This window comes from Ptychodera flava, chromosome 7 (assembly GCF_041260155.1).
Source record: "Ptychodera flava strain L36383 chromosome 7, AS_Pfla_20210202, whole genome shotgun sequence".
Taxonomy (NCBI): Eukaryota; Metazoa; Hemichordata; class Enteropneusta; family Ptychoderidae; genus Ptychodera; species Ptychodera flava.
The window spans coordinates 7797133-7869221 of record NC_091934.1 but is presented as its reverse complement, the minus strand read 5'-3'; the positions used below and the strand labels follow the sequence as shown (position 1 = coordinate 7869221).

Genomic DNA, 72089 nt, shown 5'->3' with positions numbered 1-72089 from the left:
AGTTATTTTGTTTTTGATATACAGCAAGAGTTTGGGATTTCAAAATTATCTCAATCCCTTCCACGGTGATCTTTATTTAATTGTCCGAAAATATAAACAGGGGAGGTAGGAAAAATGATCAAATAAATCAAATTCTTGTTCCCTGGCATATTGTGTCTAATGTGTCTCTACCGTTGGAGGGGCTCAGGTAACTCTGACTAGAAGGTTTAGATTTAGATGGGCGAGAATCTTGAATTTCACGGTAAATACATGATGTTGTAGCTGAGGGATAACGTTTGAAATAGGGTAATTTATAGAACTTAGTCTTGCCAATTCCACCTGTGTTATCCATTTCAAACTGTGGCCCGATACCGCAACATGATATTTACAGCTACACTAAATCATACTAAAATGTCACCTACTTCCATTCTAGTGAAAAGCATACCAAGCAATATAAATGATCAATGCTTATCAATATTTTTTTCTAGACACCCTCAAAATTCAAGTAGAACTTGGTATTTCTGGATACACTGGTTTATTTCTGGTATCAATAATTATTGATTTCTACTTATTTTGTCTGCATTCAGTTGTCACGAATGTAGTATTTGAAATTTTATCATAACAAACAACACTCTTTGCTACACCGTTTTCTGGTTCTTGAAGGTGCCATAAATTGTTTTGAGAGAGTGGGGGTGCCACAGCTATATTGTATTGAAGAATGAATTATGCAGAGGATGATGCGAGTCATTGATAAGGGAACGAGTCAAGTGTTGAATTTATGACCTGAAATGACACAGAAGTGTTTGAAATTATAACTGTACAGAGGTGTTGAAAATTATAACTGTCAACAAACAACAGTTCAAAGGTCTATCCTGGATAGCTTTGTGAAAATGTTTCATAACTTTCCCTCATTCAATATTTGCTTCATCATCGTTATCTTTTTTTCGTTTTGTGGGTTATATTTATAAATGTAAGGCTTATAGGCCTAATACTTGATCAGTTGAAAACTGATCAATTCATTAAAGCCTAATTTTATGACAATGACTTTCTGTCATATATTTTTGTTGGTATGTCCTGTCATAAAAACTGATGGTAACAAATCTAAGCTTAGGCCTACATGTATACTCAGTAGGTAATCCAACCTACCAATTTTCAAAACCCATCCTGAAACTTTCATTCATTTCCCCCATTCAATCTTTGCTTCATCATCATGTTGTTTTTTGTGAGTTGTAATTTATGCAACGTTTAATCAGTTGAAAAAGGATCAATTCATTAACTGTCATAATCTTACTGATGGTAACAAAATCTACATACTCGTACTCAGTGGGTGATCCGACCCACCCATTTTCCAAACTCCTTATCCTGAAACTTCGCTCGTTTTACACTTACAGGTTTTAAATCTACATAAAACTTTTACCGTATTTGTGAGATTTATGCATTAAAAGTTAAGTGAGACTGTATGTTTTAGTTTTCTTAGATATCCTGATATACATAAAGTCAGCTGAAAATAGAGGCAATAGGCCTAATTGAATAAACAGATGAGTGGATTTTATCGAGTTTGGTAGCCTATTAAGCGTCCTGTTGTTATAAAAATAGACGCATGTTTCTACTATTGAGATCAAGTGCCAGTAGAGTGTTGAATCTCAACTATTTTGGAACACTTTTATAGAAAGATGCAATAGCGCTGTTCACGTTTACAGGTTTGTTACTAAATATAGCTGTACGCGCGCGACATCGGACACGCAGTTTGAAATGCGGACAAATTTTATCAATGTTGCGTACATGGCTGTTTTTGCAGCTTGTACTCTGACTGAGTCGTGAATATGCCTTTTAGTTTACGATAAGCACAGTGTGTGAACTAAATCAGGAAGCAAGTTTGATAGATTGTATATCAAAACTACAAAAAACGATATCGGCCGACCATTTTCAGGACTCATTTCATTGACAATGACAACAAAAGTTGTCCATCACTGTTATCGGGACCACAGGTACGCATGGGTGCAGCGTTGTTTCAAGTTGGATAGTCGATCGAAGTTTGAGGCCGAACCTCGGGACCGGACTGACTGGTGTAAAGCAGTACCGAGGTTCGGCCTTCGGCCTCACACTTTCGATCGACCATCAAAGCAACCGTGGCGCTCTACGCACCACCTAGTGTACCTGCACCTGTGATCGATATCAGTTCACTTCACTACGTACTCGTACTAGAAACGCGTATACGGTACATGACCAGTCAGCAAGAGTTAGAAAATATTTGTGAAAAATGCAAAGATATAATCGTCATTGCATAATACTTAATACATTTTGTGTCAGAATTTTAAAACTTCAGTGGTCGTATGAAAGCCGACACGCGACGGCAGAACTGCGTATGTATCCCCGCCCACCGCAGACGTAGCTAGCTCCGCGCTCCGCTGCCCCGCTGAACACCTGACCTCAGCAGGTCACCGGGTCAGTAAACTTGTGATGTTTGGCGCGCAGAATACGAAAACTTCCCGCTTGTCCGTCTGCAAATTTTATACATTTCCGCGCGTAAACTCTGTTGAGAGTTCGATGACTCCTATGGTAATACCACGCCAGGGGGGCGCACACCGATACACTCGTAACATGTCGAGTTTTATACTTTTCGTCGTTAGGCGCAGGTAATTCTTCATTCAAACTGCGAAATATTGATAAACATACAGATTTGAAATATACCTTAGAGGTTAAATCAATCAAGATGTGCCAATTCTAAGCCATTTGTTTGTTTTCCTTCTGCACCATAAAAGCACAGAACTGCATAGGGTAAGCGACGGGGGTCACGTATCAATGGCGTTCGAAAATGGTGTCAGGCAGTAAATGGAAGAGCGTCACTCACGCTCTCGACCGACCGAGTAAAAATACAGAAAAGTGCAATTTCTGCCGAAAATCGAAGAAATTAGCGCATGAAAATATTCTAAATTAATGACATACAAATTAAGGGTTACCGACTCCAATTTGTTTTGCAAAATCGCGTAAATTAACCATTTACCACCGGAACCTCCAACGGGGGTGCCGACGACTGACGGAATAAATAGAATTTCATCTCTCTCGCGAGACTGAAACGGGAGTTTAAAGAATCGCATTTTTAGTCAAATTTCGGGATTTTTATCACACAATTTGTATACCACCGTATTCCTGAAATCGTAGAGAACCTGGAGCCCCAGAATCACGCCGTTCTTCGACCTATAGCCCGAGAACGGGCAAAATAAGAAACGAGATTACAATCGTGCACCGGCAAAAGAGATTTTACTATATAGGAGTAATTTACTGGCAGCCTTGAAGTTTAGGCGATTGACAGATGAAGACCCAAGAGACTGCACCGTACGCAGGATCCCGTACACCGAACAAAATATTTTGCACAAAGTTATACCACAGATTATAAGCGTGCTTGTATGTCACAACATTTTCAGTCACGTCATCGTTTTACCACGGTTCAGAGGGCCCTGGTGTGACTTTCATCAGCCTCAGGCATGTCAGAGTCTACAGAGAGCAGACGGGCGACATGGTTTATGCTCTTGGTGGTATCACTGTCAAACAATCACTGAAGAGTTTATACTTACTTGTCTTGTAAATTTGCTCAAGTAAACTGAATTACAACTCTTATCGACGAAAGAAATATCTAGTGTTACTAGGGTTAGTTAACTAAAGCTGCTACATTAGTCAGAATCGTGCACTTCACTTACCCCGAGTTGCAGACGCCAGTACAGTGTGTGGCGGGGATTCAGTCTGCACGCTATATAACCCGGCTTTTGAGGTGTGGCCGGTACCAGCGATTTGATTGGGTATTGTAGGGTGATTGGCATGTGCGACATCATGTCAGAAACCATCTTTAATGGGTGAGTTCACCCACTAAGGTATAAATAGCAATTAATATTTGTTATCATATGAAGATATTCTACAATAAATTGATATTGTTTGTAATTTACTTAATTAAAATAATTATTTTCTTGATGATTTGAAAGCGTTGAAAACGTTGACAATCTCAATATGCACGTGTTCTATGACAGTTACATTTCCCACCCTGCGCATAAATGGTTGACACTTCGACGAGAGTTGACCGATGTCGATGCTATAGGCCTAAACACCAAACAATTAGAACAGAAACTCACATGGTTCTTAAGGTAGAACGCACCTCGGGGACAAAATTCAGGCCTTCAAATTTTATCACTTTTCTTCTGACCTACCACTTGTGGGTGCTCATTTTGAAGCTCTTGGCGAAAGATAAGTTTTCACCGTCTTGTTTTTCGAAAATCGAAAATTTATTTTTTTCTCATAGAGTTAACATAGGGATGGCGGCCATTTTGGATTTCAAATATCGAGAAATCACAAGTTATTTGTCTCACTCGTACCAAAGTTTGACCCCTGATTTTTATTCTTGCTTTGGTAAGAGAATGGTTGAAAGTTTCATTGAGGAAAGTTAGAGCAAAGTTTAAGTCTTTCACTTTCGAGGTGCATATTACCTTAAGTAACGGATCAAATTTAAAGCTAATTATCTTTCTAGAGTAGAAATAAAGATAGGTACAAAAATGGCTTTGCTGGAACAAACCTAGATTTAATAAATGTCTAAATGTTGCGATCACATGAACTTCCCGACCGCGACCGGTCCAACTACCGTCGAATGCCGTACTGTCAAGATTCGATGTCTGAACACAAAAGAGCTGCTGATGTGTACCAGCCCCCAATGAGTACTACCACATTTATAGAAAGCTACAAAATATGCGTCTATTTTTACTCACACTTCCTAGCTGTCATCAATATATCATTGGAGCGTTAATGTCCTGACGGGCAGTGTTTGGATGCCGGATACCATCATCGTTGCAGGGACATAGCTACCTACTGTAGCTAGCTGTGCGTCCATAGCTGCGGTGTTTTTAGACGGGATTCCTGCCTTTTACGGGCTGGTTTTGACTTTTACAATTTTAACCCCGCTACCACAGCTATGTTCTTCGAACTAAATTGTCACGTGATTTTAGACCAAAAATTACGAAGTTTCAGAGAGAGGTTCCTGTCAAGCCCCTAGAAAATGTACCCTCCATTTCTTCGTGCAGTGAGGTCACCTGCCGGCGAGCGGGCGGGACTTTAGCACCCGTTTACCGTATTGTGGAAGCTATGCCAAAATTAACACTTGCAACCTTTTTCAAGCAGCGTCGTCCTCAACAGCTGGATTACACCACAAAATTGACAAATTTTCATATTTTGCCTTATATTCACACACGTGAATTCGCTCAATTTGTGCCGACGATCAAGTGCCTGGTAACCCAGATGACTTTATTTTATGTTGATTTTGACAATAGGGTACGTTTGATCTGCATAGTTTGGCGATTGTCTCTTTAGACCAAAAATTACAAGTTTCGAAAGTTGAGTTGGTTCAAAATCAAGTAATTTTAGCTACCCGATTGAAAAGTGATTTAATTATATTATTTTAAAATATGTAGGCCTATATTGCCAAAAGATTTGTCGACAATATTTTGCAGACCTATAGTCGACACTTACCATCTCAAAATTAGTGAAAATATACCTTAGTTTATGAGAAAACCGCGTCTTAATTTTGGCGATATTGCTGGCTTTTGTTTACTTTTAATGACGCCACTGAAAGACGCCATTTTTGCCGATATTACCCGTCATGCAATAATATCGGAAAAGCCCGGTCGTCGTGCAGACTGATTCATATCTTGAACATCAGGAATGCACTTCCGGTGCCATATACGCCACCAGCATGTCTGGGATCTGACCTCTCAACCTTTTACACTTCTTATTTTATTTACCACTTATTATGTCATTTTAAAGCTCTTAACCTGTAAGTTTTTTGAAATTCAAAAAAATGTTGTTTTCCTATTTGTTGACACAGGGATAGCAGCCATTTTGAATTTCAAATATCGATGAATGATTGGTTAGGGCTTATTGTAATTTTTTTTCTCGATTAAGCTTAGGCTATCAAATTAAACTCAGGGACTGGTCAATTTCTTCAGCTAGCAGTCCTCGATTTGATAAGAAAATGGATGAAAGTTCCATTGCAAGTTGGAAGCAAGTTGATGGGGAGCGACGATTTCCATCGAGGAAATACAATTTTTTCGAAGGCATGAACATTTTTATGCAGAGAATAACGGATGTTGTGTACAACCGCGCATGCTCATCAAAACAAGGCTAGGCGACGATCATGGAGATCTCAGTGGGTGTTGGAAACCAGTTAAGTTTGTGTGTAAGAGTATTTGTCTACCCATAACAGTGAAAATGCACAAGCTAAGAAGGTTTTAAGGATGGCATAAAGCAAGTTTATACCGATGAGTACTCGTAGAAAGTATTTCCCCGTAGTCGGCAATTTAGGATATTTCGTTTGTTTCTCTTCTTTTGCAAAGCAAATAAGCTTATCATATCTTAGAGATCGTGAAGCGGATGTAGAATTATGCAATGATACACGACACCGCAAGGGCACCTCAACCCAGTGGTTGACTTTTCTTAAAATAGGCTAATCACAACTTTATAAAATGTAGTGTCGGAGTTTTAACGTGACAATCATTAAAGTGCAGTGCATTACTGGACCTCCCTCTTCTTTGGTTTATGAACACGTGAGATGCAAATTTCACATTTTAATTTCTTCTAACATTGTTCGTGTTATTCTAATTTACTTTGTACAATGTCTACATGCTCTAGTAATAGCCCTAACCATCACAAATATCATTCCGATATGATTCGTAACGTTGTAATACGTGTGGGTAAACACGTAATATAGCAATCACAAGCTCAGTGATACGATGCAAAGTTTTAGACGCTGCACTTAAGAAGCGGCAATGACTATTTCGTTGATATTTTACTCGATGCCAATTCTGTAGAATTTTTCTAGTTACGGTAGAAACGCCTTTGATCATAGTGAGAATTGACAATTTTCCGTGCGGTATGACGCCATCTTGGCAAATGGAACACTGCTCGTGATATGATTTGATAAAAGATTACGGGAAACGCCCATCTTTGATATGGACAAAAACAATGTTTTCACATGGTAATCCTCTCCTGTTGTGGCCTAGAACAAGAAAACACATAGCGGTTCCGCGTCGTCTGCAAGTGCAGATCACCATAGAGGGCGCTGGCTCTGCGAGTGTTTTTCAATGATATTTTCGATGTTGTTTTCAACGCCAGCAGGGTCTCTTTTGTACTTCCCTTTTTCTTTGTTCTGAATAATTTGCCAAATAAATCAAATCAAAATTTAAATAAATAAGCGGCGAAACAGATACTCATTATTTTGTTCTCACACAGCTTAACTGGAATTGCCTTATTTCTCACCAGTTGACTCCAATAAAATAGACAATCACTCAGAAATAATAGAGGAAATACAAATTCTTTGAAATTCTTGACCGTGTTTTTCGCATTAGAGACTAGACTGGCGTCCGAGGAAGACACTCCTAGCAAGCTACATTTTAGGCTACAGCACAAGATCATTATCACCCGATGGTGTATACTAGGAGCACAGAGATATATTATTATTTGCTCGTTGGAACATTTCATTATCAAACATTTCATTATCAAAGCCTTATGACGAGCAGACGACGAGAAGACACTAGTACGGAGTTGCTTTAAACCTATAAACATGCATCTTTTAAATTAATGTATCACAGGAAATTAACAAATACAAGAGATAATTGCTGATAATACACCATGTATTTTTATTTGTCATAGAACACTCAGTGTGCAGTTTCGGACGACATCCAGTTTTCGGACATTTAGTGACATGCTGTTAGATATACTCACCTTCGCTCCGTATCGATAGCGTTTTACAGGTCATGTGACCTCATATTAAGTCAGGTGACACTGTTGTCCCGTTTTCGATAGTTTTTTTGGTAGAAGCTATTGAGTTCGCTACGAGCGGCGGTCACAAATTGTCGTCTGACACCGCGTCAGTGATACTGTCAACATACTGCCGTCAGGTCAAAGTAACTGAAATTTTGACTAAAGTCCTGATTTAGCATTGAATTTTGAATGTGGGGGAGAATAATGATTTTGAAAATATTCTTTCCATTGTTCGCTACGATTGCATGTAGTTTTAACGAAAACTGCGCAGTTGTTTCGAGAAAAAAAAGTACATTTAATGAACGTAAGAAGTGTACAAGTTTTCGGACAGACAATATTTAGCATGTGTAAACGTAGTAAGTGACTTACTGCGTAAAAACATGACAGGTAAATAATGCCATACGATGAAATATACTCTCTATTTTTATTAAATAATGCCTGTGCGATTCTAATACAAACAAAATATGCAATGGAAACAATTATAAGTAATACTCACTGAACAAACTTAGCGAAGTTAGCCACACCGTACGATACAAGGTGCCGAAAGCAACACACACAGACAGCCCGTGTCCGATATCTAAGCGCTATACACGTCGAAATATAGTTGAGTCGTCCATGGATTAAACATAACTAATTATCATGAAATATTCTTATATACAGTTTTCTAAACACATCGAAATTAAAAATCGGTGGTTTGAAGTTTCAAATTATCAATACTTAGCTCCTAATCACATTCCAAACACGACGTCCGATTTCTGGGATTGCAGTCCGATTATTACGCCTTCAACATGGGGTCAAAACTTTGGCAACTTTGACCCCGAAATACCACTCCCGTCGTATCAACTGAGTTTGAGGATAACCACAATAAAGTTTCGAAAGGTATGGTAATAAGATTTCGTATTGCTGGTCATTTACGAAACGACTTTGGGCGAAATTCACTACCCTGTCCGAAAACTGTCACACTGAGTGTACTGCACCAAACTACCAAAGAATAATATGCGTCTATATCCTGCAAATCTACTTGCTGTTGATTGGACACTTGACATACCGCATAGAGGAAAACAGAGATATACACGCGCAAAATTCGTCAAAGTAAACATGTCATAAAGTAACAAACTAGCCAAGTCATAGACAGTGTATGAGACTGTTTAAGGAAGCGAATATTCAAAATAATCATGTATTCTCGAACGATGCTTCAGTTTGCAGCTTTGCATATTGAGTATGTTCGTTAAGAGAGATGTTAGTTGTTCTATTTTCGTGGAAATCAAAAAAAACAACAACATTGAATACAGGTATAGTCATTACTTTTCATCATAAACACTGATAAAATGCTCAATTCATCTTTTTTATTCCTCAAGAACACGCAATAATGAATGTTCCAATTTCGGTAGCTTTTACGAGTTCAGACTGAGCTGGAAATATTCTACGTTATTTGAACATGTGCGTATTGCACCACCACCAAGTCTATCTGTGTAAACATGCCCCTTAAAATTTGTTGCCCTGTCACATTTTGATTTGTTTTGATATGCGTGAAGCTAAAAGTCTAATTAGCGAAGCCATTTTTTCTAATTGTATATAATCAATCATAAGACATTGCTGAATTCAACATAATCCCGTCGATAAGATCCTTTAAGCCTGGGATTCTTTGTAATCGAAGTCATCTACAGGAGTCACCTTGTTCTTGGAAGACGCCTTGGCAGACTTAGCACGCCCCCATGCGCGTGTCTGTGAAATACATAATGAAAATAAGTGAACATGATTTACCTTAAAGAGATGTTGACGTGTTTTTGCACACGACATGACAAGGCTAGATCTCACGTCAGTAAACACGGACAAATATACTCTTTGAACCGCTGTATCAAGACTTTACAAACAATTGCAAACAATGACAGCGGAGAGAGAAATATCCCAGCATGCATAGTAAACAGAAATAATGACAGAAAGATAACTAGGCAGGTGCATTTTCCCACTTACTGGAGCTGCCGGTCGATCGACGAATCCGAAGCGTTGTTCAACAGACAGCACAATTTTCTGCTCTGCATCTCCAGCCACACTTTCATCATTGTGCTGTACGATATAGGGAAAAATAGACAACATCGCTTTTGTAAAATTAACGTTCTCTTTTGTTAAAAACGGCACACCTATTGTTCGTTTTCGATTAAATTTTTTTCGATATTATATATTTATATATGTAGATATTAGAGATAGATATTATATATATATATATATATATATATATATATATATATATTATATAGACAAATGAAAAGTGACTCATGCAGGACTCGAACCCACACCCCAAATACATTTCGGTTTTATATATATATATATATATATATATATATATATATATATATATATATATATATATATATATATATATATATATATATATATATATATATATATATATATATATATATATATGTATATTGTCAGGAAAAAGATGTAAACTTCCATACAAATATGAAACCAAAAGTAACTACATTCGATAAAATAGGCCTTCTGTATATTTTACAAAAATAGTGTCCTTATCGAAGTATTCGACACTTGAGCTTGATAAGATCAGTAAAAAGTAATCTGTAATTCTTACATCCGGCGATTTTGTCAGATCGTTGCACTCAATTTCTTCAACATCATCAACTACTGTTTCTTCTACTTTGCCAATATCCTCTGACATGTCATCGTTGTTGTTGTTGTTGACAGAATCATCCTTACTCTTCTCTTTCGTCAGTTCGAGGTTCTCGTCTGAATTGATGTAGGTCTGATCAAAGGCCTTGCTCAGTTCGTCGTTCTTCGGGCTATGGAATAATTTTGAACATTAAGAGCAGTTAATAACAGAAGAAATAAGTGATTGGGACTATGAACACATAGCATTCTAAACCATTTAGAAAATGACAATTAAGCGTTACTTACGCTACTTTAAGATGCTTCTTTTTCTTCAAGCACGCTCTTCTCAGTATTATGATGACGACTAAAGCCAGGATAACTGCCGAACAAACAGCAGCGATGATGACAGTTGGAGAAAATCTACCACCGCAAGGCCACTCCAAGTTTTCACAATAACATGCAAACGAGTTGATCTATGGGAAAACAAAAACGAACTCATTATCTGGCATCTAGTTTGCCACAGATTGTACAGATTTGATCTGTCAGGCTGCACATGCGCAATGGTTTGTACCTGCAGGGCAATATTCAGTACATTTCCAGAATTCTTTACAGTCTCAGTTGGTATGAAATTACATGACTACGATACACCATTGTATAAAATTCGAACATTACCCGGATTAAATCAGAAATTGAGCCATTGACGCCTGAAAGCGTTAGAACGGATAAGGCTATCTGATTCGCATCGGGAAAGATCGTTTGCCAGTTCGTCAGCAGCAGTGTTTATAAACCTACATACACCTTTCAGCTATCCTGTATCACATAGAACGTGCTTTCTTTAAATTCACTGATAAATTAAATTTGATATAAATTATCAAATTATATTGAACTCTCATGTTTACCTGGTCAACACAGGTGAAGTTACTTGGACAAGGATTGGATTCACATTCGTTGTAGTCTGTGTGACAATATTCTCCGACGAAGCCAGGTGGACAACTACAAGTGTATCCATCGAATCCCTTGGATCGTTCTTCACTGGTACAATCTGGATCCAGCTCGGTTCCATTACACACGCCACCATTTTCACAGGGATTCGCTAACACGTAAACTTTAAGAGTAATGACCTCCGAATGAGCACCGCTACGATCGATCGCGTTCAACTTGAAAGAATCTTGGCCATGGAAGTCTTTATCCGGGACATAAGCCAGTGAACTGAACACCCATGCAAGTCTATCAGCGCTGTGAGGGATGGGCAATGCACAGGGATATAACACAGTAGATTCATCAGAATTGTTGTGACTCAAATGATCATCTGTTATGTTAAATAACGGTAAACACTCGTCGTTGATGAGTCTACGTCAGTGTGTTGTTCACCTATCTGCAGAGTACCATGTTGAGGTGGGTCAAACAGCAAGGTCAGAATGTCCATTGTGTCAGGGTCAAATGCTCCAACGACGGCTCTAAAGCTCCATCATCTTCGTCTCTTTTCCTTTCCTGTGTGTGATAACTTGAGCTTCAATCATTCCATCGGCGACATCCAAGGGAATCTGTCACTAAGAATATATCTGGGTTGTCATTGACTCCATGCACATCTATTGTGAGAGTTTTAGGCGTCGAGAAAGGTTCACGATCGTCTGTTCTGTCTTCTGTAGCGAGGATCCGTACTGATATTAAGGCCAAAACAGTCCAAACAGGGTTTATAATGCAGTTCTCCAGCGGATGAAACTGAAATTTCACCAAAATTCTCTTCTGCAATATTTCCTTCCAAAGTGAACTTAACGTCATCATCTTCATCGTCGTATGCTGTGACCTGAAATCGAAGTGTCCCAGCGTCCTCCCACATCCACACAGCTGTGGCAGATGTAATTAAAGGCGGTGTGTTGACGAATGGTCCAATACTTGCCACGGTGAAAAGTGTGGGTCCACTGAAGTATGTGTTCGTTGAAGCAGACCGACGAAATTTTGAGCTTTCCTCCAGATGTTGGTTTTCTGTCGAACACACCTGAAGACGAAGTACAGCAAAACTAACATTGAACTGACAAAACTAAAAATTGATGGGATTTTGTAGCATGGGTTTATTTTATCGAAGTGCACTCTCCAAATAGAGTACAGCGAATGCTCAAGCTGATCGTAAATGTTTCAAAGGCGTAGCACTGATGAATACAATACATCTTGGACGAAATTTGTCCGAAAGTTCACATTTAAAGTCTTTCACCTACCTGGACACTCAACATTCCCTTTCCAATGTCGTTAGCACACGTGTCGCTGTACTCTGCGCAGGTGTGGCAGCTATCTTGCCACTCTTCCATTTCTGTTCAAAGAATAAAATGCACGAACTTATTCACTAGATTCGAAACAGTGATCAAGATTCTCGTTGGATCTATGCAAGCTCAGCCACTACTCTGTCAAAACACCCAAACATTCATATAAATGACATTTTCTTACTTCCTTCTAAAAATTACATACCCGTTTGCCAGAATATTAGTTTCAGTTCGCGTTCATGTTCATTGGTGTGTGAAACGATGACTCCAAGAGTAATGTTCAGTGGTTCACTCATCGGTTCACGTCCAATGGTTGTCAAGTAAAATGATGGGCCAATGATATCTTTGATTCTGTAGGTATGGAAATCAATTGCATATTAAATTATGGGTATGCATCTTGAAAATATTGACAGCATGATAATAGGCCAAACCCGGAATTCGAATCGACCACGGTACAAACAAAGCCATGTGCGCAAACGCGCACAGACGTACGTGTATTTCCGTACGCGTTCGTACACATGTGGGTTTGTTTGTACCGGCATCACGTGATTATTTGGGCGTACTGAGTATGTGATGTAGAACGGCGTACGCATCGCGTCTTTTTTATTCCGGAGTAGAACCATTAAGAAAATTTGCTTCCTATAAATTGTCAGGGATAAAACAGTATTAGCTACAAAGATTCTCGTTCTCCGTCTATTTTAAATATATATACATGGTTATACAAGAAAGCTGGGTGCAAATATCACAGCTGTATTGATCAATATCAGATTTTTAAAAATCGGACGAAGCTTCACATTTCAGATACGCACTAAGTCCATTGATTACACGTCGCCGTCCGATAATCTTCAAAGTAGTGTGATTATTTAACAAAAGGCTGTCACAAGACCAATGAATATGTTTGTCAAATTGTTGTCAATAGTCTAGCTTTGTCAGGCTTTTCAAATCCAATCAACCGAGGCATATCCCATTTTACCTGCTCCTTAGAGCTCTGTCTGTCTCGTCTTTGGTCAGATCTGGATTCACGATAAACGGCTTGAAATCATGCGAGGCATCAGATGCATACTGGTCTTGTAAATCGTCATTAGACAAAACACCAGCCATCAAAGTCACTTCTGTTGGCTGATCATCTGTGACGTCAAACACGGGGGAGGAGTTTAAGATAGTATTTGACATATATGAAATGTATACTTCAAAATATGGAACAGGGCATCTAAAGACAGAAAACGGCTAATATAGGAGAATAACACAAACTTTATAGCTTTTCGTAAATAAACTTTACCTTCGTCAGAATCAACGTCTCGTTTTCGCGTTGTTTTGTGAGCCTTCAGCTCAGTCTGAATAGAGACAGCACTGTCCTCAGTCGGCAATGATATCTCAACACCCGAACCGTTAACATGTGACGATAGAGAATCACCATTCCCTATTAGACAAAAATATACCACGGATTATTCAGCCACTCTTTCATTTAGATTAATTTACTACACTTGTATGGAGAACTTAAAAATCTTGATCTATCAAAATAAATAATATGTTATTTTCCATACATACGAATCTGTAGCTGGAATATAATTACACTGAAGAGGTTTTCAAATCGAGTCACAAAAGTACAAAAACGATTGTCATTACAGTTTTCAAATTTGCTGAAAAGGTGCAGAATATTGTCCATACTTACTAGCAATAGTGATGACAGAAGTCGACATGTCGTTACATTTGTGGGCCTTGTTACATACTGTAATCTTCGAGAACATTGTTCTACACAGTGAAAACACGAAATGACAACTAATGATGAGCAGTTTGCCACACTAGAAAGCATAAATAACATTTCGTCTCTCGCATCAGCATGCTCTTGTCGTAAATGATTGCTAGGGTACAGACGTCTTCTCAACGCACGCATGTACTTGCAAGGAAGAAAGTGGTTATTTTGCTGTGCGGTAATTACCTGATAGCTATATCACGTTATGAATGAATATTGAGAAAAGACAAAAACCTTACCTTCCTGGTTCCATATGAAACCTGTTCTCTATTGTTTCAACATCTTCAGTCGGTTCCCTCACTCCAGAAACATTCACATAGGCTCATCTCCGATATAGACAATACCATCTTTTATTTCCACTGCACCGGATGTGTTGTATCCGACTTGTATCCTGGAGAAGATGTCTTCTGCCCGGGAGAACTTCCAATGGAGAACACTGGAGGAGAAATCAAGGCAATATAAGACTCATCTTTATTTTTGAAACACAGTAAACGGATTTTCCTTGAAAGAAATGAAGTTGCAGTAGTGACCTAGGGCGATATAATGATTTCTCTTCTTCCGCTCGATAAATAGCCGTCAAGAAAGGAAATAGTTGAACAAAGGGGGTGTTTCGCATTAGCCTGTAATAAAATTACGGAGTCGTTTGGGACAGAGTACGGATCATTGATAAATTAAATAGCCAGAAGCACCAAAATGATCATTTTAGCGTGTATCCAAACAATGTACATTCTTGTCTTCATGTGAATTAGATATGCTTGTCAATTAAGAGATATTACAGTGAAGAGGAAATTACAAAATTTAGGATTAGTTTGTTATTTTTACATTAAAATAGTAGTATATCGGTTTCCTTTTCAAACTGTGTGTGGATTGGGTTGACTTACAATAACTGTCAACAGAGTCGTCTTCAACTCTTGTCCATGTCATTCCGTACTTGATTGACTTCCACACAGATTAACATCATCTACGTCTGTCTTTGTGTCGTCATCGTCACACACACTTGTTGCATTGCTAGCTGTCAGGTCAGGTGGTGTTACATCAACGTTACTCCTGTCAAAGCAATCATGTAGAATAATCAAAAGAAACCGAAAAGTCATACATGGTCTCTAAAAATTCCTCCAGAGGAATATTGACGATAATGTGTTTACGTATCATTCGGTTTTATATAGCTCTAGGGAGAAGCTGAAGGATAGATTACCTGTCGTGACTTTGGAAGTTACCAATCCAGCTCGATTTATTGCCTGCACTACCACATAGTATGTCTTTCCATCTTCTAATATTCCAGAAGATGTGTCATTGCAGCAAACGTTTCTAGTCCGACAGAAACAAAATCCTGAACATCTGTTGTGTTCTGTTGACTCCCAATGGCCCAGCGGTATTCATGGACCTAAGCGACCACACAAAAGTAGCGTAGTGTTAGACTGCATTGTACAAAGGCATCGTATAGGATGGAACAGAAATATAGAAAATTAGCCCCTCTGTTTAATTGCAAAGAATAAAAAATGTCTGTACTATTGTTGAATCGATTTCTATTGACAATTTTTTCATAACGCACCTGACTGCCTATGTCATATGCACTCCACCAGACAGCAATGGTCCTATTGCTTCCTTGGTACGTGATTGGTTGATCAAGTGACCACGAAACGTCGACATGATAGAGATAGTAAAATATTGGTGGTGTGTCGTCCACATATATCCCATTTGATGAAGCAAGTACGTAGCGTCCAGACCCTGAATGGGAAATATACAAGGATATTAGGTAGTATGGATATCAAAATCGTGTTTGATTTGAAGGAAAGAGCCAACATTCTGTTTCATCACTGTTAGTTACAGTTACAGCAAGCTTAAAAGAGCAAATACTTTCGAACCTACTTATTGTACAAAACTAAAGTGTTTGTATACTTTTTATAGGTGCCAAGTCATTCTGAGGCCTGTTTAGAGAGTCACATTGAAGGTAATATAAAACAGAACAAAGTGTCTAAAGTCACGAGAAGAAGTGAAAAATTAAATTTAACATCAGCAGTAGCGAAATGCTGCGTGCTCATTAACTCAGATGGAATTTGAGGGTGTTCTGCCTGCAAGTACGTACCCATTACTGCTTTGATTGTGAGGTGGTACACTGCAGGTATAGATTTATGAACACCGCCCTCTATCACAGTTCTCGTAGTATTCAGTGACAGCCCTCTTAGAGCAACTGGATAGCTCTTAATATTAGTATTGGAACACTCGGGATCACAGACAGTGGACACGCATTGGTTGGTGCACGGCAAACAGGGCCGTGCTATCTGTAACATACATATAAAAATATTCACAATCAGACCCATCCATAAGCCAATAACATTAGGTCAAAATTCGTAATACATAAGTCAGTTGTTATAAACATATCCACAAAACAGCACAGGACAGACAGTAAAGCACCGGTGCACACAACAAAATGAAATTCATGAAAGAAAGATATATGGACTTCTGGCAAAAAGACCAAGAAGTGATGTCAGATGTTTCGAAAATAGTAAGTGCATCTTGGCACACATGTTGCACTTGTAAGTCAGATAGGTAGTGGTCACGAACTAAGGACCAAAGTCACTGATGCCATCACTGATCATTTGTCGGAGAGACATATCGTATTTATCTACCAGCTAGTGATACCTGTATATTTAGACCGATGACACTCAAAATCCAACAGATCTAATACACTAACGAGAATATTCCTGAATTAGTATTGAAAATCGTTTATTAAGTTGCAGGCAATGCTCGATCATTTTAAACAATTGATATGAAGAGGAAAAACAAGAAGATCTTCTTTCAACAATAGAAGAAAGATTCCACAGTGCAGCTCACTGCATATATCCATCTACATATACTTGTCTGTGTGTATGACAGATTTATTTTGTTTGTGTGCACATGTGCATGTGTATATTTTTAGTTTACAGCTATAATCTGAGGAATTGTATGATCTGCAGGCCACCATGATTACTCACCTCTCTAAATGGTACTACGTCATCGAGTAACTTTTGAGAACCAAGGCCAGCAAAGAATGCTTTAATTGCACTGTCACCATTACGGAATGGTTCGCCATATTTACACAATGCGTTTGACAATGGTGGAAATCTAGAGATAAACAAAAAGGGCGTGCATTTTTATCCTGATGAGTTACAAAACAAGAAGAACCAATTGCCTTCTTAACATGTATTTTATTGTAAAATGCTTTCTGCTGTGTGACAACAAGGAGAAAAACAACAGTTACCATCAAAACTGGATTGAGAAGTGTCTCTACATTGTTTCGTATACGGCTGATTTCCTTTAAACGGGACCAACGATATGGTAAAAACCACTGTTATAAAGTAAATACCTGACACCCCTGAATTTCGCAGACGTTGTTGGTGGATTAAACACATCTTCAAGCCTTGGTACATAAGCGTTCCTGTTCCACGCAGATAGGATGAACTTGGCATCGGCAGAAAGCATTGGAATTCCGGACAAAAACATCAAAGATTTTCCATCTGCGAAAAGCTCTACTGACACGCCATCCTAAAGAACAAAATCACGAGACGGCATTCTTGTAAAACACAATATGAAACGCAGATATCACTAAAAGATCACTGACGAAAGTCAGTTGTCCGAGCGTGCGTATTATTTCATAACACTTAACATTTCATTCATCACATCAAGTCTGTAGGTATGCCAAGTTTCTGACGGGTCAAAGTTCAACTCAGCGAAGTCATACTTCACTGGTTCGGAATCGTTTTTGTACCTAAACCACAGCACTACAAAGTGTCTGGTGTCATCGCCTGCTCTCACAGCTGGAACAAAAGTGTATCATGTAATGTGATTCAGCCGGGGTCTTATTTTTGTATGGATGCATGATGAAAGAATTGGAGTAGTGCGTTTCTGACTCCTAGTTGACCTGATATACTGGCATTTCTGCTCATACTATTCAAAATATTAATCTTACGCTGCTAGAAATTGAATGTTTTCTAACTAAAAAATATCAGTGGCAGATCAGTACCGCATTAAGACAATATAAATGTCATTACAAAGTGCTTATCAAAACTGATTGAGTCGTACAATGAAAATACCCGCAAGAGAGGCCATGCAAAGGTAATTAGCATGGCCAATTTAATGCGAAATGATGTGGTGACGGAACAGCTATGTACGGAAACCAGCAAGCTTAAGCTAATAAGCTGATGTGAATCATAACCAAGGAAATACAATGTTGCCGATGTTTACCTGGGTGTAGTTGAAAACCAAGTGACTGGTATGGCACGGATTTCAAACCATCGTCACCCTGGAAGGTGTCGTCTTCATCCACATCTTCAATTATTTGCCATGGTTGAGGGTCGTTATCGATCCAGATATTGGGTTACTTGTTAAGATTGTCGTTGAACTGGTCGTTGTAAAACTTGTCGTAAGGCTATCCAAATATTCAGTGCAGTTACATGGACAACTGCTTTCTGTTATTGAAAAGATAAATGAAAGCTTCTTAGCTGTTTGTGATGCATGATTAATGACAGTGGTTAGTCAATACTTTCATCGCGATATAAAAAAGTTACGACGAGTGAATACGAACTGAGTTTACATACAATATAAACCATCCTTAGTCTAGTGGAAATATTCTGAAAGGAAATGAGGCATGATTTAAAATTCGTTACAGCACACTCGTTATTTAATCGTGTAAACAATTCCAATGTACTATTTGAAAGATATTTAATGTTGTTAAATATGGCATTGCCTAGTGAGACAGACTAAACCCTGTGTTTTACCGTCATCGATGTACGTGTCATTAGCGAGACAGCACAGGCCACAAGCATCGAACTCCCTAACATCATCTTCCCAATAGATGTCATCGAATGGAACATGAAAATCACCGACCACGCCGTCGGGTCCGTCCCAGAAAACCACAGATGTAACGGCCTCCATATCTCCAGATGCCGCCAGGACATCGACCTGTGTGAAATACAGTGAGGACGTTCATGTGACGACGATTCGGTCAATACAGAAATGAAAGATGGAAGTAAGACACTCGCCCATAATTGCTCACAAAATCCTTTATGTCCTGGGGACTGAGTAACATGATGACCACCAGCAGATATTACACCAATTGCAAGTTTAGAAGGTATACATTCAGGAGTGTTTTGAATGTCCTGCCACTGTAATACAGAGCATTCTTACCTGATATTTTCCACCTTCTCGTATGTCTGGTTTGGAATGGTACAATGCACCAGAGTACATCCTTTCATCTTTCACATCTCGGATCATTGTTACAGACACACTGTCATCATTCTCGTTGAACGTCAACTAAAAGTTATTTTTCATGATAAGATGTGAATGTTCGAGTGAAATGTAAATTGATGTAATATTCAGAGACGTGTAAACTCATTAAAATCTGCAGAAGATTGTAAACATAAGTTAGCTGCTGGAGACATGAAGGCAAAGCTAATGCTATATACACCGACAGATTATACATGAACACTTTTTGTGAAATATTTGTCTTTAGTATTTCACGAAGTTTTGCAACTTACTTATTTCTTACGTTTTTTGGACCTAGAGCATACAGTATTTTACCTGCTCTTGACGAAACACTACAGTGTCTCTGTCATCGACACCCCACACGCCACATGTCCTAATCATATTCCAGTTATCGGCATTATCCGTCGCCATGGAGATGTGACGACTAGGACAAGCATCTCCACTTGGATTTGGTAAATGAAGAAATACACCTGCAAGTTATCACAGACATTTTGAATTTGAAGTCGCAGTGAAATGACATTTGTATTTCATTTTACATGCTATATAGTCCTCGCAGCCATTCCATCACCACGTAACATAGTATCCCTGCATCATCTTCCCCATTAAATCATCATGGGTAAGATTCCGTTGAATGTGTATTTGAAGAGAGTGCTTGACATAATGTGAGAATGTCACATGGATGTCCTTTGTCATGATATTGCTTTATGCAGTGCCACGTAAGTGTGAAACATGCATATACGCACCCTCAATGGTTGAAGTAGAGCTCTGATATTCTTTGTCGGTCTGAAAATCAATCCCATCTTTCACAACGCCAGCAGATGGTTGGTCGACGTCCAGTATTATAGGCTGAGACACTACCGACGTTGCTAGACCAGCGTTATTTGTCGCTCGAAACGTACAAAATATGGCCTTTGTGGCTGAAAAAAATAGGCATGGTTTCTTGTAAAACAGAACTATTTAACGAAATATAAATAGAAGCAAGTGTATTGGCTATAATTTATAAATATTAGAAAATTCGAAAATCATTTTCGAAATCTATTCATTTGTATTAATGAAGCAAATATTTTGAATTTAATATTTAGCTTAAAGAATTGGAATATATATGTGGTTTTGAGAATAATTTACCTTTAAGCCAAATCCACAAAAGTATATTCCGTGTCATTAGGTGTAATATCGGTGAAATCCTGCACAACCATTTGATTGACTTCACTACCACATGTGTACGCCGTCGTAGAGGGCGATGGAGTATGATCCTATACCACTTTCCGCATCGTTGAAATCAGACCAGGATAAAAACAACATATCGGCTCGAGAAGTGTGTAAAATTTCCTGTAATCACATGTAATTAAATCAAAAAACATACAAGAGGATAATCTTTGATTCGTGAGATCTTAGCCATTCTGACATTTCTGAGAACTGACAAAAGGGTAGTTTATGACACGTCTTGTTTGCTTGTCTATTCATTTGTTATAAAATATAATTATTAAGTAACTTTCCAAAGTTCAACCCAAAAAATCAAAAGTTCCAAATCTGTACACTGCGCATGAACAGTAAACTTCATCTACATGTATAGGAATTACCTCGTCTTCGAAAGCTCCAATTTTCAAAGTTCCCGCACTAGGTGGTGTTACATCCACTGTGAAGTCGCTGGAAACGAGAGAGCAATGGCCAGATTCGTCAGTAGCCATGACGACGGCAGTGTATGTTTGTTTGTCCTCGAGGTTTAGACCTGTTTGCTCCACCAAGTATCCTTGCCGACCTCTGTCCATTCTTGAAAGAGATGCTGAAGTCCAAGGTCTTTGTCATTGTGATATTCACTAAGAACTGGTGTTTGCTGAGAAATGAATAATGACTGCATTACTTCTAATGTCTAAATTTGCATACCTGATTGATGAAAACCCTGTTACAGTCACATATCACGCAAAATGCGCAAAAAATATATACAAGAAAAGGAACGAGACAAAGACAATCGCACAATAGAAATTAACAAAAATTATTCATCAACTATGTATTTATGGTGATTGAAAAGAGTGATTTATCGACTATGGACGATCATTATATATGAATATATACTGTTGTCTGTTCTTTAGGTGTGATGAAAACCATTGCAATTTGACGTTGGTAATGCCCAGCTTTGATAACCTTGTGATGAGTATGTCATGACCAATAATGTGAAAAGCAGAGGAGATATCGAGGAGAACCATGAAAACGCACTGGCCAGCATCTAGTGCTATACAAATATCGCTGTTGACTTTTTGAGTACTGTTTTAGTGCTGTGGTATTTTCTATACGGTGACTGAAGTGATACTAGTAGTGAGTTGGCAGTCAAACCTAACAAGCTGAAAGCAAGGAGACTAATGCTACTCTAAGACAGTGCAAAATCCGAATGTACAATAACACGAGGTCATATTTGGCCTTGGTCATATTATGCATTGACATACATGGAGTTGATGGTTAATCTCCAGAAGAAATTTCACAATTTCTTGGCGAAATTTCACGAAGAGGAGCAGCAGGAAAGTGATCTTTTGTACTTACGAGATCCTTGCATGACAGGCTGTGCAAAATGCTTGTATTGCTTCCAATTCCAAAGTTATAAAACAAAACAGGCAGCACAAATCTGAAGTTGCTCCACGACACAGTCAAGCTTATCGTCGATGGTATATAGCTTAAATATCAAGAAAAACGAGAATGCAAACAATGTAAACTGTAAAAACTTACACATCCATTGTAATGCTGTATAGTATCAGATATATGAATCTTTCAAGATCATAGTTTATTATGAATCAATGGTCTTCACGCCAATATACGAATACACTTTTGTCTTTACACTGACGGCTAGTATTTTTGGTTTCCAAACGGATCGACATCAGAATCACGTGACAGGAAACTCAGAAGATCACTGTCAATCCTAAATATGTAATGATGATCCGCTACTAGTCAGAATGACACTTCTGTAACTATATGCTAGTCACGGAGAGAATGAATTTGGAGGTCAAACAATACTTACCGTTGAATATTTATTTGCCCTTGTGACAGCAGTTCTCCGCCAAATCCAACTCGTATTCCATTCGATGTAACCTCTACCATTGCAGTAGACACAGCATATACTCTGACAGTGACGTAATACGTCCATGTCTCTGGGATCAGTTGTAGGTTTGTGAACGTGTGTGACGTATTGAGCCCAACGTCTACAAATCGATGAATATCGTCTCTTGTGTTTGGGTAACGTTTGTCAGTTCCTGCTGCTATTTCGTAATGGTCGATTACTTGCCCTGAAAACAGAATTTCGCATTTCGCATCAATCATTATTTCAATACCATTAGTTTCTTCACAGAAATATGCAAACAGTCTGAGGTTCTGACGCTTACAGAAGTTTATGGTAACGTAGTTGTTTTTTGATGATTTATAATTATTAGTGTCTGTTGAAAATTTGTCAATCATGTTGAATGTTGAGTATTCATGATAAACAATCGTACAGCAATGAAATTCCCAGTGCGTCGTCCGCATTCGGAAATTGTAATCCGTAAACCTGACATATGAAACGCATTGCCTTTTAGCGTTGACTCAGGGATTTTCAGCGGAAAATGATTGCTTTTTGTTTCAAAAAATTCGTATCGCTTTTCGATGTATTTAATATTGATGGATAAAAGTTTTTGTTTCCTCCCTGCATAATTCTGCCATCTCCTTAATGTAAGAGTTTTCGATACATTTCGACTGATACAATACATTATCACATATGCTACGCCTGTATTGCCATTTTTCTATTGTTCAGACGGTACTGATATGAACCCGTATTTTAACTAGTGAAAATACGAATTATATTTTCACTGTAACCGAACTACTTACAGCGACGCGTACGCGTGACCTTCGCTGGTATGAATGACCTTCGTTGGTATATGTTCCTATCAAACAGCTGAGCGAATAAGACAAATGACAATCAGAAACGTCATTATGATTATGGTCAAAATTCTGTTGTTTGCAGTCACTTCATGGGCATTGCAACTAGGCACAAGTACAGTTGTACCAAAAACATACAAACAAACGTATTGAAAATTTGTATCATTTGCCGACACCTGTCATCGTTCACGGCCTGGTCCCGATGGACGGTGCAGTGTTTTCCGTCGTCTACGCTGCTGAAGATATCGGTTGACAGTGCATCATGATAGAACCGCTTTACGACAAGTTTCCTGTTGATGAGCTTAAGTATCTGGTCGGTGAATTACATCGTTTACAGCCGTAAATGAGACACAAAATCCAACCGGGCCGAAAATACTCGCGACATACAAGGTTGAAGGTGCACATAATATTTCCGATTTGTAGTGTCAGTGAGATTCACAGGTCATGATCGTGTCTGGTGGCACCAATGCGGTGCGGTTTCAGATACAATGTAAGATCTAGGGAAAGTCAAACTTTCGCTTAGGTTGTTAAAGGAAGTTTAGTTCTATTTAGGCAAGCCAGGAATGAAAATATACGAGCAAGACGACGGATATACCTTTGAAATGTTTTATTCGTACAGCAACAAAATCATGAAGAGTTACGATGCTACAGCTTACAGTCTACTCACTTCACGTTTTCCTAATCCGCTCAAAGTCCTTTCTAATTTGCTAAATTCGGCATATTTGACGTCTGAGGACATATATAATTCTTGATGATAAACTTACTGGTACGGCTATTAAATGGACTATGCATTTATAGCGAGCGCAGCGAGAGCGGCCGAAGGCCGCTCGCGAAGCGAGCATTAAGACTAATGCGTGTACAAGAAATTTAGAATGGAATCTCAATATACCTACGAGTTTGAAAAGAGAGCACAGTTCCATGGAGGCGGCCATTTTGAATACTTTTACACGGATTGCGTGAAATTAAAGATATCATCTACCACAAAAACTACTCGACAATGTGTATTGCCGACAAAAGAATCTCTCTCTTCCAAAGAAAGTGTGAAATTTGGTTCAAAATGACTATTTTCGATCACTTTTGAAGGCCCGGTTCGGTCATCACCATGCACTGCCATTTTGAAACAAGCCTACTCTCGCGAGAACAAACGGTCAACTCAGGCGAGAATTAAGTGTGCTGAGATCTAGAGCTACCGACGGGAATATCAACTTTAAGTACGTGTTTACATTAGACTACCTCTATTCCCGCCCCTGTTTAATATAATAAACTGATCGGAATCATATAATTTACCAGTTTTAAATAATTTTCGTTAGTGAACTTGGCATTTCCGAGTTAAATTGCTATAATAATCTATAAATGTTATTCTAGAAAACAATTGACAGCAATTCAACCTCAATGGCAAAATATGCATCATGCATCAAACACACTGAGAAATTAGCATGCTATTGCCTGAAAACATCAATGACGATATACCCTACGCTGCGCTCGCTCTCAGGTCAGACCTGTTACATATTATCTATTGTGCATTCATAGATGTCGCAGAGCTGCTTGCTCCATGCTCTCAGCTGGCTGTTCATACTCGATCGAGTTTGAAATCGAACGCTAGCGTGGCATGAGTATTTTGACCCGATTTTAGCGGCCTCATAACTTTCACGCAGGCATGAGGTTATGTATCAAAACACGAAAACACACTCATTTTACACACTCCAGCCTCTATTTTACCATGACCATCATTTTAAACTAAAAATAAATCTTCTCAAACATTTGAAACCTGTGTCGACATCTTAATATTTTAATTGTGCGCTTTAAATGTGCTCCACAAACCCTCCTTTGAAGTGGAATGGCCCAATAGCGGAATAATATAAATAAGTAACACGGTTGTCATCACTCCTTAGCAACCAACTTGTTGTAAGTGCAGTGAGGAGTAAGGAAGGTCGATTTCAAGTTGCTTTCGAAGCTAATTTCGGAGCGTCTGTCATAACCAAAACATGCATGTATGATAAAGGGGTTATTACACGAAGTTTAGGCGATACCGCGTCGTATTCTCGTCATGTGTCCGTATTTTGACTCGTTGCTGCGCAACTCGTCAAAATACGGACACATCACTCGAATACGACGCGGTATCGCCCAAATTTCGTGTAATAACCCTAAATATTAGAAGATGTAATGTTAGCGATTGTTTAACCGCGTTGTGTAGCTCTTGCATTAGACATGGGGTTTCAAACAGTGAACAGTAAACGTAAGAAGTTAAAGTGACATCCATTTGAAGAACAGACAACGGGACTGAATTGGCTTTGGTACTACTTGCTTTGATTAATCGAACTGGTCGCCAGGAATGACGTAGTTGCAAGCACATGTGCTGATTAATGGTTGGGGTCAAATCTGCTGCATGCACAATATGGTGACTTACCTCCACTCTGTCCCGATAGGTTGAGTCGAATGAAGGCCAAATGCGTCCCAATTTGCTGATAATGTAGTGATGGACGATTGATAGTTAAGGTCGAATCGTAAACAGCACCATCCCTGACATCTCTTGGTGCAAGTGGCTCCAGCTGTATCGTAATTCCATTGGAACGAAGTGAACTAGCGTAACCAAGGAGATTAGTTGCCCTGACAACCAGGTAGTAAGTTTCACCGTTCTTCATGTTAAAGCCGTCATTCATTCCGAACCCTGGAGATGTGGTAAAAAGTTGGTACCATTACGTCTGATTTAAAACGTATTTTCATGTCAACGTGCAAGTATCCCTACAAGTTGTCTGTCTTTCGTTTTGTAACATTTCTTCTCTAAGTTTCCAGGCTTTTCTGGAAAGTCAGTGCTATATTCCTTGAAATTGGTTACATCATGCTGTATGCTGTTGTTCTTACTTTCATATTCATCATGAATGAGGAGTATGTGTTAGAAAGTATTTTACCATATCGGGAATCATGGAAGTAATGGCAAGCAAATTACAAATCTCTGCTCCAATTTCTAATCCTCTAAGTTTGATTGTAATGACGGCCAGATACAACAATATACCTTTTAATGGATTAGTAAATACTCTAACCGTCTGATGTTTCTACGACTGGTTGAAACACGGTTCCGTTGATATGGTCGATTGACCATTCATACTTCAATTTTGGACAGGGGTCACCATCAAAACTCCATTGACCATACAAGACTTCGTTAGTGTCCTGATAGTCTCTGAAATATTTGAAAAGTAAAGCAAGTATAAATGAATACAGTGCCATTCATTCAAGCCCAAGGTCCGATATAGCCAACCTTTGGCTACAATTATATGCCACTACCACTTAGTCCATAAGGCCTATCTTCAACTGCCTATGAAAAGAATGCTACAAACAGACAGTGGCAACATTTACACACATGCCGACGACCGACCCTAAAGGGGCAACATTTTAGAGGCGCTTCACTTTATCAGAAAGTTTGTGTCCAGTAATTTAACACGGTAATAATTGTACTCGGGTAGAAGGATATTGGTAAAACTTACAAGTCGTCTTCTCCGTTTCCATCCCAAACATAGCTTCCGTTCAGAGGAGGCAATCCAGCGCTTACTCGACTGATGAAAATACCATTTGACACAACAGTTGTATGGAGACCAGCGGCGTTGAAACCTCTTACGGAAACAAAAGCCTGTCTGACGTCATATAGATTGATACCAGTGATCAGAGCAAACAGACCGTTGTGCGTGTCCACGTCATAGAATTTTTTCAGTTGTGCGCCCCCTGGAGATGTTCCTACTGCTAGTTGGTAACTGCTCGAATTAACATAGTTGTAACATTAATATAATAAATCTAACGCATTTCAAACTGTGAACATGCTTAAATTGTGACGCCATGTCCAAAGTATGACCACCATTTGTTTACATACCTTATTATAGGACTTTCTGTGTCTTGGAATGTTCCCAGGCAACAAGTATTCTATCGAGAGACTTTTGGCAAATGGCTGCCTCTGATATACAATCTGAACAGGACATAAGAAATGAACATAAATCTTATATTATTAACATATATTCCAACATTTACACCTACATGTTTGACAAAAATAGATTATGCGGTATTCGATACATTAAAGTAACGGTGCTTGGAGAGTACTCGTTAATCCTGATCTCAAGATTTTAAACGGATTAAACTCATAAATGTCGCAAAACAACAAAGCTAGGAGCCAGAGGTACATTTGGTATTTGACATTGTTCGCTAGTACCAAACCCAAGGGGTTAACAGCTAGATATGGGGACATAAAGCAATATTTTATATTCATATAAATCCAGTTATGAGCTCTCTATAGTTAACACGCACCTTCAAATGTCATACAATGTAACCGTTCCTCGACATCACCATCACCAATTGGAAAGACTGCTCGTCGACACCCGTTAGCTCTACCACTCTACCGCCAACTGGCGGTGTTTCATCGACGTAGATGGGTTGGGAAAACGAATTGGTTGAGTCGCCAACATTATTAACTGCAGTTATAGTCACATAGTACGTTTGATGTTCAAACGGTCCTGGAAGACGATACACAAACAAAACATAAGTACTGCAAACCTCTGGCTGGCAGGGGAAATAAGGTTTCGTTTATTTTAGTACAGTGACTTGACAGAAAAGTGCTGTACCGTTTTACGGTAATGAAAGCGTCAAAAGAAAGAAAGAGGAAAGCGAGAACTCATCTCGATTTGGGAAGCTTCGTTTTCTCTAAATTTATACTCTTCATATGCAGTGTAAACAAAGCTATTCGAGGCCAGGAACGAAAGTAGCCTTGTTGGCCTTAATAGTTCTCTGTTACCAGAAAAGGTCAACCGAAAACTTGATTAATGCCAATAGAATCGGTGTCTTCTGCTAAGATGTGTGATTACCGTTTGCTGTGTAGTCATGTTCAGGCGGAGCAACAACTGTGAACGGATATATGGAATCGTCTTCTTCTGCAAGGCCCACAGCGAACAAATAATACGCTATTCCACTTTCTGCGTCATAGAAACCTGACCACGAGCACTTAAGGTCATCCGTTGTTCTGATGTAGCGAAGGACAAATAACATCGCCTTGAATTGGAGGTGTCGTGTCCACAGTCACACCCACTGAACTTGCCCCTGACCAAAGTCCAACCTGAAACACCGTGGAAAAAAATGGAAATTAGCAAGATGTAATCCGCTAACTGTATCAATGGAACAACCCTTGATGACATGCTCGAAGACGCTAGATATATAGAAGATGTCAGCGTGGAGAACATTGGTAAACATACAATAAAATTCCTATCTTACAATTGGAAACGGACAGATAATACCAAATACAGCTTATGTATGTTTCATCAGTAGGAGAACTAAACATTTAATTGATTATTTTAATTACCAAAACTGACGCGGACGCTCACGCTTCACATGCACAATATCACTCTACATGTTCTGTAATATAACGTTTCATACGATCGCTACAAACATTACTTTTCAGAAATTTGATTAGAGCCCCTCTATTAGTTTGGAAGGTTAAGTTATTTCAGGACGTATTCACTACAAGCAATGCTGCATGTCCAAACTTATGTCTGACACATATCTATTTCCCTGCGCCGAAAAATCTCGAATATCACACTGTTTTTTTGCTTACTTTGTTGACAGAAGAAACGGTCACCACATTAGGCAGATTTTCCGTATTCGGTTTCACCATGGCGTTGGGAGTGTTTTGACGCCCCTCGCTGTCAGTACATAAATATATGTCTGATGCTCCAGGATAACTTCCGTAACAGAACCCTGTGAAATATACCTCGCTTTCATCTTCTGTCACATGCCAGGAATCAACGATTGAATCAGAATATTTCTGTGTAATAGAAAAACACAATAATACAACTCATACCACAATTCATAAATAGCAACGGCATCATACTTAATACATCATAACAGCTGATGTCAAGTAACTTGACTCTTGCAAATGAAAACTAAATGTACGCCCTCAAAAAAATTAATATTATTTGTAGAAAACAGCAACTTCTTTGATAATAGATAATACCATAAGAATATATAAGTAACTCTTGTGCATAAGAGCAGGGTTTCTATCGGTATTATCTTGCTAGTTCTACATGCATATCACACACCTGGTAAGTGCCGAATTTATTCCCGACTTGATATCCTACAGTTTGATTCCCTTGTAGAATGTCGTAATTATCTACTTTAATGAAAGGAGGTGATGTGTCGACCGTAAATCCGTCTGACGTTGAGTCAAGGGCATTTCCAGCTCCTGTTAACGCACGGACTGTCGTGAAGTACGTCACTCTAGGGTCAAGTGGAAGGAGTGACTGTGCTATTCCAGAACCGATGAGACCTGTCAAGGGAATGAAGCATGGGCATGATTGAGCTTCAAAATACGCGGGGAAATTAAACTTGGCCTTAAATGTTAATTATTGTTGCATGAAAGTGGTGATAAGTTGTCAAGTTCTGAAGTCACACTGTTACACATACCATCACCAGGACCACTCTCGTATCGGTCAACGAGAATCCCGTTACTAATGTAGGGTTGGATGTCATCTAGTCTTGGTCGTGTTCCCACAGCCCATTCATAATGAGCTATTCCATGCATTTCACTCTCAAATCCACTAAACTGCGCCGTAACAGTTCCCGTCTCGGTTTGGTAGTCTGTGTCTACATATCCATCCATTGGGCCACCAGTTACTCGATCTTCGGGTCCATCATAAACAAGTCCTGTCTTGTCATCATTAACCACTTTGAGAGCACTGAACGAACAGAGTGAATAGTTTCGCATCAGAATAAGCAAGTGCATTTTATTTACCCTTTCACCAGAACATGAAGTGACATAGTGCTAATTTTGAAAAGTTGTATTCGAAATGTTATCACTGTTGCATTTATTTACTTTGATAACTTGAAGACAAAAATAATTATCAAATAGATTGCTCGATGAGAAAGAGAAAGGAAGGAATTAAAATTGAAGGAACATGAGTTTAAATCACAACCAACCTTGATGTCATTGTGCTTGATTCACTCCCAGCACCGTTTATGGCTTTAACTGTCAGGAAGTAGACAGGTCCAGAATCCTCAATGCTGTACCTCTGTAATTGTAAGCCCTCTATGTAAGCTCCTTGTGTTGGGCCCATACTAGTGAAATCCAACACGTCTGTATTACCTAAGATGATACAATTTTAGGTTAGGCTCCATGCTTTAAACGGTTTCATGGTGCATACGTAGAAATAAAAAATGTATTATTGATTGCAACCGATTTTTAACTCATAACAACCTGACATAGTTGTACCTGAACCAGTTCCTATTGCTACAAGATAGTCTATAACGCCACTTTCAAAGTCAGTTGCTCTCCAATATGCCTTGATCCCCTCGGTATCAGTTTGAAGAACGAAACCATCGATTATTTCCTCTTCTTCGTCTTCACTTAAAACACCGATGGAAACCTGTCGCATCTTTATAATAGAGAAAAGAAACCAGGGATATTATTCAACAGAAGACGACAAAGGTATCTAACTTTCCTGTGTTTTTATGCCTTGAAACTTATTAATACAGGGCATTTAGTTCTTCCTCTTCCTGAGAGCGAATGATCACAGGTGGCAGCTTTATCGTTTACATTGAATTTTGACAAACATAAGTGACAGATGATTTGCTACCTGTAAAGCGGTTCGGCCTCATTGTATTTGCAACTTCATATTCTAAGCCCTATACTTCATTTCATCAAATACGGTACATTTTATTCTATGTCATTGTGTGTTCTTTGTTTGAGGGTTTTTTAGTGTATTACTTTTAATATAAAAACGTAACGTTTTTTTATGATTCTGATTTTGGTAGATATGATGGAGTTGGCCGGCTGCTTTCATATATCCCCAACTAATTGTAACTAATTGAGAACTTATACAAGGCAAAGTAAAACCCCCCTTATGCCAGTGCCTTTACAAGAATCATTTACGGACCATTTTCCTGAGATTCCTCTTTGGGATAACACAAAACATACCGAAATTTCCCAGACGACACGAAATGTTTGTCAAAATTTTGGATCTACTGATAACAGAGATATATTTTCACACTCACTATTGGTGAGGTGGTATCTACGAAGACTCCATCCGAGTTTTGGACATTGGTAAGACCAGCACCATTGACAGCAGAAACCCGGACACTATAGTGAGCACCATTGGTGAGAGATAGGTCCTCAGATGAAGTCCAGACTGACAATGACGGTCTACTTCCTCGTTATCACTGAAATGAGAAAATATACATGTCAACTTCATCGACATTTAAGATAGGCTTATTTTAAATATTACGAAAAAAATCGATGTACACGTACCCGATATTTGGATAGATTTTCAAGGTTGTTCCACCGTAAGTCTCATAAACTGATATCTTGTAGACTTCAATGTCAGATTCTGGATCTTTGAAGTTCCAATTAGCAGACAGTTCCGTGGCACTTGACTGACAGCAAAAATATGATTGTTAAAATAAGTTTCACCATATCTTACAGCCAGAGATCGGACGACCTAAACGCAGTGCACCTAAGCAAAAATTTATCAACAACAAGTCTACCCTGCCTCCCTGCCTACGCTACTATTGTGTCTCTTGTCACTGATATTTTTCTACACAATATAGGATAAAGTGATAAATGACCCCCTCCAATAGCTACTACCACCATGCCAAGTTTTAAACTCTATTATATGAACAATAGGACATCGAAGCAGGTTTAAATAATTAGTATTATTGACTGTTTATGTGCAATTTAGCTGGTCCAAGTAACAAAAAAAAAATGCAGGCCGATATACTATGCTATCATACACTGTCACTTTTAATACTATACAATTCCTCAATCAATTCACTTTGCCTTCACGTTGTCGCAAGCCAGTTAATTAATAGACTGGACTTATCAGCAAATTTGTGCCTATTCACCGTGTACTGTATGTCGTGTCCAATCGTCGGGCCATCACCAAGAAACTTAAATATTGGCACTGTCAGATCAACCAGGTACCCATCCGATTCCGTTCTGATGCTTGTCAGGGCCCTGTTGGTCGTTTGGAGCTCCACAAACACGTAATCCATGTGCAGGAGATGGAAATGGTGCCAATTTATTGAATCTTCTCTGCTTTGAATAAACTCTGCGTCATGGATGATCTGGAATGGTGGTGTTGAATTTCCTGCAAGCAGCAATGTTAGAAAGAGTTCGTGTTTGTGTTTGCTCGTTATCGAATAATCATGTTGTATAATAATGTTGCTAAGGTAGCGCAATGTCAAGGACATAACGGCAAACCATCGACAGAAATTACCCTGAGTCAAAGATTAATATTATCTCCTACAGCAAAATATGAAATACTTTACCTTCTTTAGCATGTCTTCTCCACACTGTAACCATGTAGTTTCTGATATCAGACTCGGGGTCGTAGTAGTCATCCCAATTTGCTGATACACTCGACGCTTTAGGGCTGTACGTCATGTCTTGGGTGGGATTCAATCCATCGTTTATCCATCCTTCTACTGGAGCAGTCTCGTCGTACAGAACTGAAATTCAACAAAACAGTACAAACGTCTGACCGAATGGTCTGGCTTTATTGGCAACTTTGCTTTTCAAAACAAATATATAACAACAAACGAACTGAGAAAATACAACATTATATTTGGTAACATCACGAAAGAATAGGTCTATAGTAGAACAAGACGTGACATCAAGAAAATATGCTGGATGTTCAGAAGGGAAGACTAAGAATAGTCTGATACTCACAAAGTACTGACCATATGTAGCTCTGTCTCTACTCTACATTGAAATTTGACAAATTGGCCACTGAAGTTCCTTTGTCTGAGCACAGAGAATCATAGACAGAATGGTAACGGCTATTGTTTAAGGCGTGAAGCGGTTACGTAAACAATCCATGTTTGCCTCGCCTAACGAAGCTCTTGGCTCTCTTTTCCGAAGAGTGCCGACCATGCACCCTTCGGTAATTTTCGGATTTTCACCAATTGTTAAGCGAAAGTATGTTCGACAAAGTTTGTGTTGTTGTTGTCGTGTGGTGCTGATCGGAATTGATGTGCTGGCGAAAACGGGAGTGTTTTGAGCTTCTGGAAAGTGAGTTTTACCGTTTTAAAAATTCCTCTCATATTTTTATGAATATATAATGAGTGTGTTTGAACCAAATTTGAAAATCTTTTATCGATACTGTCTGGTTTTACTCAATGGTTTACGGTCAGTCATACTGTCTTTTACACGTGCGTCAAGGAAGGACATGTTTATGAAACTGCTGGCGTGTTATGTTTTGATTGGCGTGAAGCAGTGTTTCTGGCCTGAGAGCTCACAAAGTAACTATGGTTGCTACGCGACTGGCAGTACGATGCCATCTCGTCGTATTTTTCGCATAATCTCGTGTAATTATCAACACAATACAAACAAAGCCTCCAAAAACTTTAACACTTTGAAGCTCATTTAATATAAAAAGCCAATAGTCTACCGAGACGACCATGGAACAAAAGGCATGCAAGTGTTGCCACTCTGTCTATGTTTCTCTGTGGTCTGAGATATATGTGTAACATGTTTATTATGTTCGTAATGTTCATTGGAGGAAACAAAAGGATTTTTCCTAAAAGGCGACCAAGACCGCGTTTTCTTTGCTAAAGAGGTCGAAATCGGCCCCTAGCTGTGTATACAAGCATTGTCAGGAAGAATCATGACAAGTTACCTCCATCCGTTGTCACACAGGTAGTCAATTTCTTGTGGCCAGCGTTTTGTGCAATGATGGTTGAGTAGTACGTTGTATTGTGAGCAAGAATGACACTATGATTGCACACACTGTGTCTGAAAGGTTCCACCTCCACGTACGTAATAGTGTCATTGTCTCCCGGTGATGTTCCTACTTGCCAGATGTACTTCTCTGTAAACCAAAATACAGAAAGTAAGAAAGAATCAAAGTCAACGATAGAGTTCGCAGAAAGTAATTCACGGGCGAATTAAGGGATATGCCTGTAACAGACCCTGCTTTGTCTTGCTCGTACAGAATGTGTTCAATGACTATGTCAGGGGCCCCGTGACTACACTGTAAAGTTAAGTGTTCAAGGATAGAACACCAATTAAACGCCTTTTTGTAACACTTTTTGAACGCCTCTAGACGTTCAGAAATTTAACACTACGTGTTCAACCAACGTTCAATTTTTGAACATACGTGTGCAGATTTTGAACGCTACGTGTTCATCAGACATTATATTGAACACCATAGTGTTCCATATCTGAACACACGTTGCACGGGAAATGTGTTCAAAAAATTGAACGCTTTTACGCGTTCAAAGGGCTGTAACACTTTTTGAACGCATGGACGCCGTTCAACGATAAGTGTGTTAAAGGCTAGAACACATGATGCGCGCTTGTTGAACACCTTCAATTTTGGGCGTTCACGGGGTGTTCAAGCCTTGAAATAACATGACAGACCATTGATATCCAGTAAAATTATTTTATTCTAAAAATACACGAAACATTTCTGAGCAAAATACAATAATTTACTGTAAAACGGGCAAATAACATTGCAACTTTGTATGTAAAGTTTGTCACAGGAAAAAAACACAGTGTTGACACCTTCCTATCAAAAACATAAGCAATAAAAATCACCATATTGTGGATGACGTTTTATGTTCATACTTGTTTAAAATGTACAAAAATCATCTGAAAAAGCTCAAAATTTGGCATACTTATTGTGTTGAAAAGACGTATATGTATGACATGTATACTCAATTTTTGTAAGATGGTTTCTTAAAGACATTTCCTCTTGTATAGACAATTGTAAATTTTGAAGAAAAAAGAAGTTAGTCAAGGCTTCTCTGGTTCACATGGTATATAGTTGTCAGCACTAAAGTAAACACAACATGTCAAGTTGTCAAAGTGTCACAGTAAGGCACAACATGCAGAAAGTGGGGAAAGTGGGTCCTTGGCAGGGTAAAACCTATTTCCTTGTCCAAAAAAGTCATTCATAAACAAAAAGGTTTGTTTGTTTGTAATATCTTTAAATAAACCCTGAAATAAATGGGTGACATTTCAAAATATACTTCTCAGAAATTTAAAACATATCATAAAGACCTTTCAAATTCTGGTGTACCCTGCTATTAATTTTTATACAATTTTTTTTACCAAAAATGGTAAAAATCACCCTTAAAATGAAAAAAATGTACATTTCATCATAACTTGAATATATCACATTCTGGTAATCCCTAATGTCTTAAAAATGTCTGAAATGTCTTTAATGTCCTAAAAATACAAAGTTGCAAATTTCTGCATAATTTGAACAATCTGAAAAAGACTATCAGTAGAGATCTATGTCCTAAATATCAAAGCTGTTCGATTAGCAGTTTTGAAATAGATTTTTTAAAGATTTTTTGACCAAAAAATGACAAAAATTGCCATGAAATATAAAAATTTGAATATTTCATCACAACTAGCACAAATTTGACTAAGGTCACTATTTTGAGGGGCATGTTTACCAAATATTGAAGACGGCAGTAAAAGAGAAGAAGATTTTTGCCAAAGAATAGCAAAATTAGCCTCAAAAATATAAATTTGCATATTTCATCATAATTTGAACATATCTGATTAGGGTAATCCCTTGAGACCTGTAATCCAAATATTAAAGGATTCGTACAGGCTGTTTTGAAGAAAAGCCTTTGGATGTACAAATTTGAGGACAATGCTACACATCCACATATTTAGTTGACAGCAAAGCTAAATCCACTTGCTAAGTACAAGAGACGTGTTGAGATACAATACAAAATAATCTACGGTTTGGTAGCAGGCTATGATCAAATAAAAGTTACAAGGGCATAAGCTTTCAAAGACGTGAAGTCTCCTTCGTCAGATGCAAGGGGTGTGATGAAAAATTGAATCAGAAAGTGACAGAAAATTCAGAGTGAAAATTTCAGAAAAACCAGTAATTCAGAGTGGACATTTTTACTCTGAATGGTCTGTCGCTTTCAGCTTTAATTTAAATAAGGAAGACTACACGTCTGTGAAAGCTTATTCTCCGACAACATTAAGTTGATCATAGCATGCTACCAAAGCTTGGATTAATTCAGAACAAAAATACAGAAATTTATCAAAATTCAGTTACTGACCCTTGGAAGTTTAAATCTACATTAGAGATGAACTGAGGTTCTCAAGCTTGTTTCCAGACAGCTACCTGTACACTCATCTTCTTCGTTATCTATACCACCAGCTTCTATAACAATTCTTCGATTTTCAGTTTGATCCAACTTTTTACATCCTGAAAAAAATGCAACAATAGGTAATATGGCGAGATGAAACTTTAAATGAAAGACAAGAGGCTGATTAGGTTAAGGAAAAGGGGAGACTTTCATATACAGTGCCTCTCTTCAATACTGTTACATAATATTTGCTGCTTCTTGTCATCAACTGATTAAAATAAAAAAGCCAAACTCTCATATGCTGAAACAATACATTGTATACTCTACGATGTTTAACGATGTTTTACATGCGATTGTGTTTACTAAAAGACATGTGTTAGCTGCTATTACGCAGCAGTACTATGCAAGGCGTATCGATCGCTCTCAGGTCAAGGGTTATAGCTACAGTTGTGTTTTGATGACCCTTGACCCGAGTGAGATCGATCGATAGGCTATGGCCAAAAGTACCACTGCGTAGTCACAGCTAGTTGTTGGTATAGCAGCCACGAAAGAAAAAGGTTTCTTCACGTAGTTAAGCTATTTCAAGGTACAATACAATTAATTTCAAAGGACGATAATATAGATGCTTCAAAATCAAATTACATATATACCTTTTACTATTTTGGAGAGGAAACTTACCCTTTCTGGTCTTGCTTCCGCACGATCACGACTTCAGGGTGCGCTTACAAGAAAAATGTCGCAACTTCCGTTTTGATGCATCATGGGATAGGAAAAGACACCAAACTTGAACACCAAGTGTTTAGAAGTAGAACGCCTCTTGCACGCCGATGTTAAAATTAAAACGTTCATGGTGGTTTTCTGATTTTCTTTTCTAATTTTTAAACTTTCAACCCGTAATAAACGTGTAAAATTATTTTGTATACTTCCTTTTTTAGAAAAAACATGCTTTCAGCAATTGTATGCCGGAAATATTTTTCACTTAGTGTGAAATTCGTTACACCAAAATCCGTGTACGTTTACCTGACAGTGAAGCAATAGTAAATTTAATATAGCCATTGTAAAGTAAAAAACACAAAAGACTGTTAATTGTTTCACAGTATTGTAAAATTTCTGTGATGCTGAGTTTTTGAACACTTGAAGAAGATCGTTGCTAACACATAGTGTTCAGGTTTAGAACATCATTGTTAATATTATGAACACTGGTGTTAACAATATGAACACTAGGCGTTCAAATTTGAACACTGACATGTACATTTTGAACGCGTAAAGACGCGTCTAGCGTCCGCTATTTTACAGTGTAGGATGTCGGTGTTACATCAGTACATGATACAGTCATGTAATATCTCACTATTCAGTACTTATGACCATACATTAAAAAAGAAGTAAAAGGGTAGGATTCTGACCTGTTACTTATCCGTGTACTATTCACCGTTTCACAGCACTGTAACAACATAGTGCCGTTTGCGACACAAATCTCTATCACATGTTTCCAACAGGAGCTGCACAGGGTGTATTGCAAGAGCAAATACTTTTTCTGCGTTTTGGAACGAATGTGTATCCTACTTGTTAGACTAGAAGCAAAATTATACTAACCTAGTCCGCTGTGTTCATCGTAAAATCCGTGCCAACTGACACAGATTTCATCAAATCTGTTCTGATAGTCGATATCATGGTCGTGCACTAATCCATCGAATACTTGTCCAGCAGTCGGTGGACTGGTATCCACTATAAATGGCGATGGGGGATGTCCGACGGTGCTTAGATCAACTAACAGGAAAATAAAACTTAGACGAACAAAACACCCTTAAAAAACCGTCTGACTTTGGTAAAATCAAACGATTTTTACCTATCACAGTTTTCACTCAGGACGACAATAGTACTCTCACAGTGTGTACAATGGCAGACTTTAACAAAACGCACGTAGATCACTTAGATACCAGACCGGGGAGCCTGGGGTAAGACTTGCACTATAACTGATATGTGAGGTGTCTATAGGTGGAATCTTACCGTTGTTAATGGCTTTTCTTTTATCCAGGTAGGAAGTCCATCTGGAACGCAATGTTGCTTAGCAACGTGTGTAATATTACTATCCTGTTTCCAATCCATGATGTATATATCTCGCTTGCTCTTTCCAAGTCCCATTTCAATCTCGCGAACATATGATAAATCATCGCTAAAAAGTTAGATTAGTGAAGTATCATGGGTTTTTACAGTAAAGACGCGGTTCTTAGTAAAACCTGAACAACGTAAAATTTTGAGATCAAAGTTCGGGTCTGTGACAATATTGACCATTATATTATACAAGGTTGATATTCCTGTTTTGTAAGTTGGTTTTATGGCAATTACTATCCGTGGTAATCTTCCTTGAAAAGCAAAGGTTACAGGTAGGGCTAAATAAAGATAAGAGTGACTGTGGATTTTGAATTATAAATATTATATTTTTAGTTAAATAGCAGAAATCACAGTGTAAATGGACGGCGGCAGTAAACTTTCAAAACCGACTTAATTATTTTGAATGAAATTTTAAAATGTTTTCAATGATATTAAGGTGTTAGTTTTAGCTGATCACATAAGGAAAGGTAACGTTTGCATTTTATGGTATAGGAGTAAAAGCAGACATATGGTAGACGGTTAACATTAAGAAGAAAAGAAGTTCTACATTCATTTATATTATGATCACCTGACATTGTAATTTGCAGAAACTACACAGGTGTCTTCATCATAAATTAGAAACACGACTTCATTGACCAGTGGTGGCGTTGTATCTATGGTGTACGGAGTTGAATGGCAAACTGTGGTCGCCATGGGACCGCCAAATTCAACCTTATTGATCGCCCTCACAGTCATGTAATATCGACCATCTGTGAAAAGATAGCGTGTCATTGATGTGTTGATCTAGCGTGTAGAAATCAAGAATACTACATTTTAAACATTAAATAAAAATGCGTTTTTTACAATATTGACTGTGCAGCCTCTAGCTATTTATTTCATCGCTAATGACTTCCAGGCTCACTTCCAGTTTTGATCGACGGAAAAAATTTTCTGTGTGCATGATTTCCGTAGTTGCAACATTGAAAATCTGTGCAGGTGAAATTATGATTTCTTAAATGGAACTTTCAAAAACTTTATCGAAAATTCAGTGACATCTGTAGCTGGATATCCTCAAAAGAAAGAAAGCGTCAGAGCAACGGGAAATGCAAAGTCGCGAGTACGGAAACTTCCCTACCTGGCAACACAGGATATCCAAAGTTTGAAGTGGTTCCTCTGTGTGTCCATTCCATCTCATTACCAATGTGGGAATGTGGATCGTAATGGGTCACAATATCCTCTAGGCATGGCGAAGTCCCGACAGCCAAGGTGTAACCAAAATACCAGTCTCCTTGTCATGGAAACCATCCCAATTAGCTGTTCATGAACAATAAACACTAATCAGAGATTATGAAAACTAATGACCCTGTAAAAGATTTTCATAGTTATGATAAAAGTAACAAATTAAAATGAAGTTTATTATTTACATACACAATCACAGAAATGCCAATATGAAGAAACTTCATCATAGTAAGTCACTCATTATGTTTTTATTAGATATTGTTGTGTTAGCACATGTCACCATGGCAACATATTACCTGATATGTAGGTGTTAGCACGTGTGTACAACAGATCAACCAATGGTTCATGTCCGTTGAATACAGTGGCAGAATCCGGACCATCGATGATTAGTCTGAAAATGACAACATGATATGAATTACTAGTAGTCGATTATGGTCTTGATTCCATTCACACAATGCGCTCTGGAGAATACACGTGAAAAATGTCCCAGGTTCTTACATATATCGAAATTGTGTTTTGATAAGCTTAGCTCGTATATAATTATACCTTGTTCATTGCTATTGTCTAATAAATACCTTGCTCTGTTTACATTTGAAACAAAAATAAGTAATGTTCCTAGCGAATAATCTTATGTTCATATTAGGAAGTTTTTGATGAGAAATCAAAGATGAATACGGCCTAATATGTATAGACTTTGTTGATACAAATATATCAACATAGAGACTGATTTTTTACAGTAGTACAAGTCTGGAATCAAACCATGAAGGCATGCAGTAATCCCTAGTGGTCTAGTGGCTAGGATATGTGGCTTTCACCCACAAGGCCCGGGTTCGATTCCCGGCTAGGGAACTATCTTTTGGACCATTGCTGTGCCTTCTGTGTTGCTCGTGCACAAACTATTTTGTCTCTTTTACTGCATTTACTATACCAAATCATGCCGTGGTGCGGAAGTAGCGTTTGATGTTTATTCAAAACCAGTTGAGTATTGACAAATAATACTGTAATTTGATAGATTTCGATCAACTGAATACATAAGGCTTGACTTTAAAGAGATTCTTGAACTAATTTTTTATTTGTCCGCTGTGTTGTTCAAGCATTTGTACTACCTTTAGCAAACAAAACTCTATGAAATACAATGTTGCTACTTAAGCTAATCGCACACCCTAGCCGTATACCTGTGATTGGGAAAACTTGTTTCACTGACACATCTGTACTTCCATTGTTCAGGTAGAAAGGTGGCGCACTTTTGGTGGGAGAGTTCTTCATACAGAGCATTTTGTATGTGTCCAGGGCTTGGTGGTTCAAAATCAACGATGATAGGTAACGACGTGATTACATTTTCATACCCTGCAGTCAGATCCGAAAGTAGCAAATTATACATTTGTATTATGACGTGAAATCTCTAGACAAATGCAAATCCCCTACTTTCCCAGAGACAAGTGAACACTAAATTCGAGAATACAAAATTATTATGATTGCTGACCATCTTTCTTGTCCGAATAAGAATGAGTCGTGGGATCATTTGGAGACTGCGCTTATCGGAAATATCGCTATGTTTGAACTACAAGATTATGCTGGTTCAGGAAAAAAATACCTTGTGTGTCAAGATGGAATATACGTCAAGTGCAAAACTTCAACAGAAATATACATTGCTTAAAAAGTGTGCTTATTGTTTTCTATGGAAGTCTACTCACCAAGAATGTTGGTAACGTGCATATTAACATAATATACGTCAGAATGACGAAGTTGAAGGCTATCATAAGTGAAATGCGTTGTACCTCCTAATCCAATCTTCTCAAAATAATAGAACTCGCCGGACTGAAAGAGAATGGAATTCCACTTTTAGAGATTTTTTTCATAATGAAGGTGTCACTATTTTTAAACAATCGCACAAGGTTATGGAGACCAGAGCTCTATATTTTATTCATGGAGCTAGATACATCGGATGATATTAACATTGTCTATGTTCCACAACTCCGGTACCTATATTCACATTACAACAACTAAATGGAAAATTTCGACAGACTGCTTACATCGTGTAACTTTGCATAGTTGCTCTCTATGCGATTTAACAGCTCACATTTTCCGCTACTACCGTAGTCATAATTGAAGCTAATGCATTCGGACTGTGGTAAACATTGCTGAGCGCATCCAGATGGGGTCTTGTAAGTCGCTGTTTCATAGGGTGTGAGTGCGAGTCGACCAAGTCGCCGTGATGTAAAGCTATCTAGAAGAGAGCTATCGGCTGTATGCGATTGGCTGTGAACCATATATGGCGTCACATCTGTCCAGGGTATTAGTTGATCTCCATAGATACCACTTCCAAAACCAATAGCAAGCTATTAGGACAAACAACATAAAATTCTTGTTAAAAGAAATGTTTATAAATTTCTCCTTCGGGACGTGTAACAACCACGCAAGGAATACATTATAGGTATATGAGATGGAACAGCAGATAAACCTAAAATCGATCTAACGTTCGCGAAAGTACGTCAATGTGTCCATATGACATGCAAAAAATATATTCATGTTTCTAAAGCTCTCTTTGAAGGTAATAAATTTGTATTAACAAATGACTCGTCCATGAAACGTGTCATAATGACAAAAGGGCGTGGATTTATTATACATTTCTAAAGACGATCCGTATCCACAAAAGTGTTAACGACATATTTTACCTTTTGCTCCACTACAGGGCTATCATCATGAGCAACAGCTGACAATCTGAGTATATCTGGACGACTGGTGGAGTAAAACTCCGGAACTATCCGTGCTTCAGGAAGAGTTGTGTCGTAGGTTTGAAGAAAGCAGGTTGCCATCGCTGACCCTTTGCAGAGTTCATTGCTTTTACGGTAAAGTGAAGAGGTATTCCGTCAGGCAAAAGCTAGTAGAAAATATTAAAATAAATTTGTTTTATAGCAATTATGATAATGTATGTTCGTGTGAACAAGCGATCGTTGTGCCTGATACAGAGGTTTTAACTCTATCACCTATTTAATGAATGTGTATCTTGATATTGTCTTTGTTTTGCTGTACGTCTTTTCATGCAGTCAGTCATTTACGTACTCACACAATACGTATTCACTTAATAATTCAACCAACCAGTCATTAATTCATTCGTTCATCCATCTATTATTCCATCCATCCATCCATCCACCCACCTATTCGTCCGTCCTTCATCCATCCATTCATTCTGTGGAAAGGGCAAAAGACGCAAACTGTCGGTTATGCTGGTATTTCCTTCAAATCACTATATATTGCGGTGATACTATCACCTTGCAGCTCGGGATCGAGTCTCGGATATTGAGAAATATAGGAACGACAAAGGAAACGCATCTTACCGTTTCTGCACAAGCGATGCCAAATGACTTACCTGTTTTGTGATAGTTCACCCGTATTCTTTCAATTAAGATAATGCATTACAGTAAATTGCATTTGTATTACAGCGCTCTGTATAACAAAGTGACGACAGTGTTTCACTTACCGCACACCATTTATTAAGAATATTCAGTAATTGTTGTCTATTTGTGAAAATTTGGAAGAACGTGGCGATTGCCAACTCGTTGTATTAAGTTTGCTGATTACCGCAAGATGTTTATCAGCTTTCCTCTGTGTGTAACATTACTGTTCATACCTGTGCAATTACGACAGACTGTCCACCCATTTCTTGATCGTCCACTATATCACATCCACTCTTGAAGGTTCCCACACAGTATGTCAATTGACTTCACTTTTGTCATCAGCAGCTGACACAGACAACGCAAAGGCTGGCTCTACCTCATCGCGAAATGGTACTTGCTCTACCACGCAATTAGATACTGCATTAGCGGCTCGTATTTTATTCATGTTGGTCTGAAAGATTGAAAAATTGTCTTACAAACATGCATGCAACACACACAATTATGAATTCAGCTTTTTATTGGAATGTTTGTAAGGTTAAGGACATTGCTGGATCATGTATGTGGCATTCAAAGTCTGGAGTAAGGGCTACGTTTCAAATCTACCATATATATATATATATATATATATATATGTGTGTGTGTGTGTGTGTGTGTGTGTGTGTGTGTGTGTGTGTTTAAGAGAGGTGTAGTTCGTTTTGCAATCATTATTGAACTTCTGCCTCGGCAGTAACTCCAATTTCAATAACAAGAGCTGTTAAAAGGAGGGTGCGAATGGTATAATGCAAGAAATGAAATCAAGTATGGTCCTACATCTATCTTATGTGTCAGATTGAGCTGGCCACGAATGGCAAAGGTGATAATCTTTCCATAAGTGCTCTAAATGTCAAATCATTTTTTTCTTTACGAAAGTCTAATTTGTTGTAAATGCCTTCAATTATCTTGACGGGTGGTAAGACAACTCTGAAAATTACAGTGACGCTTCTCTCCGAACTGTTACTATTTATTGATAAGAAACTTAATATACAAAAGGTAACAGAGATAAAAAGGATTACCCTTACCTTGGGAACAGTTATTGGAGTAAATTCCGGCGGAGTGTTATCTGGCTCCAAGTCACCTTTGTTGAATATATTCCTTTCAATCTGTCTTGTTGTGTAGCTCCATATCTTGATGTTAATTATAACCTTTTTTATTGAGCCAATGAAAGGAATCTTGAGTTCGGCCACACATCTACCAGATAGTACCAACTTGAGGGGTATCATTACAAGGTCCATTCTTGTTCTGTTTGAACATCAATTGACAAGATTGATCTGTTGTCAAGCAAGATTACTTCAACGCCAAATTCTGTGCGGAAATGTATGAAATATGAAAGATGTCCTTGGCAAAATAACTGAATATTTGAGTATTATATGAGTTAATCAGTACAATTTGCCCTAAGAGAGGATATTATCGAGAAAGGAGTAATTATATCTTACATTTTTTCGTCAATAAAGAACCCTTTGAAAGTAAAATCAAAATATAGAATGAGTGCTTACTGAAGGTCAAGAGGAAAGCGTTAAATTTGATTTGTGCTTGTAATGGGAAAGCTGTACTGAGGATGTAGCCTTTCAACTCTACTTCCACATAAAAGAATGGTATTCCGATTCTTAGAGAACCGTATGCTGCAGCGCCAGCCTCAGGTCGTAGATCAACCTGTAGAGGAATGTGAAATTGAGAATGTTTGATCTTCGGTAAGAACGATTTGCTAGTTTTCTCAATAACTTGGAAAATATTTATGAATTTTGTTTCAATCTTTGTGCTCCAACTTACAACATAATATCCCTTTCATCTCCTGCGATAATGTGCTAAATTAGATGATGCCAGTTTTCACCGAGGCCATCTTAAAGTCTGTTGCATAACTGGACAAAATGTGCAATAATATGTTAGATTCTTCTTGTCATAAAACCACAATATCGACTAAATGCAAAATTGAAATCTTCCTTGGCAGTTCATATCATTAAGATTTGAGAAAAACAACAAGTTCTTGTTAAATGTAACTGTCATTAAACAGAAAATATGTATTAGTGACAGTGGAAACGATAAAAGATAAACGTATCAATTACTCCTGCCCTAAAGGACCAAAGAGGTAAGGATTTCTTACTTTTGCTGTCATGGACAAGATTAAGGCTTCTGCGCTAAGAAGGACACCATATGAACACTAGCACCGTATACTAAATAAAATAAAATAAAAGAAATGTGCTTTGTGAGCTTACCGTTACGTTTTTCGATAACTTTCGCTTTAAAAGTATTGTGTTTGTGACAGATCGTCGTGTTCTGAATCATCATGTATTACTTCTACGGGCAAAATCTAATGATTCGGAGACATAAGGCAAACTGCATAGTGGTTCCATATTAAACAAGACTAAAATAGGCTTATGAATGTTATCGTTCCATATCAGCCCTGTCAAATCTTTTAGAAAGATAATGGAAGATTTTTCTATAACGGAGCTTTCAAACAAAGTGGATACCATTATGTCGCTTTAATTACGATATTGTAGCTGTCATTCATGAACAGACAGGTTTTGCGCTCTAGATTGCAACATGACTTAAATTTTACAAATCCTTTCTTCAGTTCATCAAAAGCTTCATCCAAAGATAGTAGCGTTTTTAACGACAGGTCGAATATCACTCGGATTAGTCAAACTGGACTGAGCTTCAAGCTGTGTCGACTTGGAGCTCTAGGGAAGCGTTTGAATTTACCCCGTAATAGGGTCTCATATCGCGTTGATGTTAGGAAAGAAAACGTACGTCTATACCTTTTTACCAACTCGAGATATTTCTCAAACTGAAATTTGTACTTTTTGAGTATTGTGTGATTTTTGATGCACAGGATAAATTATCACGCCCTCTTGATCATCTTCATTTACAGAAGAGCATGGTTTTATGTTTTAGGTAGCTTCATATTTAAGAGCTGTGGCATAGGTGTATGTATAGTGCGCCACTACTTTTAAGAATGAAAAGTGGTCCTGCAACGGACCTTCGATGAGTAACACAATGTGATGATAAACTTAAGGTTGAGACTTACCAAACACGCACGGAACAGGACCTATTTTAAAAAGTTTTATTTTCTCAAAAAATTAACGTTTCCTGAAGCAATCTCCATACTTCCGGCAAGCTTTATGTCGAAATTACTAAACTCGTCGTCGAAGTCGTCAAGAAGTCTGGTTGTAATTTCTTCTATTGTCTAAGGGTAGATTATGAATCATAGACTTACTATTGCGGTATTTTGATGTTCGGTTCGGCATCATGCAAATTGCAGTGTGCATTATAGGGAGCAAAGAGTACTGAGGAAACGTAGATACATTTCAGGTCATCAAAAAATATGAGCAGGTTTTATGTTAGTAATCAATTTTTGCGAGTACAAGTGAATTGATGCAAGAATTTTTGACTATAATAGGTTCAATGACACAAACGATGGAAGAAATTAAAATAATGATAAGTATGATCGGCGTGTTCATTTTTTAACAGTATAAAGAGCGTCTGTCTATCATTTGTAAATTGAATGCTCTTCTAAATGTTTCATTAGAGCTTATTACGTAAAAAGTTACGGATACCTTTACTCTGACAACGAAAAAATTTCATTGATTAGTGCCGTAATCCTCGCTTGACCAATGTTTACAATGCTGAGTTGTTCTTCAAATTCTTGAAGAGACATTTCCACTATTTCCTTTTCTGCAAAGAAAAAACGAGCAGTGACAGCAAGGAAGTTTTAATTTCTCTTTCAATTTTGAATAGAAAGTACAGGCTATCAAATTTGATATAAAACAGTCAATGCTCACATTTTATGGTTTTATTTTTGTCGACATGCATGCAATTTTGTTTGAAATTTATGTTATTGAATTTTCTTTAAGCCAAAACTACCCATTTTAATAGCTTGTATAGATATGGATTATAGTAACGAAAGGAAACATTGTAGAATAGATATCTTAGCCGATCAGTTATGGCAAACCAGACGGCTACTAGATTCACCGTCCAAATTAAAATGTTTTGTATCTTTTCGGTAACGAAACTACAAAACAAAACGGAAACTCTATGTTTCGGTAAAAAGAAACAGAACATGGCAGATTGATTCATAAATAGTTTTATCACGACTGTCAATAAATTACGTTGCTTCTTGGTTGTTAATCAGTTAAAACACACATGTAAGTGACGGAGAAAAAAGGGAAAGTAGCTACCCAGGTCTTCTTTCTCCTCATCTTCTTTTTCACCATTTTCACAGAGTTGAGTTTCCAAGACAAGCCCTTCAAACACTTTAACAAAGGCATACAAGTGGCCGTCCTTTTGGAACAGATACCCAACTGAAGATCAAGCTGGAACGTAGTTTTGGTAAAAGATAAAATAACGAGGTACACTTACGGTCACTTGTTTGATACAGGTGCAGCCAACGAACAATGCACTTTTCAATGAGTCCGTACTATGATAATATATATTGCGCATGACAAGTAATGTGAACTGACTAATTTTAATCGAGAGGGTAATAATCAGCTGTTCATAATTTGCCCTCCCACAGAAAATTTGACTTACCCTCCAGCACTCATACTTCATTTTTACCCACTCCCCATTTATTTCTACCTGTTTCCCCTCCCCCACTGTGAATTTTTGAGCTCCCCTGCCCTGTGGCGGAAAGAATTTCCGATTTCCCCTCTGCCCTGGAAAAAATTCCCTTCAAAATTTTGTCATTCCATTTCCCCTGCAGACACGAAGCTACCCTACCCTGTGAAAAAATTTCCCTAAAAATTGATGTGGGAAATCGCGATAGGCTAAGTAGTCTGGGTAACCTTTAAAAGGTATAAGTACTTGCCCTGTGTCCCCATTCCAGGAAACACCATGACTCAACTTCCCCTGTCCCCGTTTTAAAAGTAGCTTCTACTCTTTTTTCGCCAAGCCCTGTCCCCAGGACAATCAACCGATATCTGCCCTACCGAGAAAAAAAACACTAAAATGCTCCCCTGCCACCTAAAAATATATGTCCCCTGCCCGAGCAAAATTAAAATTTCCCCTGCCCTCAAAAATTGCTCCCGGAATAGCTTTTTCGATGAGTAGCTCCGTTGGCTGCACCTGTTGATATTCGAACTGTTCCTGAGAGTTTTAGCCAGTTATTAGGCTACAGTAAGGCGACAAGGCATATGAATCAATGTTATAGTGTAAGATAGCTACACAGATTTCTTTAAACTTCAAATCGTGACGAAGGGAGTTGAACTTTTCAACTGCAGGGAAATGACATTGTGCCCCTATCATGTTCTTTTTTTAAGATTCACAGTCACAAAGGAGAAATAAATTTGATGTTTACCAGTTTCTTTACCATACTGATTGATTTAAGACATAATTTTGATGTACTTACCTCTGTAGGAATTCCAAAGTCGACATAACTTTCGAAGACCCTTGCACTCAAGTTGTACACAATGTCCACTGACTGAAATAGCTCTATTCCAAAGACGTCAACATCTATTCCCTCTTGAAAAACGCCAAAGTCCTCGACCGGACCGTCTGCGAAAAAATGACGATTTTATGTATTATACAGTGCTCTTTTTGTTGGAGCAATTCCGGACTACAAAACTGTAATTAATTCGATGAAGAAAGTCAAAATGAAAATCTCTCAGCAAGAGAATTCTCACATCATATTCCTCGGGCATAAAGGGACTATTCAGGTTGACTATCACTGGGAATTTATAATTGTCGCTGTGATCTTTTCGTGTCTACGAATCATAAACTTTATATGTGACCAACAAGGTTCGTTGAACTATCTTGCTCTTATTTAATTGATCCAACACTGTATCCATCAATCAGGTCAGTCAACGAACCACCAAATTCACAAAAACATGCAAACTTGCTGTCGATACATTAACCACTAATCCCAAAATTTATGAAATGAAACATAACCTCAAATTTCTGTTTAATATACAACTACAAGAATTATTACTCACCGAACGACAGATCTATGATATCAACGTATGTCTCGAATGTACCGAGTGTTACCAGCAGCTTCAATTGACATGAATCCAGCTTTATTTTAACTGGAACATGGACAGGGAAGTAAAAGAACTCAAGTTCAAGATCGCACTGGATACCTTTACAGTCAAGATCAAAGTTGCAGAAACGTGTCGTTTGGCATTTGTGGCCACAGCTCTTCACGACAACCTTCAAAGCCGGACAGAAATAATAGAAATACTAAAATTATAATTACCATCCTTCTAAAACGTTATTGCCATAACGTATTACAATAATGTGTGATGTTTTTCATATCAAATCAACAGGACACAAAAGCAGGACGGAGTACAGTTTAGTGCATGGAAATAACGATAGTAGCTTTTACATATCTGCAACTACACAAAAATGCCAATTAAATTCGACTTTTTGGCTGATGCTATTATATCTTATATTATTATGCGTTTGAGAGATCGATGAGCGTTGTAAAATGCACAAAATTATTCAAACGCAAAATCCATGTTACATACAACAGTTTGAACTTTGATGCTCCTTACAGAGGAAGGGTCGACAACATGCTAACTCAGCTCAACAAAACTATCAAGTACTGCATGACCGAACTCAAAGCGGCTGCCTGTATAAAGTTATCAAGGCTGCTGATGTTCCATAAATTGACATGGCTGGTACGTCTCATTTACCATGTTAAAATGTGCAAATATGAAGTACAATGTGTATTTATATAGGATGTATCTTACGTTCTCGGGTTCTCTGAATTGTTTGATCAATGCTGGTCTAGCTTCAGAACTGGAGTTCTTTCCCCGTGCCGATGACGAATACGAAGTTCATCATCAGTCAACGTTTCAGGTCGACGGAAATCCCGCCAATCTAATAGTTTCTGATTAAGGGAAACGATTCAGTATGAAACGTATGCATTGACTGAATACAAAAAAGATTAAGCACTTTGAAAAACAATCTTCTCATTGTCCTTGTGGGAAATTATAGTGCTCGATGCCAAAAGCAGAGCGTTATAAATAAGTTCAAAACAGGGATGGTGGCCATTTTAAATTCAAAATATCGGTAAATCTTGGGCAATTTGTTTCTCAAGTGTCCAAACCTGCACGGGGACCCTGATTTGTATTCTTGACTTTTAAAGAAAACGGTTGAAAGATTTCTTGAGGTAAATTTGAGCAAAAGTTTAAGTCGTTCACTTTTGAGGCGCATACTACCTTAATTGCTTTGATACCGTGTCCTGTTATGAACAATCCAACATACAGTACATCAAGATACTGTAGTTAAGTTGCGACACGACACACCATTACTAACAAGACTCTCTAACTACACAGAGTGGTACATTACTCTGTAGCGTAGACATAGTTCATGAAGTAACACATTCATTTTGTTTAATCACTTTAAGGAATTAGAATTTACGCTTTACTGTAACCTTACGTTTGCTATAGCCGAGAGAGAAACACTTACGCATAGACCAGTATAAATGCAATATGCGTACATATACGTTTTTATTTGTGAATGTATGATTTAGGTTGTCCGCCTAACATTATGTCAACAATTTCTAACTACAACTACCTTTATTTCTTGTATCGTTGAATTCAGTTCCATCGTTGTGCTATCTTGTTCTGCAGCCTCAAGATATTCAAACACCACATTGAGTGATATGTCTTTGATATTCAGATCAAAGAGTGGCCCTATATCGTCGATTTCTGGCAGGCCAAGTTTGATAACAATCCTACAGAAGTATAAAACGACGTGCACATTGAAAGAAAATCGTAGATAATCACAAAAGTTAAAATTTCAAACCTTTTGATATCAGGTAACCACATGACAACCAACGTGGTTTACGTACATAGTAGTTAATGGTTCTGTACGTCGATGTTCTTTTGCATGATGCTAATCTAAAGTACGAAATGTTGAGTGAGTTGCTACACATCGAGTTTGTGAAGAAAAGCTAAATTTGAGGAGAAATATAAAATTAAAGTTGTGAGGTACATAATAATAATATTTTGATAGCCATATTAGATGCTGTGTACCTTTTCCTTTATCAATCAGACTTCCACCCGATTTGGCATCAACTTCTCTCCTTGATCGGCCAGGAATGCTTAAACTTTTAGTCTTCGGCTTTTTAGTTCTTTTAGGACTCTCGTCCAATTTTTTAGGAATACCTGCAATCGACTCTGGTCCTGCGATTGCAGCACCCTGTGAATATAGAATGCAGTACTTCGAAACCATATACGAAAATAAATGCAACCATTAAAAAAGCACCAAGTAGGCATGCAAGAAACGACACGTCATTATCAGAAAATAACATTGACTTTATGAAACTGATAAGAAAGTTAAACATTTTTCTTTCAGTGTGCTATATAGTCATGACGGATATCACTGCCTAGGTTTATCATACATTTACCTTGTATATTACCAAATATTCATCACAGTACTGCGTCCAAGGTGGTGTCAATATCTTTCTCTTTTCGATGTACTTCGTTGGATCAAAGTATGATGTTGTTCCCTTTCGCCTCATGGCTAGATGTATCGCATTGGTGTACAACCAGAGCTTGCAACCTTACCAAGAGGCTTTCCTTTGTAAACCTTCAGAAAAGTAATTAAATGGAATTATGTTAATCAGGGCAAGTTATTTTATGTAATATGGCGATCGGGAAACGGAGCAGCCGTTCACAGCGGCATTCTTTACCTGTGGCTATATTCTACACTATGACCTCAATTTGAACATATTGGCAAGAACGTGAAGTTTTGTTTGGTGTAAATAAAAGTGATAACACTGAATGCAAGGGCAAGATCACGATTTTGCTGCCTACCCTCGGTCTAGGTGCTCATGCGGTAATGCTGTGATACCCCCACCTTCGACCCGGGCATCGTCACTATTACTGCCATGAGCACCATCCCTTGCGCGGGCACCAAATCGTGATTTTGCCCTTGATATCATGTGTCATTTAAATACTTGCGACGGGTTACTTTGATATCAAAATTTTCAGTACAACTCTGTCAGTTACACAATGCTCATCCACAGTCATTCTCACAGAAGACAGTGTTTCTTATTTGCGTAAATTAATGTTTAATGTCGGGAACTAAGGAATTAAACGTTTCATTCCTGTAAGAAATTAAACGCAATAATGTATGCATTGACTTTGAAAAGGGACGGATGACTTAACTTATTCAAAATATATTTCCATACAATGGCTTCTGTAAGAATCAGCTGATTTATTATCGAACCGAAAAAAGCTCTTATAAAATTATTTTACCATCCGATTTTGATTCTTGCTGTCAAGATCCACATGATCGATAATGACTTGTATGTCTTTCAATTCATCTTCAACGTCTATCGTTACCTGGTATTGCCCACTTCGGATGACATTGCCGGTAAATGGTGACACGAGCTATCGATAAGAAATAAACCATATTTACTTCGAAGCCGACGTTTGCCTTTAGATACACAACTTTCCGGATCAAACACCAAAGAGATGAATTTAAAGTGATTTGCATCTACGAGAATGATTGTTTCAATGCTTGTTTCAATACTTATATTAAAATAATTTCACACTATACATACATACTATTATTTTACGCCCATTTCTGTACCTGTAGAGTTGCGTCATACAGTAATTTTCACTAACACAGGAAGCGGAGTCGAATAAATTTGATACAAAATTAAAGTTTATCTGTTATTGGACGCTATTTGATCCTTGACTTCATAACACCTTTACGTCAACAATATTTTGCATTTTTTACAAACTCATACATAAAAACATTCATTTTTTATTCAGTGATTAATGGTCTACCGGTCTGTCCATCTGTGAATTTGAGTGAAATTGTGCCGCAGAACTACCATGGTTTCTATGCACTGCGCTGCGTGGAGTGGAAGTTTCGTTCTGTGCGCTCAATGAAAGCGCTGAACGCGTTCCCAGTCTGCTGGCGATCGCACGACGCAGTGCGCCACTCGCATCCTAAAACGCTTTAATTTAGACTTTTTCTAATAAATTGGACTAAAAAGGTGTATCATAACAAGTTCATCCATGTCCTCCTACATTGTACGCTTCGGTATTGTCTGAGACTGAAAATACCTCCGCTGTTGGCGATGTACTGATAATCATGAAACGTTAAATACTTACAGTTGAGCCCCGCTTAATTCTAAGTCAATACCAGTTGGCATGTTCCTTCTCTTACTTGGATAGAAGCCTTGTCCACAGCTATTTATCGCTATTTTGCGTGGAAATTTCTTTGAAGCCTTGGACCCAAATATCTTGTTCAGAAACGTTTTCGCTGTCTCATATCTACATGGCGGAAGTAAAGAAGTATAATAAATTGAGAGGTGTGTGTGTTGAAAGTCGACAATTACATAGCAAATGGCATACTTTAAAATATGTTGTCATGTTTACGAGCGTCTAATTGACTGCTGTATTTTTTCTACTTCTCCTTCTGTTTGACCACTTCCTCGCCCAACCTCTTCTTTTATATAAATCTCCATACATGTGTACACTGAGGAACTCTAAACGTTTGCATGATCTCGTATACAGATGTATCTGCGAGAAAGACAAAGAGAACATCTTTTTGCATCTACGAGCGATTGTCTTACTGGAGTAAAGACACTAACAAACCGCGTAAACTTACCCTGATTTCACTCTTTCATATCCATCTTTTATATTTTCTATCGCCTTGGCAACAGTTTCGAAGGTTCTCAAGAATGGCTCGGCTAGTTCTTTAAGACGGTCTAGCGGACCACTCAACAAATCAAATAATCCCAAAATGTCGGCAACTATGTAGGTTTGCACAGCAGACTGGTGACAATAGGAACAAAAAATTATTCAAATTAGTAAACAGAAACTATTTTGAATCTATGAATAATGTTGTAAAGGGTAGGGTATCTTTATTACGAATCTGTGACCATCATGACATTCTCAATTTCCCTTCAGAAAAACTTTGCTCCAGTCAACTCTGCCGTACTTGTGTTAACACTTTACTAAATATAAAACAGTAAACGTTTCTAAAGAAGAGAAGTAAAAACTCGGTTCATGCCTGTGGAATTCCGGTAAATTCCTTTATCTTATCGCCGCCAACGGACCAGTTGCCCATATTCTTGAAGGAATCTTTCAAGGACTTTATCTCCTCCCAAACGTCTGTCAGTTCATCGTTCATGTTGAACCAGTACGGTGGACTTCCTTCCTCAAAGAAACAGGCAACTTCAATTCGTCTTTTGGCATGCAGAATACCAGACACGGCGTTTTTGATCCTAGTAGGCAGTGACAAACAAAGCGATGCATTAAATTACACCGTGCATGTAATCATGACTTTTCAATCGTTTAATAACGATATTAAGCCAGGTAACTGCGATATTTGAATCTATTCAGTGGTTTATTTCACCGTATCAACAAACTCGTATATTATACTCTTGAAATCTTTTGAAATACCTATTATTTGGATTGTTTTAATTGATGTTGCTACTACCTTAATGCACGGCCGGAGAGAAGCTTAATGATTGTTTAACAATATCATGCTTCCGACAGACAAATGGCCGTGTTAACAAGCAACACGATTGGAACAACTTTGGGATAATTCGATCTTCATATTTTTTATATTTCTCAAAAGTGTTAGATGCCCTATAGCTGAATTTTGCAATATTACAAATTACTCATCATAACAAGTGTGTAACTTAACAAGAACAGTAGATGAGGTTACATTTGCAGATTCATGATTGACATTACTTCACCATCCACAAATTAGTTCCAATAGTGTTAAGCGTAGTGTTCGGTATATCAACGTGGTGTAAAAATAGACAAAGAAACGTCGGGAAACACAAAAGAATATTCAATTAGATGAAAATTGTTATGATTTACAGCTTATATTGATTTAATAAAAGTGTTATAAGAAACGTACAGTTAACCAGTGTCCATACAGACGCAATGGTTTATAAAGCACACTTACCGAAATACGAATCTTGAAATATCTTTGATAGCAGACACTGGCGATTCAAACAGTTTATCTACTGCACGGATGCGTACTCTATAGCCTCCGTGACTTGTTGAACAGCCCAAGGCAATGTCACTGTGATGGCGTCGTTGATAGACTGTAGGAAAAAATAAATAATAATTGATTATAATCTTAACTGCCATTTCTCAAAGGATACGTCATCGACATGCACGTTCTTTCAGTGACGTGATTGGCCCCGATTGGAACATTGAAGCGAAAACTTTGTTATATACAGGCAGAAAGTTGAGCGATTCTTTTCTTAGCAAAACTGAACCATCAAATAAAGATTGCGAAACTTATGTACATACGTATGCAGGGTTGTCCTATGAAGATAACTGGCATCAAAGGTCATCAAAATAACATTTTCTTTGCATCTGTTTAGGTAACACAGAGAGCTACTGATATAGAGTAGATTTTGAAGGAGCTTAAGTTTTTTCTGGTCGATCTTTAATAGTTAATAGCCATTCACCAAATGTAAAGTTGTTGTTATCCTAGCAAATCATGTAAATCATATGACAAAATATTTCTGGTAATGAACTTACGTTGTAGAGCTCCATTACATCTCTCCTTACTGAATTGAAAAGTCCGGAAATCCGAAAAATGACATTCTGTAGGTGATAGAAGAAGTCGGGCAGCCCGATGTACTTTCCGATTCGTCTCATGATGTCATGTACGATCGATGTCAGATTTTTGACGAAGTTCGGCAAATCTTTGACTGCATTGATAAAGTCGTCGAAAATATCTCTGAAAGATACTGAGTCTGGCGATAACAGCTCTACAAACTTCGATATTGCATCTCGAATAGTTCCGATGACCCTGTCGACGACTTTGTCGACTGAGTGACCGTGTCTTGATTTTGTCAAAGTCGAATTCCTGTTCAATAAAATCAAATAACAATATATAAAGATTACCAAATGCGTTAGTGGTCTGATACTTAAGGTGAGACAATTTTGAGTTTTTGTGCAGAATTACACCAAACTATTCTGTGCAGGGAACTTAAATAATTTCACAATTAAAACGAAACACATTCTTACTATTTTTCCAGTACATTTAATCTAAGACAGAGGTCGTTGAGAGTATACACAAATACATTGCATATGCCTGGTGCCATCAAAAAAATACGACAGAATAGACTCCTTGTTTTCCCGATAGCTGTTGTAGATACTAGCTCCCTGTTGATCCTTTTACAATTGAAAATAAGCACTTTGCAAAACATCATTTTTCTGTTTGTGGAGAAGCTTGACCTTTAAGGGGCCGTCGATAATAAAAGCTGACGCACAAGAAACGTAATTCCTTCGTTTACTTGTAACACCCTCCCTCCCCCGTCAAAACGAAGTTGTTATGCGAAATCAATTCGTATTATGATGCCGTTTCTGACAAACCCGCACGCACCTCCCCGATCCGCACGTCCATGAAAAATACCGGAAGTGACATTAATTAATAAACCTCCACTTTACGCCTTTCACTTTTGAGACAGAACATTTATGTATTTCGCACGTGAAAAATGTTTCATGTTCATGTTTCATGTTGAAAAAGCATACACGTTTTTATTTAACATCTATGTCTTTCGTTGTCTTTTTTGTGGTCATTCTGTTCTCGATGAACGCGAAGGTAGTATTGCGTTACTGTTCAAAATGTTCTACATGTCGGTTGCCCGCACCGCGTACCGCACGTGTCACTGCACTGCGCAGCTCTGTACAGGAAAGTGTATCAATTTCAATTCAAAAATAAAATTGCGACAGTGTTTCTTTCGTAATTCCTGTTTGAACTCTTCTTTTTACTCCACAATCATGCAGTAAATTCACCTCCGCTTTTTCCCACAAGCACAAGTGGTCATGGTTTAGAAAACAATAGACGAAAATCCGTATGCGATTTTGACGCACACAAACGAAATGTGCTTTTACCGCCCCCTAAACGAAAGAATAACCTTCTTTCGTGCGTCAGCTTTTACTATCGACGGCCCCTAAGGCCCAATGAGGCTCGGGAACGGTATTTTAAACTCTTGACGTTTTTACAATACTTTTTAAGTATATTTTTCTTGTTGACTCATTTGAAGACAGTGCAAAAAATGAAGTTTTCACGATCTTATTTTCAAGAAAATCAAAAATTTAGATTTCTCAACAGGGTTAACGCTAGGTCAAACGGCGAATTTGAACTTCAAATATATGTTCATTCTAGATAATATATTCCTTTGTGGTGCCTATTAGGCCGCAAAGCAGAAAAACCTATAAAAACATGAATGAATGGATTATGCGGTCCAAACGCTTCATGAAATACTTAAAAAGTTCCGTCAATACTACTCACCTGTAATATATTGAGTGAATAGCTACTTTCACCCTTAAGGTAGAACGCACCTCGGGGACAGACATTGGGACTCTCAAACTTTTACAGTTCTCTCTGATATACCACATGTGGGGGTTCATTTTAAAGCTTTTGGTGAAAGAAAAAGGTTTACCGGCTTAGTTTTTCGAAATTCAAAAATTTTTATTTTTCTCCATAGAGTTAACCACAGGGATGGCGGCCATTTTGAATTTCTAATATCGGTAAATCTTGGGTAATTTGTTTCTCTAGTACAAAAATTTGCACGGTGACCCCCTATTTTTATTCTTGATTTTGAAAGAGAATGATTGAAAGATTCCTTGAGGAAAGTTAGAGCAAAAGTTTAAGTCTTTCACTTTCGAGGTGCATATTACCTTAAAACACACTTTAGCTTCCAGCATGGTGAATTCAAAGCCAATATATCCAATGTGACCTTTCACATAAGCGTGATCATAGATGTCTATATTCATCGACCCTTCAAGCGGCTCTATTCAAAACAAAAAAAGATACCGCTTTGTTGATGGAATCATGTAAAACGTATATATATATATATATATATATATATATATATTATATATATATATATATATATATATATATATAATATATATATATTGTGTAATATATATATATATATATATATATATATATATATATATATATATATATATATATATTGTGTAGGTTGCATTCGCATAGATTAGATGATTAGTATCGTTCTCTTACTGATATTAAGATTGAAAGAGTTTTTCAGAATCAATCCCATCCTTGCCCGATATCGCTAGTTCCTATGTCTTTAGTCCACTCTATATATATATATATAATATATATATATATATATATATATATATATATATATATATATATATATATATATATATATATATATATATATTGTGTAGGTTGCATTTGCATAGATTAGATGATTAGTATCGTTCTCTTACTGATATTAAGGTTGAAAGAGTTTTTCAGAATCAATCCCATCCTTGCCCCGATATCGCTAGTTCCTATGTCTTTAGTCCACTCAAATGAGGGTGTCTGCAGATTGACATTCAATTCGTCGAACAATCCTCGGCGTTGTCGACTGAAGTGGCGCTCCCCTGAGTAGAGAGTGACGTTTATGTTCCTGAAATTATAACAACAGTTCAAAGGTCATGTATTATTAAGTGAGGTTAACAGCTTTGCATCATTTATGTTTTTTATGATATCCTCAACTCATTCACATTTATTTCATCACAGTTAAGGTAAAGCATCATGTATCCTTATCGATACCGAAACAAAACTTACCCATATTCATCGACAATGTGATCCATGTTTTTAGCTTGACTATGACGTAGATATTCTGTTGCAGCGACGTATCTGACGGTTTCATCTTCGTCGTGCTTCGCTGAATCCAATAATCTCATCGCTGCCTGTTGAAGGACAGAAGTTCACTAATTTTTTTAGATTATACGGATTTTTTCGAGGATAGGAAAGTCTTATGAAATGTTTCACCAATGAATACTACGTATTGCTATACACCTACATAGTATAGAACAGTATTGTAACAGTATGGTGCAAAACTGTGCTGCACTACACTACACTACACTACACTACACTACACTACACTACACTACACTACACTACACTACACTACACTACACAACACTACACTACACTAGACTACACCTCATCGTCGTTTAGCGAGAGTCGGTTTGCTGTCTAATGTTGTGAAGTGCTGTGTGATGTGGTGTTGGGTAGAGTCGTTTGATGCAGTGTAATGTAGTGTAGCTATAGTGTAGTGTAGCTATAGTGTAGTGTAGTGTAGTGTAGTGTAGTGTAGTGTAGTGTAGTGTAGTGTAGTGTAGTGTAGTGTAGTGTGGAACTAACGAACATAAAAGTAGGACTGTCAATGTTGAATTATTGAGAATTATATCATACCAGTATATTGATGGCGCAAATACAGCGATCTGATTGGTCGAGACGCGAAAAGACCGTCACCATGGTATATTGGCGATATACCATGGCTGCATACGCGCGAGCTGTCGGCTTGAGCAAAAATCTGTTTTTGACGTTCCACGCCAGAATTTCAATATACTGTTATGATATAATAACAATAAATCACACCCAGCGACGGTATACCACGAGATTTTGACCAGTTCACTTCACCAGTTCACTTCATATATGCACTCGCTATCGCCCGTGCATATATGACCATTTCACTTCATATATGCACTCGCTATCGCCCGTGCATATATGTCGTGAACTGGTCAAAATCTCGTGGTATACCGTCGCTGGGTGTGCTTTATTGCTTAAATATAACATAATTAGGAGCATATCCGGCCTTACTATAGCACCGTAATTCGCTTGCACTGCTAGTCCAAATATGTTTAATGCGAGCAGTGTTGAGGTATTGCATATTTGTCTTCACGTGACTCCTGAGACAAATAGAAACCTTCTACCCGATTCACAGCACATACGTCATTGACTAACGGACCTCGGAAAGCCGAAGTCATCCGACAAAGAAAGATGAGACGGCCGCCGCACGCCAAATAAGCAGGGATAAAGTAACTGAAGCCAACACAGTTACTTGCAGACTTCAAAAGAAGAGAAACTCTAGCTCGAAATGGAATTTTGCAGATTAGCAATATTGTAAAATTAATAGAATAGTTCGGAAGAAAAATATAATTGAAATTTTAATCTATCATCGTCTGATGTAAAAGCGTACACAGGGCTCTTATAATATTTTTATAGGAAACTGCCAATTTTAACATCGATAGGTCGTTTACCTGCTGATGAGGGTATTTACCGATGGCGTGTACACCACTTCTACGAAGCATTGGATGGCTATCAGAGTTGTTAACGTACGACAGCAAATGTTCGTAGGAAGAAGGAGAAATGGCGTTCCCCAGTGAATGAATGAGGGCGGCCTTCTCTTCGATGTAGTCGTTATAGTCTTGCTGGCTAAGTGTCGATCGTATATGCCGATGATGCCAATGGTCTATTACAGTGTATTAAACATCAAACAATGTTAACGTAATGGTAAATAGAAGTAAAGTAGAACAGATCCTCATTTCTGTAAATTTCACATGTATATAAGGGATTCACTAAAAATGTCAAGTATTGTAACTTTGTTTATAGAGCATTATCGCTAAGACACTCAGTTGTGCCACGATATATTGAGATTTTTTAAGTGCACTTGAATTTCCTTGTTGCCCCGTAATGTCATGAAATGCTATGTTTTTGAACAGTGACGGCATGAACCATCATAAATGTCTTATAGTCCAAATGTGTATATCGGCTGGATCCCATAAAAGCAAATAAACAATTACTGATGATCATTCTGAAAATTCATGCTCCCCGCACACTTGTCTCAATGAACATACAAATTCCAATGTGACAACAATGAGGTTACATTCATAAATAATATGTGCCTCAAAAGCGTTGAGTATCAAGATTGTGGATTTCTTTAACTGGGCTTGGGCAAATTGAAGTAAACTTTACCATGGATGCCTAGAGAATCTTCAATCCCTTTGACGATTTCGTCAGCTTTCTGTTGGTCTTTCATTTGTGCGATGACTTCAGCGTCTTAGCAATGGATCCAAGAATGAGAATCGCCCTGTTTCTGACAAGGTCCACTGATGTACGATCTATGTAGGAAGAAAGGACACTTAATGTCAGCTGTAACAGCTTTTGATTGGAATGAATGAAATGAATATAGCTATTTGTAAATTTCATTTTTTTATTTTTAAAAGTAGTGTCAGAATAAATGTACAGGAAGGTCGATACACAATGTTCAATATGAGCTTACCAGTGAATGTCAACTCTGGATAGAAAGCTAAACGGGTTATTGCCTCTACAGCGATGTCTGGTGGAGATCTATCAAGCTCGACAAAGTGTATCAATGTCCGCAGAATCAGACTCGCATTAGGTTTGTTGGATAGTAGTATCATGTTAGTTAGGAGTCCCTGAGTGATTTCAGTTGCTACAGCACCCAATGCATCGATGGCGATTTCTCTGTCTTCTGCATCACTGTGTTTGAGATTAGTCTTGTTAGGTTTGATGTATGCTTCAGCAAATAGTTCGATGTCTTCCTTCGATAATCGTTCGACCATCTGTATGATGTTTTGAAAACATCCTGTTCTCTCAGGAGATTCTGGGAGAGGGTGTAATACAGTACATTCATAGATGACTTTGTATGCCAGCTTTGGTAAGCACTGATAGCAAATTGAATTTTGATAAGGTCATACCATTGAGACGAATGTCTACTGTGGCCGAAATACACAATTGCAAAGATTTCTCTACTTTTTCTCTTAAACTGTAGAAACAAAAACACAATCATGTCTTCTTACAATCTACTTTCTAACACTGCTAATAGTTTGTTTGAAGCTATTGATAGTTGAGGGTGATATTCGCCTTTTTACTGAATCAATAGTTTTAACGTCAGAGACTTAATATGCATTTGAATATAAGCATCTATACGATGGAAACAAGGCTATCGCATTACAATAAAATAAATCTTACTGGGCGATGGATTCGTCTTCATGCAAGTCATGTTTCCGGCGATAAATTCTTCATTCATAGATAACGGTATCTTAGGCAAAGGTATCTACGATAGAATACAACAAAGAGAAAACAAATAATATTCTGCGCACCTGCCGTTAAATGAAACATGCGAAGGAGTTATGTCTTTACTGCAGCATCTACCGTTAAGTGATCTCTGTCCGCTTGGTCAGCCCATGCGAACCTCCAACTTCGCCTAACCAACAATCCCGTCCTTCTAAAATATCAACATAATTATAATTGGTTATGTCCCCTTGTGAAACATCTCAAAATTACAGTGACCTGACTTGTCAGACTGAATACAATTCATTACTCCAGTATTTGTATATAGATGAGACATTACCTCGTCAATCCTTAAGTCGTCCTGCACTATATTATCCGGTATGTGAATTGTCTTCACTCTGTTTGAGTACTCCTGGCCAGTGTATGTCAACGTACTCCATGAACTACTTTTCATTAAAGGTAAGTCTGATGGAAAAATAGAGTCGATTGGCACTGTATATCATATGTCAGTATAAACAGCAACGATTTCCGATCGTCCTCCGTTTTGCAGACAAGCTGTCGGATGACTTACCTGGTCGCCCAGCTTAGATTGAATGTATCACAAAAGGGCTGACCTTGTATGTCACATGATGTAAACTAAAAATGCATTTCTCTACAATGTTTATAACTTTAGTAAGGTTAATTTCAATTAGGGCCGACAAATTACGTTTAGCACAGCAATGTAATCATACCCTGAGGTCATAGATCGTCTCCAAAAGTCGTTAAATTATGTTGATATATGTATCACATGATGCAGTTAAGACCCAATTAAAACCCAACCCCTTGTCCTAGTGATTTGCCTAAAAGACCATGAATGTACACATAATGTATGAGGGAAATTCCTGAGAGAACTTCAAATAGTTTCATCTGGCGTGAAACAAGGGCTTCAATGATCGTTGACGCTGAGGTTCACGAAATTTCACAAAGACTAAATAAATGCAATGGTGGCCAAGATAGTGCCTTTCTTACGGACATTTCTCCCACCTGTAACACTTCTATTAAAACAATTTTGTTAACTATAAAGTATCGAAAACAACAGATATTATTTGAATTGGCTACCCTTAAACTTCTAGCGTTTGTACGAAGGCGTCCGCTCGATGTCTCTGTAAACCGCGTTCTCACACAGCCTTTTGAACGGTGTCAACAACGTCGTTTTGATAAACAATAGAGGAAAAAAACGTGTCGGAACAGTTGGCAATGGGTCTGCAACGGCGAAGATTTATGCCGGCGCGCCGGAGCAAATTCTTCGAAACGATGTGTGAGAACGTTTGACATCGGCGTTAAACGCCCTCTCGCGACGACATTTGTCTATATAACCACCTCTACCGTAGACGTCGTACTGAGATACTCTATTTTTTCTGATCGTTTCTTCTACAAAACTACTAAACAATCTCAGTTCGACCAGAAAAATACTGACGATTTGAAATCGTCGAATTAATCGGAAATTAAAGCCGCTGAAATAATTCAATGGTCAAATTCATGGAGGGACCATAATAATTGTTACTCGAGACATGTTTTCTATGTGGAGACTGCTTCAAAGCGCATGGACGGTGACATTTTTTGAGGTCGACAAATTCAAACGACGAGTAAGTTGACATTGTGTGCTGGCCTTTGGAAATGTATAATTACATAAAGTATAGTATTGACAGGCAGGTAAGATAGTCCAAAGGCGTTTGGTGCGTTAATTTATATTTATAAAAAAATAATAAAATATGACATCACTGATCATAAGAAACGTGATATTGAAGTACATAACTTTTTGAGCAGAAGACTACGGCGACCATTTTCTGTAAGTATAATCTCACTTTAGCAAACTTGCGAAACCAACATCTGAAGAGTAACTTCAACACTTTTGGTTTTGTTCTACTCTTGTTATAAAATTAGTCAAATTTCGGGAAAGTATCTGTACATTTTCGATATCTGTGCAGCACAATATGTGCCAACCGACACAACATCCGAAAAAAACCATGATCAGTTCTGTGTTGTTCTTCACTGTTCCTCATTAACATATGACTGTTTTCATTCATGAAGCCGGCTTTCATAAAGTGTACCGACCACTTACACAATATTAACCTTGTACCGGATAAAGCGACTAATGTTCTTGAGGTGTGAGTTATCTCCGTAACACCTTGCCTCTAAAGGACACCTAACCAAGCTGTCGTCAAGCGAGAAGACCATCGATTTTACTAGCAAGAAATTCGAAACGTTTAAAGAAAAATGACTTCAATCAAATTTTGCCGTTTGGTCCCTCTGTTTGATTTATACCCTCTATAATAGAATAAACACGAAATCATTATGCTAAATACTGTTCTTTCTTACCTGTTTCTTCTGAAAGCGATTCCTCAGGTTGTTTGACTTTAGCAACAGCCGGTTTGCTGTGAACATGGACGAAATTAAGAGCAAGAGAAAATATTATTTCAAGAATTAGTGTCTTTAAAACGTCTTCTATCGAGGATTAATATGTACAATGCATGTTTCCATGTTGAGTTGAGTGACATTTTTGTGAAATAATTGAAATAGAAAACTTATGGTTTGCTCTTTGGTGGCGTGGTTTGCGCTACTTACGCGAAACATCATAATGCAACTTTTTCAAATTTTAGTTTGCAAACATCAGTATATGGAGGCCTGAAATTCCTTGTTCAAGTACAACACGTACCGCATTGGAACACGCTCTTATGAAGGGCTTAATATGTTGGTTGTGTCGGCTCCTTCTTAGGGCAAATAACCGTGTTTTACAGCACGCAAAAGTCAATATTTTATAATAACGAATCCGCCTAAACAATTTAATTGAAAGTAACAATGTAATCATTTAACTTGTTGAGCAAAGAAGATAAATAACAGAACTTACCGCTTGGGTTTATTGCTGGGCGGAATGAAATGTTCCTGCACGTCTATTACACGTGGAAGTTTTAAGGTATGATCGTACAATATACTCTGGAAGAAAGCCAATTTTATTTATTATCATGAAAATAAGGGATTAATTTCGTCGTTTCAATTTAACCCATTAGACAGGTGATGATAAGATGCCCAAGTAATTATTTCTGTCAATAACTGATCATGCATCACTCCATATGAGATAAAATTCGACTAGTTTCATTCTCGCGATATGTATTCCATCGACTTTTTTATAATGCTTTGAATTTAGTAATTGGATATTCAACTTTTAATTAATTCTTAAAATTAATAATTGTATTTTTTTTTAATTTTAATTTAATTTGTATTTTTTAAAAAACATTAACTGTATTTTATGATTAATTGTATTGGACAAAAGTATGCCAATGTCAATTGATTGTCAATTGGTGTCTGTAAATGGGTTAGTCTTTAATGTACTTAATAAATAAATGAATAAATGCAGAAGGCTTGTCAAAATTCTGTGGTGGGTTTGGGACACAGGGGAGTACATCAGATTGTTCAAGGAGAGAAGGGAAGCTTTTTGGTGGACACCGACCTTGAAAAGACCAAGTGAGGAGGGGGGGCGGGCACGCTTAAGAAATCGTTGCAATGGGTCAAAATTTTGCTCCAAAGAACAAAATCGTTGAAAGAGCCGTTTGCGGATAAAAGACGTGGTCGATAAATATTGTCACTATGTTGATTTCATGACAACGAGTCACTAAGCAAAGCTAAAAATATGAGACAGTCTGAGGACTTTATTCTTACAGCAGTATCTTCAACAGTGGATACACTTGATTTCGTCGCGTGCCTTACACTTAAGGGTCAACAAGCAATTGATTCTACTTGACACAGCGAAACAGTAATGCAAGGCTAAATGAAACAGCGCATTTGGTATTAATTGCATGATGTTTTGTTGACACGCGCGTAAATAGCAACGTGACAGCGATAAACACATAAAACCGAGTCCAGTGTCGATCTCTTCTGTTGAAATAAATTGCACGTGATCAAAAGGAAATTGAGTGATTAACCAAGATATCAGGTAACTTTGAGAGTCAAGATGGTCTATTTCTAATATCAGTACACATTCAGTATTTTGTGGGTTTTTTTTGGGGGGGGATTACTTTTATCGTCCACTCGTTGTAAAAGGGTCAAACGATGCTGTGCATAGTTTGCTAGTCCAGCAACCGGTGCATCGTGTTTGCATCGCCTATCTTAGTGGGATTCTGACCGCTAAGCAACCATTTTAGGTGTCATTCTTCGGTTAGGGAACGGAATGATTTGTCATGATAATGGCGGACAACGCAGTGTACTTATTTACGATGGAATGATATTACACGTTTTGTCTGTCGCATCAAATCAGGTGACTGGCAGGCATAGATTAAGGCATCACCATGCAGTGTAAGTGCGTGCTTGCGAAGGAATTAATTTCTTCTTGCAATCGGGTGAGTCAAACTATTTCCTAAATAAGATTCAAATTTATTAATCACTGGGATGAGAATTCAAAATTACTATCTGCTGAGACGATAAAACAAACTGGCTAAATATGTTAAAAACAATCTCGTTGTTCCGAAAAAGTCATGAAGAGATGAATTTCGTCATTTCGATTTAACCTGTCTGACAGATGACGATAAGATGCTTCGGTACTCCTTCTGTTGAAAAATGATCATACATCACTCTAAATTCCATCAAGCAGCAACCTCATTAATATTCTAACCGATATCACAGATTCATTGGTCGACCTCATGGTCACGGCTACTGTTGTAATAAAGAAAATCATCTTCGAAACATACTGAGTATGATTTTAAACGTCAGCGAACCATTATGAGAAAAAATTTCGAATAGTTTCATTCTCGCGATAGGAGAAAGATGAATTAGAGTAAACGAAGCAATGGTTCTAAACCCTTCTACCCTGTACCAAGCACGCTTTCAGTCTTCCATTGTAAGTCTTATCATTCGTCTGGCAAAAGGTGAACATTAAGGTTAGGAGGGGGGGGGTGTAAAATGCCTTAAATTGTTTGAGTGTTTGATGTTTGATTTGGGTGATTTGAGGGTGTTGTCGTCCTTTTAGTACATGCAATTGATAAACGTACTTTCAATTAAGTAGTTTCTTCAAATATTTAATTAATTCGTTTCATACTGAAGGAACCAATCAGATTAAGGCAGCCTGTAAGATGTTTGAAACTATAAAAAGGTGTTCGCAACGAGTGGTTTTTCTAAAGCGGCCGACAGCAAGTAAGACAGTATGTCAAAAAGAGCAACATAATAAACATACACCCTTTTGGGGTAACAGATTAGTCGAGTAATATGACCATTATGTGATTTTATGAAATGAGACACTAAGTTGCCGATAGATGGAAAAAACATGAGACAGTCTGAGGACTTTATTCTTACAGCAAACTCATCAACAGAAATACAATCTTCCATGCACTTGATTTCGTCGCCGTGCACTTCAGGTGCAAAAGATCAATTTAGAGCTACTGGACATAGCAAAATAGTAATGCAAGACTAAATAAAAACAGAGTACTTGGTATTTACTGTATGACTTAATTTTGACATTCCTGTAAATAGCATTCGGAAAAATTAACATCTATAGAACCCCGAAAAAAATAACGCCCAGTCCAGTGTCAAAGTGTTTTGTTGATGTAGGCCTAAATTGCGCGTGATCAATGGTTTGAGCAATTTATCAAGATAGCGGTTAATTTTAAGTGTCGAGATTTTCTGTTTCTAATATCTGAAGACATGCTATATTGGGCCGAAGGGCTTTATTTTATTGCCCACTCGACGTAAAGGGTCATAAAATGTTGTACATAGTTTGCTGCTCCAGCAACTGGTGTATGATGTTTGTAACCTTAACCCTATACGCTCGTTAGTCTGTCCCTGACCATTGGCTGAGTCTGACTTTTATTTAAGAAACCGTGTAAGTATCATTCTTCGGTTTAAAACGGAATGATTTGTTGTGATTGTGGCCGAGAATGCAGTTTTTCATCATGTATTTTACCAATTCAGATAACGGCTTGGACCAATGAATCACCGTGCGTGCGCGCGTGTGAAGAAATTTAACTTTCGTCCAACCGGTTGAACAAAAGGATTGCTGATGGGTTAAATTTATCGATCACCTGCCGGAGATGACAAATCCTGCAGATGAAGTAGCAATCATTGGTAACATACCAGTCTCTCCTTGGCAAATAAACGCTGTTTATTATTTTGATTCAGTCTCTCATTCATGTAATTCAATTTGCTCGAGGAGGTGAGTATTAATGGGGTCATAAAATGTCATAAATCGCTTGAGTGTTTGTATTTTGACAGGATGTTGTCGTCTTTTTGAATGAAAGTAATAATTTAGTGAACTTAAATACCACGAATCAGTGCCTTCATTGTTTCGGTGTCTACGATAAGGGTTTCGCTAATTTGCTAGATGCATTTGAAAACAGACAGCGGAATATTACAATATGAAGCAAGCTCACTTCAACTTCTCTGGAGCAGCGATAAAACGAACGTTAACAGATAAACTACCGTGAGCCTAACCTTAAATGGCATCCGCATACTTTCATAACAAAATCTTAAATACAATAAAGCACTCAATGAGTAAATTGCTCGAATCATGTATATGACCTGTAACTATCATAGTTGCAATTTTTCTTATTTACGTTTACTATTAGAAAACAGTTCTATAAAATTGCGACCTACTTTTTCATGCGATGCATTTGCGTTCTCCACCACGTGTCCATGTATGTTCTTTTTAAACAACAATCCGTTTTCTGTCATTGCGAGCAGTGTAAGTGGCTTCATGTGTCCTAAACGGCACAGAAAAATAATACATCAGATGTTTTGCTGTGGCTTTCATGCAGTCCGATCTATTGTCGAAGTCTTAAAATCGGGATAAAGAATAAAAATATCTGACAAACCTTCATGTCCTGTTTCGTTCACACTGTAAGACCAGGGTGCACCTTTTGCTAAGGTAGTTTCAGTCGAGTGCAATTTTGCAGAAAGTGTTCCGATGAGCAGCTTCTTTAAGATGACCACCTCAGGTTCATCATCTTTATCGTAAAACACCGTAAAAATTTCGCCATGCTTCGTCATCAGAAATGAAAACCTGACAACATAATATTGCGAACAGGTTCAATGTAACTCCGACAGAAACTACAATATTAATATTGTCATGTACATGTCAATATATAGGCGATTAAGTGCTTTGTTACCTTGTGTGTGGATTGCTGGTGAAGCAGTAACTTTTGAGGTCAAGTGATGGAGACACATGCGGCGGTTCTATTTCTTCAAACTTTACTACGTTGTACTACTGCTACAATAACATAATGTATCAGTGGGTGGATAAGTGACGACCAGTTCCAGTGAGCAGAGATAGCTACGTCTTATAATTGGTTTCTTGAAAATGAAGACACGGATGGCCATCATTTGAAATTCTTTCTGACGCATTTCAACTCTAACCAATCAAAGTCAAACACACTTCTTTTCTTTCCCGCCAAAACCTGACTTAATCACTTTACTTTAGTTTATGTATAGTGCATGTATGCAACACGATGTATGCGTATACTCAGAGCGCATCGGTCACCACTGGATCTGGTCGTTACTTATATCCACCCACTGATACATTATGTTATTGTAGCAGTAGTTCATCGTAACTGTAGTAATACAATTTAAAGAAATAGAGCCGTCGCCTCTGTCCCCATCACTTGAACTCAAAATGTCCTGCTTCACAAAAAATCCAGATATTATTTTTGGTGCCGAGACCAGGATAGTGGAAGGAACAGACAAGATGACAATCTGTCTTAGCTTCATTATCAAGTAACTAAGAAGTAGATGTCTCTGCTTAACATTTCTCATCACCTTGAGTCATAATTTAAGAAAATATTTTGCAGAATGAAAAGATTTTTGGGACATCCGATTTCAGAAGCTAGATTGAAAGTTGAAGATATCGTTAAAATCATAATAAGGATTCACTGAAAATGATATAAATTGAACAATTAGGGGGATCTTTCACTTATGCGTACAAACAGAAATTCAGTTTCTTCATTTTCGAAGGAGGACAGAAATTCTTATCGCAGGGCACTCGTAACGATTCAAGCATGGTCGTTACTGACCATGTGATCAACTTACCAGCGTGAGAAATCCCCTCGTGAGTAGGTTCCGACAACACCTGTAAATTGGAGTCGAAAACTAGACTTAAATCTTGGTTTTTTTTAAATACAAATTTATTGAAAGGTTGACAACGTTTAAGCTAAATCAAAATATGACCATGTTTTTGTACCGATACAATAACCATCACAGTATTCTTGTTTTGCACAACAGTTCAAATTTCGATGTAAAGGTACCTTTATAATGATATTTTACATCAGTATTAGATCATGATAGAAGACATGAAGACTGAAGACTAATTTCAGGTTTTAAAAAGTGATTAAGGAATCAAAGATAATATCATCGACACCTTGATCTGCTGACTGTCGAAATATCAGCGCGCACGAGATAACCTTAATATATTTTGAAACCACATTTCATACTGCAACACCAACAATTAGTATATATGCACACCCTCTTGTTTTGGGGTCCCAGTTTCTGAAATCAAGACTCTTGCACAGATATAAGTTGCCATGAACTGTACCTTCGCCTCCATCATGAGACAATTTATAGGAAACATCTTCTATTGTCACCAGACAGTGATGGCCGTTCTCTTTAGCGTTGACAAGTTCAATCAGAATCTGAAGTATAAGTATGACATGTAACCATCTCAAAGATTCAGACTAATAAAAAATACATGGCACAGAAGGATTATATGCTTACTACATTAGAACCAAGGAATGTCAACTTTTACGACAGTTAAGTTAGACAACCATTTATAAAGCTAATAAGCAAACTGATTATTTACTTTTTGTAAGGTGTCAGTGATAGTACTGTAAACAGTTTCGGAGAAGTATTATAACATGGTGCCAAGTAAGTACATGTTACATGCTACAATCTCACAAAGAATTTTTCAAATGAAAGTGTTTCCCTTACAATGATGATGTATCGATGTAAGCGAGAACACATTAGCTACTTTGTGTGTTTTAAAGTATTGTTGTATTATCCTGCACCGTACCAGTTTGGAAGACAAAAGAGTTGAGAGAGAGAGAGAGAGAGAGGAGAGAGAGAGAGAGAGAGAGAGAGAGAGAGAGGAGAGAAGAGAGAGAGAGAGAGAGAGAGAGAGAGAGAGCATGTACATTTCAAACTTGCATTATCTTTCACTGTTGAAAGATTACACAGATCAGTAAAATCGACGGATATCTACATTGCCAGCAGCTTTGACCATGGTACTAGCGGCCCGGTGAACTAGCTATTAAAAAATCGAAAGACTTTCAGTAACTCGTTGGAGGCGAAGTCTTTAGTTAACCCAAAAAATATTCTGATTTGAAATGCAACAACCCTTTCTTTAAAAATTAAAATGTAATCGAACATTTCATACATTCCATTCCTGATAAATCCATATTCTTACCTCTGCAGTCGTGTCTATGTGACCAACGCCATGAAGTGTTGTCGAGGCCTTGTACTCGTAGGAGTAAGCGACACCAGGGCTGAAGCTGATAAGATCACACTTGACACAGGCCACCGCCAGCGTGATATAGAGCAGTTTAATCATCGTTTTGTTAACCATGTTTTACCTTAGACAAATTGTCATGGTTAAGTCGTGGTAACCATGAACCACATGACGATGTCAGTACGTTGATCGCCTTTTATATGATGCGAACAAACAGCGTGGCTTGTGTCATAAATACTCCCTGATAATGTAACTCTTGAGGGGGCGTTAAACAACAGAAATTGTCCAATAATAATCCTTCTTATCATTGGGAGGTCTGCGGTTGGTCTTAAGGATAAAATGTATCCATTGTGATTCGTTATATGTTATAGGAGGAACCGGTCAGCAATGAAAAGTGAACCACTGTTTCAAACGATTGGATATTCAGATGCGTTGACGTTGGCATGTCAAGGAGATTGAAT

The 72089-nt window shown here is 37.9% G+C and overlaps 1 non-coding gene across 1 annotated transcript; it reads left to right on the top strand.

The window, feature by feature from the left end:
- The first annotated feature begins 40731 nt into the window (after positions 1-40731).
- Trnae-uuc (transfer RNA glutamic acid (anticodon UUC)) lies at positions 40732-40803 on the top strand. Its single transcript has one exon. It is a non-coding gene; the product is annotated as a tRNA-Glu (tRNA).
- Positions 40804-72089: the final 31286 nt, after the last annotated feature.